General features: G+C 42.3%; 1 protein-coding gene and 2 long non-coding RNA genes across 4 annotated transcripts; all 3 read left to right on the forward strand.

The window, feature by feature from the left end:
* Positions 1-8182: 8182 nt before the first annotated feature.
* Positions 8183-9526, forward strand: LOC144988610 (uncharacterized). The gene is made up of 2 exons (XR_013652550.1): positions 8183-8333; positions 8417-9526. It is a non-coding gene; the product is annotated as an uncharacterized LOC144988610 (long non-coding RNA).
* Positions 9527-17703: 8177 nt separating this feature from the next.
* sik1 (salt-inducible kinase 1) lies at positions 17704-26634 on the forward strand. Of its 2 annotated transcripts, XM_078939096.1 has the most exons (15): positions 17704-18057; positions 18149-18330; positions 18672-18873; positions 18963-19079; positions 21160-21223; positions 21311-21472; positions 22056-22180; positions 22267-22390; positions 22463-22683; positions 22797-22946; positions 23031-23138; positions 23232-23457; positions 23542-23796; positions 23881-24070; positions 24150-26634. In XM_078939096.1, exons 3-15 carry the CDS (start codon positions 18721-18723, stop codon positions 24622-24624), a joined length of 2370 nt encoding a protein of 789 aa, XP_078795222.1. In that variant the 5' UTR covers positions 17704-18057; positions 18149-18330; positions 18672-18720; the 3' UTR covers positions 24625-26634. The 2 variants fall into 2 exon arrangements, with proteins under 2 accessions (XP_078795222.1, XP_011487522.3); XM_011489220.4 differs by lacking the exon at positions 17704-18057 and having other exon boundaries at positions 18086-18330.
* Positions 26635-37267: 10633 nt separating this feature from the next.
* Positions 37268-41069, forward strand: LOC110017434 (uncharacterized). Its single transcript, XR_002292840.2, has 2 exons — positions 37268-37367; positions 37495-41069. It is a non-coding gene; the product is annotated as an uncharacterized LOC110017434 (long non-coding RNA).
* Positions 41070-66782: the final 25713 nt, after the last annotated feature.

The raw sequence follows: 66782 nt of genomic DNA on the forward strand, positions 1-66782 counted from the left end.
GAAAACAAGGGAAAGTCTTGCTGGTAAACATGATGTAAAGTAAAGTGGATGAAGTTGATCATAAACACATGATTAATAAAGGAAAATATCAAACTAATGTGCTCGAGGGTTTTTTGGCATCCTTTGCCCAAAATAACCGAGTCTGCAAAACTATCCTTAGACAGTTGCTTTGACTCCCATCATCTTTTGATCTGTTGTAAAAGCGTTTGCAGTCCCTTTTTAGCAAAAATCTAAAAACCTTTGTAGTTTCCTGGGACAGTTTCTGTAGTAGTTCATTAGAAATTCCCTTCTGAATTGTGGGTGGGGCCATTGGCGAATAGAGACCGCCCCCCTTCCCCTCCCCGTTGCTGAGAGCACTGTTTTTACACACTCTCCCAATAGCCTGCAACCTAACATCACCGATGTAACTAAAATAACAAAGACGTATATGGATCTAGTCATGTAGAGCGGCGGTCTCCAACCTTTTTAACGCCACAGACTGGTCTTAAAGCTGTAGGGCGAATGATTATTGTAACTGTGCCACGATAAATTAGGATCAGTGACAAGATGTACCCAGAGTTTTTATTTTGACATGTATGACATTGTACATCGCACACGTGTCATCATCCCCCCCCCCCCCCACACACACACTCATGGTCCAAAAAAAGAAGTACTTTTTGCTCCTCCTCACAACAATTTGAAAAAAGAAATACTAAAAAATGCAATTTTAAGCCTTTTCTTTACGCATGTCTTCCACCGTCAGAGAAATGCGACAAGAAAATATGAAAAACACAATTTGTTTGATCAGAGTTAGTTAACCAGCTCAGTGGCCTTGTGGTAGAGTCTCCACCCTGTGACTAGAAGGTCATGAGTTGAAATCCAGGCCGAGTCATACCAAAGACTCCCTGCTTGACACTCAGCATTAAGGGGATGGGTTGGGGGGTAAAACCCCAGGGGATGGGTTGAATGTGGAGAACAAACAACACACTCCTAGGTGTGTGACAGATAACGCGACTTTTTTACCCTTCCAGATCAACTCAGTAGGTACTATATTTGCTTTAATTTAGGCACTTCTTTCCCTAGAATTCCCTGTGATATAACAAATTCAGCTGATACAATAACGGAAAATAACAAAATAAGAAATTGAAAGAACCGACATTCAGAAATGTCACCCATTGTTAGTGCAAGACACAAGAACAAAAAAAAAGTAAGAGTCACACTCTGAGTAAATGTTACACCACAGCAGGCACCTTTGCTGCGCACACAATTTCATCAGATAAGCCTCGACCTAAATACCTCTGCAGCTTCAAGCACTTTGACGACTCGTGTCTGCAGAGATCAAACACTCGCTGCCGCACCCAAATTTGTAAAGTTGGATTCACAACTCAAAGAGAAGTCCAACTATGATTGAAAGCATAAGCAGGCTTTCCTAAAAGTGCAGGGACACACACCTTTGAAAGTGCTGTCATACGAAATAAAAGTGAAGCTTCTGGAAATCTACAGGTTTTGAGACATAAAGAGGATCTTCAGAAAAAGATAATCGGAGCTCATCTGCGTGACCATAGATATGTCCTGGCTGGTAACCATAGAGGACCACACCCTGCATTCAAAAGACTTTGACCTAGTTAGTAAACACTGTCTGCTTTGCCTGTTGTACGGAAGCACACACTCAGAGGCCAGCGCACATCAGAGACAACAAACACAACAAGCTATCTTCTCACATGATCAGTGCAGTGGGCAAAAAAAACAGAATAAATAAGGACAGCTGAGGTTTTGCACTTTCTGCTGTAATTCTGTCCTCAGGAGACCTTTGACCTACAGCAGGACTTTATTATTTTTGTAATTTGTTTTTTCTGCAGATCTAATGTGAGAAAAAGGAAGTACAAGTCTGGAAGACATCTCTATTTTTTTCAAACTTCCTTTTCCCGCCTGCATTAGCTATCTGAATTTCCATGCTGGACGCATGCAAGCTTAACGCAGCATAATCCAGTTTTAAACATGACATGACACCTGTTATAATCACTCTGTCGTGTGCACTAAATGCCAAGGAAGATTATAGCAGATGCCACGGATTACGGAAGCCTTTACGCATGGAGTGGATCTTCTCGTGCCCTTCCAGAAAAGTGCCACGAGTAAAGACCCACGCATCGTGGAGCACATCACCTCATCTGCAGAAGCTCACGTCGTGTTTTTTTCCCTCCTTTCCTAGATGTACGGCACGTCTGGCTGACTCTCATTGAGCTGACGGGAGGAGGGATGAGCCACAGCTGCTGTCTGACGTAAATGAAGCACAAACGCTCAGTGTGTGTGTGGTCACAGCCCCTCTGACAGCTTCAACTAGTTAATGGGTTACCTCACGCTCTTTTCCAATCCCCCCACCACACACACACATACAAACACACACTCTTTCCTGCTGGGCTGTTTCAGCAGGCTTACAGCAAAGCCTCAGCAGATACTGAGAGCCTGATGACGATCAGGAAAGCAGCAACTGTCATCAGTCTGCACAGCTGCCATGCGGGGTGGCCGGGTTCAACTGCGCTTGACACCACATGCACAGAAAGAAGGGCTGGGTTCGCAAATAATGTTGTGTTAGTTAAGAAAAGCATCTTTTTACACAAAACTGGACATGAAATTCAAAAATGAATAAAATATTGTTCTCTCAAACGAACAGTTTGTGCACACAAAATGCTCATTTGTGCCCACAAATTATTTAGTGAGCATTTTGTGTGCACGCATACAGGCATTTTAGCACCAATTTCTACTGATTTGCTACCACAAAATACTATTTTGCGGTCACAAAATGTAAATGTCTGTGCACCAAATGCAAATTGCAAATTGTTTGCACAACATGCTTAATTGTGCACACAAATTTGTATTTTGTACGCACAAATTAGCATTTTGTGCACATACTTTTGTGTGCAAATTAGCAATTTATAACCACAAGACATTCATTTGTGTGCACAAAATGCTAATTTGTGCACACAAAATACGTTGTGTTCAAAGAGTACTATTCTGTGTATGCACAAAATACCAACTTTTGGACAGCATGCAAATGTGTCCACAAAAAACACAAAATACTGCGTTGTGCTGAAAGAATGCTAATTTTTGCACACGCAAAACACAAAATTATGCACACAATATGCTCATGTGTTCCAACAATATACAAGATGCTGGTTTGTGTGCACCAATAACTAAGTTATGCGCAAAGAATGCTCATTTGTGTGCACAATACGCTAATTTGTGCGGACAACATGCCAAGTTATGCACAAGCAATGCTAATTTGTGCCCACAAATGGCTCATTTGCCTCTACAACAGGTTTATTAGTTATGCACAAATAATTCTCATTTGTGTCTGCACAAAACGCAAATTAGTGCACTCAAACTGGTTATTTGTACCTAGAAAAGACTAATTTTCTAATCTATTTATCTATCTATTTTTTTAATTAATGGCCTTTCCAGGGCTCTGTATCTTTTAAATCTGTCTAAGCAGAATCTGCTTTGCAAGAATTTGCTGACAAGTCTGAGCAAATTACCGGCGTGTTGAACAGACACCAGGGAAGGAAAGAGTGTGGAACATAAAGTATCTGTGAGTGTGTCACAGTTCCACATGGAAAAATCTACTAAATTATCCTGACTTGATGCTACTATAATGGCAGCTCTTGCTGCACTGACGTCCTCCCGCCAGCTCGTAAGTTTAAAACAGTACACGCAGCAGCCATGAGGTCAATATTCACGGAACTGTCTGATGCGGTGAAATATAAACGCAAACCGCACATGAGTCATCTCACTAAGAGCCAAACACCCAAGCATTAGTTGTGTCTGCTCACACAGTAAATCTTTAACAGGGAAACGTGCAATGTGCTGCAGAAGAATGATTTTTTTTTCCTACAAATAAGTCATGACCCCAGAAAAAGTAAATGATTTGTGCAGATGGGTGGGGAAGTATGTCCATTTTATAGGAAGCAGACTTACTTTGAGGTTTTGCTTATGTGCACAGCAGACATGTGCCGAACCGGTGCAGAACACTGATGTGCATAGATAAAGAGGGCCACGTCTGCGTTTGGATTTCATTCATGTTCAGTGATGTTAATGAAAGACTCAGCTCTGTTTGGGGGTTTGCAAACGTGCCCCTGAGACTCTGACGTCATCTGCTGACATCACCGCCTTTACCTCCTCTTGACCAAACAATCTGCTTCCACTGAGGAGAAGGAGAAGGAGGAGGAGGAGGGACATGGGGAGGTGAGGAAGGAAGTGACAGGGAGTCCAGTTTTTAATAGACGCAGGAAAAATGACATTCTATAAGAATATTAAGGCACAGGTGTGGTCAGACAAATCAGAGTATATGTTATTGAAAGAAACTTGCAGTGATGAAATTATTTTGCAACTTTTAGTTCATCAGTTTGCAATCCTACACTAATATTTATGTCAGTCATGCAAGAAAATCATTCCACCACCTGCCTTTTAGTACCTGCAGAGCAGGAAGCAAGTTGATAATTATTGAACCTCAATGTGCATGAAATTAATGACAAGCACAGCGTTTCAAACTGAGATAATATTAGAGGGCTAACAATGTGGGAGGTATGAATATTGGTAAAGCAGAAAGCAGCTGTCCTAGAACGATGCATATGCTGCTTATATAATGAGATTTAATCTCATAGAGGGCGGAAAGGTGGATTTATTCCTTTTTAATGAAATGTTTTTAAGTTGAGATTGTTGCAGGAAAATATGCTTGGGTGTTTGCTGGTGGGTTTTCAGCTGGATGAGCAGATGCTGCTGGAGAGTGGCAGGCGACTCCTTTTGGTCATGAATCTGAGCGCAGTAGCATTTACTGACATTTACTGACTGAAAGGACAGCAGACGAAGAAAATAAACTCAGGAGATAAGGAACTGTTGGTTGGGTGAGTTGCAATGAAAAAACAGACCCCCTCCAGGAGACGTTGGTGCGCTTGAGCTGAGGTTAGATGAAAAGATCAGGTAAAAGCCAGTAAGAAAATAGGGAAGGGAACTTCTCGTTTGGATGCTGCTGTTTTAACAGAAGACTGCATCAAAACTGCCATCATTTAACGTTTTGACTTGACTAAAAAAGTTTAAAGTCCCACTTCAATCGTCTTTTGATCTATTGTAAAAACATTCCCAATAGTTTTTTAATTACAGTATGTTATTATGCCATTTTTGTCACAAAAAAAGACATATTTTCTGCAGAGGGGCAGTAGTTTATCAGAAATTTGTGTCTGAGTTGTGTGCTGAGCGACGCCCCCAACCTGCCTGTTGGCCAAGCATATTTTCTATTTCACAAGTATGATCTATGTCAAACTGAATGTTTTCATCTGCTTCTGATTCACAATGATTTGGATCAAAAAATACTCAGGAATGCAGCTTTGAGCCTCATTTTCTTTTTAAATGTCCTCCATCATCAGAAAAAACGTCACAAGAACATGTTAAAAACAAGTCAGACTCATAGGAGTCAGAGCTAAGGTGGCCTTCTGTTTCTTTGCCGTTTGAGGCGACACGTGTTCATGAGCTGATAACTAGCAAAAATAATGGATTTGGTGGACTACCTCTTGGTTATTTTAGTGTTTGTTGGTCATAAATCTTATTGTGTCAGTGCTTCCACATTTGTAAGAAACATGCACTTGCTGGATGACCAGTGGAGCAGATTGATGTGGCTCAAACCCATGACACGTGGGCCAAAATCATCTCTGCTGGAGCTCAACAGCTTTTATCTTTGTTTTGGCAGTCTTCTGCAGATTTGCAGTCGAGGTTTGCGGGACAGCATGGCGCCCTGCCCAGACAATCTTTAAAGATTGCAACCAATGTCTGGCCTTGTTGAACTGCTAAGAGGCCAGGCATGACCACCCTTCGCTGTCAGGCTCGTTTGCACTTTTCACTGCACCACACTCCACAATGTGAGCATGTGGAGAGGCATCATGTTCAATTTGAGCTGCAAAGTCGGCCTGTTTCAGTCAAATCTAAGGATCTGGCTCCAAATGGTGGCGCACCCGGCTGTTTCCATCTCTATATACAGGTTTCTTACATGGTACTAACAAAGTTGGGAGTTAGCGTAGTCACGGTAACGTTTGCTTTAGCGGTAACACTCGGTTTTTTACGTGTCCCAATGTAATTACTCCAAAGTAGCTAAAAAGTAGCCTGTTACAATCGAGTAATGTGGGGCTTAGTGTCTGCATCGCATAGGCAGGCAAAGCACGAACCGAACCTGTGACGTCCCAATCAGAGGTTGTCCACTCTACCACAGCCGTTGACCACAATATAAATCGTGCTTTTGTCCACAAAACCTTTTATTCTCGTTGAACTCGCCTGCAGCAGCTCCTAAAGGACAAAAATCTGAAACCACAGAACTGAGTGGAATCCCAGCCCATGTTTCAGTTGATGACACCGTTTGTTCCTGGCAGCAGTTTGTCCCCACTCCTTTTGTACGGATGTTTACTTGTGAAACTTCTTAACGGCAGCAAAGACCAAGGATTTTACTCCAAATCACCTTTAAGTCCAGAATACGATGACTTGCTTTGTCAGGAATGTCTCACTTATTGCTTCTGAGAAGTGATTCATCTCCATCATAAAAGCGCTATGATCTCATTCAAAAGCAGGTTTGGACCCGTGCAGATGTGTTCAGTACATCGTGTTCTTCCTTATTTGCCGTCAAAAGGTGCACTCTGATCCTGTAAGTCGAGTAAATCTTGCTGGGCACAGCTTTGCAATATGAAGTTCTGAAAGAAACACGAGCGAGACTCCGGGACACCACATTCCTGCGGCTGTTCAGGAAGTTTCAGGATTTAGTGTTCTGGCACGTTACAATCACTGGCATACCGAGGCGAGAGACGCCAACAAAGTGCTCAGTGTGGATGAATCCGTGTGGAACCACTATTTTTCCACAGGAGTAAAAAAAAAATGCATGTTTTTTTTTTTTAGTAAATTTAAGCTTTAATTTTCATTTGAGTTTAAAAATATATATAATATTTAAATCAGGGGTCTGCAACCTTTAACAGTAAAAGAGCCATTTGGGCCACTTTCTGATTGACCAAACCCCAGAGAGAGCAGCCAAGTCCCACCTCAGCGTTAAAAAAAAAAAGGTTTGGTTATTTATGTTTTTGTAAGCCAATCATTCATAAAATGTCCAATTCATAAGATATGTAGATTGAATATAGTAAACTAATTTTGCAGTAAATTATGTCTTTTGCCATTGTTATGCTCAGTTGTTTGACATGTAAATGTAAATGACAAAACTTTATTAGCGGCATCCAGCATAAAAATCTCAACCAACACACCTGTGCTAATCAGTAATAGCTGATAATGATAATAATAGCTGATATCAATAATAGCACATAATTAATAATAATTATAATTAATTATTATTATTAATAACAATTATCAGCTATTAATAATAGGTGATAATGATGCACCATTATCTTCACCCTTCTGGGTTAAACTTTTATTCTAATCTTTACTGCTACTTATCTGAAAATGGAGGTAAAGTTTTCCAGTGACGTTTTTTTTTTTCTAATTAACTCTTCAGTGGCCACAGTAAAGAACAGCAGGGGTATGATGGAGCCACATAGATCGCAAATTTCTTTGTGGCTCAATGAAAACTGTGTTTGCATGTTTTCACTGGAGGTCAGCCTAAATGTTTACCTTTGTGCTCTTTCTTTAAAATGTTAAGAGGAAAGTACCAAAAGAGCAGGACTGTTGCAAATTTTGTGTTTGACTTGGGTGCAAAAAAAAGAAAAATCCATCAACAAGCCTCCTATCTCCGCTTTAGCCTGGGATCTCCTGGGCTCACATGGCTATGTTCGGCACGGATGTCAGCCGGCGTCACCGCTGCTTCTCAGACTCCCTGCTTCACTGCAGCTTAGATGTCCTAATCCTCATTTAGCTGTTCTTCTCCCTGACTTCACTCAAACTCTTTAGCACCAATTACAGAAAACATGAAATGTTCATGTTTGTGCGGCTTTTCTGAACCTATTTCCCCCTCGCCTTAAGGAAATAGACACCAATATGTACAGGGGAAGTCACTGCATGAAGTGAAATTGAAAAACTTTGAGAAAACTTTGCATGAAAGGTCAAACGTTTCTCGCACAGGGTGCTTTTTATTGAAAATCTCGAATCGGTGTGTCTTGAAAAATCAACTTCCACGTTGTGCTCTGTGCATTTATGCGCTTAATTCTCTTTTTCCTTCGCTTCTTACGAGGAGATAAGAAGTGTGATCCAGCTTACGGGGCCAGCTGAGAGGCCATATGGACATGTAAAGAAAAGATCAGGAGCACCACCTGGAAGGATAAAAAAAAAAAGTGGTAACTTTCTTTCCATCTGGACTGTTGCAGATCCACTTCACCTGTTGAGTAAATAAACACCACATGGTTCAGCTTTTCCTGTTATTATGCATTATTGGCTAAGTTTATTGTTTTATTCTTTTACTTTCCAGGGGAGAATTCGCCAACGGGTATCCACAGGTGTTCTTATCAGTGATGAAAAACAGTGGATGGCCGGATTTAAGCATCCCTTCCTGCTAATTTCCCTGTATCCCATAATCCATTTCATCAGAAGCAGCACATTTCAGTAAATCTCTCGTTGGGGATCTGTGTCATTGTGGTTGTGTTGAACATAAATGCGGCTTCTTTGTCTGAAAGGAGGGTAGAAAAAGAAAAAATTAAAGTCAAACATCCTTCATTTGTACGTCATCTAACGGTATTTCTTCTGTTTATGTTTTTTTAAAGGGAGGGGGGTACCTTATTTTTGCAAAACTACACATTTGCATTTTGTTCTTTTTTGTCCTCTCACTTTTATCAAATGATTGATTCCTTTTGTCGTGCTGCTGTATTTACTCTTCTTGTCAAACTCATCACCTTCCTGGCTACCTCTTACCCTCCTTCCCTGACACCCTCCGCTCTAAATGATAGGCTGATCTGTGGCATGACGCACATGGCGCTGTCTCCTGAGGGGCTTTTGCGCACACAAGCATTTAAAAAGCCTCTGTGAGTGGCCTGGTGTGCAGACACAAGCGCCGGGCAGGTATTTACATCGCCAGATAACTGACACCGCAGGATTACCCCATCAGCTGCTCTGCTGTTTGCAGCAGAGACTGTGCATTCTTGTGCAGAAACCTCCTTTGTTGTCGTTATGAATAGATGATCCTGAAATAGTCGATGTGTATTAAAGCTTTCTTGCATTCGAGAAAATTAATTTGCAGTTTTAGCTGCAAAATGGCTTTTGCTCATTGTTACAATATTAATGTGACACCCTTTTTTCCTCTGTATCAAAACCTTCATGTCTGCAAAAGTGCCCTATATGTAATTGTCCCTTAATGCCTCTAGCTTTTTACTGACACTTTTCTGAGAGTTACTCAATATTTCCAATTTCTCTGACTCCTTTCATCGTTACACCCGACTCACAAAGTAGCCGTTTCTATTTTAATCCTCTAAAACAATATAAACTGTGTCTGTATAAATATGTATGTATGTACGTATGTATATATATGTGTATGTGTGTGTGTATAAAATGGCAAACAATATTAAATATTACAGCTATTCATCCATACAGTTTTGAGCCAAATTCAAATTAATTTTATTTCTACAGCGCCTTTCGTGATAAAAAGAGCAGCTCATGGTGCTGTAAATAAAAACAAATTTTCCAATTCCCACACATGCAATAAAATACTAGAATAAGCCCCTCATAATAAAATACATAAATAAAAGAGAAATTATTATAAAAAGCTAAAGAAGGGAGAACCCACAGAGGCAGACACCAGCTTGGACAAGGAAAAGGAAGACATACATGAATCTGTTTGTTCACATGGATGCATCAGAATGGAGCGGAGCAGGGAGCTTGTGGCCCGCCCAGTGTGTTTTCTATATCCCAAATACAATCTTCTTCAGACTTTGATCAAATTTGAATAAAGAAATACTCAGAAATGCAATTTTAAGCTTCATTTTCTCAACGTGTGTCCTCCATCTTCAGAAAAATGTCACAAGAACATGTTAAAAACACTATTTTCATTGGTGCGCCTTCAACTCGTGACAAAATACTGATTTCCTTTAGTGTCTGTTACAGTATGCTACAAAAACAACAGCCTACTACCATTATTTTTATTACTGTTACACAGGTATAATTAGAACCCTGTGAATGCATTTATTAAAAGAATAAACACGTAGAAACATTATTAGCACGGATGAGCGCCATTTGAGGATGACGTCCACATGAGCGTCCTAACATCTCCCAGTGTTATTTGCTGATGTGTGAGTGAGAGATCCATGAGGCCCTCATCTCTGAAACTGTTTGTTTGAGGAGAACTGGACCTCCTGGATGATAGCTTGACGCACAAGCTCACGAGGACAGCCTCTGCCTGCCAAAGACAGCAGACTTAGACAGATCAGCGTTAATTGCTAATGAAAAATGAAACCACTGTGCTCCAAAACACACAAACACAAATGACTAGACAAAGGAACTTTTCACAGACTCTTTGAGTTCATAAATATCAGGGGGGAAAAGCAACGGATGTATGGTTATTCTTTAAAAGAACTTTTAGAGTATGGTTACAACAGAATCTTTGGGAATTTTAAGTTTTACGCATTATTGCAAACAATTACAAATAAAATTATGAATGTGTATTGCCTGGCGTTCCAAAGAAATCATATAAACATGGCTAAAAACATTTAGGTTTAGCGCTTTTAACCCTTTAACACTGAAGATTTGATTTGATTTGAAATGGTTTATTTCAAGCAATCAAATGAGAATAATACACAAAAAACATTACAATCATCAGTTATACATTCATACAATGACGTGTCAAACTTAGGATAATTACACATAAAACCAGAGATTGCTTGAAGGGGAATGGAAGGAAGTGAATTTATATAAACGCACCCCTGTTCTACCGTAACCAAACATGATTTATCATTATCCGGTTCCTAACTTGTATCAGACAGAATTAAGAATCCTTAGGTATCAATAAAGCACAAGAAAAAGATGAATTACTTAATTATTAAGTTAAAAATAGCCATAAGTATTTTGGAAATCAACATGGCAAATGCAAATCAGTTATCTTAAATATGTGCACATTATGATAAAAAAATAACACTATATCAGAAAAATAGACATAACGCTGTTTCAAAACTCTTCATAGCATAAATTGATCAAGTATCAAAAGTTAAAAATATGTGCAAATTATGTTTCATTAGGAAAATCGTGAATCAATTTTTGGAGCAACTGAAGTGATATAATTAGAAATATTTATTTTAACCATCTTCCATAATTGCTTAAGCTTTTTTTTACCATAATAAGGTAATGCTTTGAAAAGATGACGCAGAATTTACACACGTAAACAATCTTCGACTGTTTACATGACGTCAACGTCAATCAGCTGGTTTCTGACACGGAGAAAACTGGCTTTCAAACCAGCTTTGCTACTAACCTACTGACGTAAGGGGTTGGATAGTGGCTCAGAGTTGCTTTTTCTCTGCGAAACAATCAGCAGATTTATGTTGATAGTGTATTGGAATTACCTTAATTGCGAAAAAGGTTGAAAAGTTACGATAGTCGAAAGAAATAAAGGGTTAGAGGCGTTCATTCACCCAAGTATTATCTGATGCGTGTTTGGTGTTCGTGTTGTATGGACAAAGAAAATCCTTGGTAACTCTTTCCCTGTCATTTTTGGCTTGTTTATTAGTTTTAAGTCCCCGGCTGATCCAGAATCCAGTGGTGAGAAGTTCCATCCCCACCCCTTGCAAAAGGAATCCGAAACGTCAGTTGTGTGAGAAGCTAAGCCTGTACACATGCTGTGTACTGGGACATCACAAACCTAGCAATGCAGAGGAGGTTTCAGTTTTAAAAAAAGAAAAAAGAATCCCTAACCTGTGAAATGACAATGCTGCAAACTGCCAAACCATGGCGGTTTGAAGAGGTCTGGCAACAAGAAGCATCAACCTAATGTCTCAAACCTTTTGCACAATCAAACCAGAACCCCACATGAGGTAGTCTGAAAAGAGGAAACTAGTGGCAAACTTTAGAACACTGAACCAAATTTCATTAGTCATCGTGTCTTGTTTTCTCCCACGAGTTAATGTCTGGTTCTTACATGATGTGTCTGGCTTCCTTGGCGCAGCCCTGAAAAATCCTTTCCTCTATGCCCAGCTTCTTGAGTTCAAGTACTTATCAGATGCACTTGAACTCAAGAGGCTATAAGTAAGCGTGCAAGCTCCTTGCAACCAGGCAGCAGTCCAAAACCTTCTTTTATTTGGGACAGCAATAAACCAAAAGTCATTTGTTTGATCTCTGCATGGGCCTGTTCACTGCAGGGATCGAAAGATGTAAACAATCTTGATACAGAGGTTCATCTTTCTGTTGGGATCTCGGTTAGCACTGTGTAACCAAATACTTTCCTCTGGGCCAATTCTTTGAAAACAGGGTCCCATTTTGGAAAATACTTTTCCAAACTTTTTGGATGATGTCCATACAAGTAGGAAAGATCTCAAGCAACTGGCAGGTGTGGTAAGATAAAATGTGTTCTTGGTTGAGGTAGGAAGTAGAGACTTTGTTGCCTCCTTTGGGGATGTTTAGGGGGCAGAGAAATAAAAATCTGTTGGAACTGTAGAACAGACAAGTGGCTGTAGATAAGATGGGCTTCCAGGAGACATGGTTACTCAAATGAATTGGTTAGTTCAAAATGGGCCCAAGTCCAATAGGTTTTTTTTCCAGGAAATGATTGTCACCCTTGTGCTTTCCTAGGCACTTTAACATTGGGAGTTGGGTCATCTAGACCCACTAGACAGTGCGCTGAACCTTTTTTCTTCAATGATTTGTGATCTTCACTGGTGTCCATGGATTACATGAAATCTTTCCACCTTTATCCACCTTTGTCATGGTAGGGAAAACACGTCAATGGAAGGGTGGGGTCATCTAAGATAGTACAAGGGTTAATTGCATAGCTTAAAGGGAGACTACACCAAATGATTAACACTTTACCCAGATTTATCACCAGTTCATAGCTTACAAATGCTATAATATGAAGCACCTGACTTTTATCATTTCAGAGGACTAGCAAACTAAATTCTCTGGACTTGGGCCCTTCTTGAATTAAACAAGGGTGCTGCCATATTGGATAACTAGTGCTGCCATCTATGGGATAAAGCAAAACCCATGCAAGAGAGGCCCAGGTCCAGGAATATTGCACTTGATGCATTTCAAATGTCAAGCATAGTCAATACATTACAACAGACTTGGGACTTTTTTGCACATAATCAGATAGCTTTTGCCTTGAAGACCATAGAACATATAATTTCTCTATTTTAAAAAATTGTGGACCAGGGCCCCTTTTGAACTAACCGATTCAATTGACCGTATAACAGAACTGGACCGAATGAGAATAACGTCACCCATGGAAAATGACTTACTTCCAGTTCCAACTGAATGAAGTCGCCATTTTTACGTGATACCGATGTCCCCGTGTTGGAACCAGAAATCCTTTGTGAACAGTGATTGGTCCGAGTTTGTGTGAGTCAATGTTTCCACGGCAACCACTCTCACTGATCAGGTGTGAGCTAGTTGGAAGTCTACTACCACTTGAACCCAGGCTAGGGAGAATCTGTCAATCGCTTTGAACGTTTAATGTAATACCAAATACTTTTATGGAGGCATCTCATTGGCCAGTTCGAAACTTGAACCATTTGCACTACAGAAAATGGTAAATGGCCTATGCTTGTATGTCGCTTTTTTACCTTCCTCAAAGGCCCAAAGCGCTGTAACCCTTGTGCTATCCTAAGCACTTTAACATTGGGAGTTGGGTCATCTAGACCCACTAGACAGTGCTCTGAACCTTTTTTCTTCAATGATTTGTGATCTTCACTGGTGTCCATGGATTACATGAAATTTTTCCACCTTTATCCACCTTTGTCATGGTAGGGAGAACACGTCAATGCAAGGGTGGGGTCATCTAAGATAGCACAAGGGTTAAAGTCACAATCCCATTATGATTGGATTGTGACTGCAGGTCATCCCCTTTATGACCTGCCTTAGTTTAGTTCTTCATGTTGTTCATTCGTGTGAGCAGCTGCTGCTTTTATGAGATTTTCCCTAAACGTCTAAAATCACATTACCATTCATGTGTTCAATGGGCTGGTGCATTCTGGTACAGGAGGTTACTCACTCACAAGAAAAGGGTAAACACTGCGCTTAGTCTAAAATACCTAAATTCATTTGGAAATAAAGTTAAAGCTTCTTTGGATCCAACAAGAATCAATGGATCTTTGATTTAATGCACCATCAGAGCAAATTACCATTTGTAGTTACATTAAATTCCTAAATAGAACACGTGGAAATGTGATAACGCTTCAGTATGTAAAAGAACTGAGGTCACGTCTCTTCAAACCACTCATTTCTATGTAAACTGAGTCACCCCCCTCATGCAGTGATGCTTCTCAGGTAAATTCTGCATGTGTCATGATTGCCTACACACAGGAAATGCAACACGAGCAAAACACAAGTGAAAAGTCAAACAGACAAAGTCAAAGATGAAGTGAGTGGAAGGCAAGCTGAGTGGGCTGTGCGGTTTTTTTTCTTGAAAGCGTGCTTCAAAAAACATGGGGTGACCTTTTAGCTGGGACACTTTGCATAATTTGTGAATCTCTTTTGCATGGCAGAGTGGTCGTTGCGGGTGGAGTGGGTGTTTTCTGTCACACACCACCTCTTCTGAATTCAACCACTGCAACCTAAAGGGACTTTTATTTTGTAGGTTTCCACAAAAAGTGTAGGTCAGGATTCTTTCAAGGAATTTCACAAGGTGAGGTGTAACTTTTTTATTTCCAGTTTGCACAGCTGCATTGGAAACAAATAAATGTTTTAAACACGGTGTTTGCTTGGGAAAAAAATATCACCCCTTTAGAGGACTTTTTAAAGTAAGTTACAAGTTGCAAGTTTGCTACCATAACAGAATCAAAAATGAGTCTTATCCGTCTGAAACGTTAAGAAGGTTTCATCTTTCAAGAACTACAAATAAAAACCCATTAGGAACGTGTTTTTACTTTTACTTACTTACTTTTTAACCCTTGTGCTATCTTAGATGACCCCACCCTTACTTTGACGTGTTCTTCCTACCATGACAAAGGTGGATAAAAGTGGAATGATTTCATGTAATCCATGGACACCAGTGAAGATCACAAATCATTGAAGAAAAAAAGGTTCAGAGCACTGTCTAGTGGGACTAGATGACCCAACTCCCAACGTTAAAGTGCCTAGGATAGCACAAGGGTTACTTGAATCCACCAACAGTTATAGAGCTTTACTTGTTTCAAACACCTGCGTTTTCATGTATAACAGGAACAGCAAAAAGCAAATTAGCAAGAGCATCAATTGACACGACTCACAAGATCAACTTTGTTTGATATGTCCATGGTGTGACAAAAAGAAAAAAAGAAAAAGGGGGAAGTAAAGTGAACAAAGTGAAGCGAAACTGGCAAACCACAGTGCTGTACACACCCACCACTGAAGTCCCTCCTACGTCTTCTTGCTTTCAGAAGTGCAGAAGATCCCACAAAATGTAGGCAGTGTAGAAGTTTAACTTAATGCTTTGTTGTTTGTCAATAGAACAACTATATTTATGTCATGCACAACACATTTTTTAGAGAAAGGTGTGCACCTTGGAGATAAAAAAAAAGTCCCCAAAATACCCTGAATTCCTATTGCAGGTATGTTTCAAAACACTCTAAAAAGAAAAAAGTTGATCCAACTTATTTGAATCACTTCAATTGGTAACACGTAATTGAATTAGGTTTATTCAACTTAATTTTTTATGTCTATCCAACTCAATAATATGTTGATCTAACTTACATTTTTTTCTTCCATTTTGTTTGTACAACTTAAATTGACACATTTTTCTAACGTTTCAACCAATGGGCCTTGTAATCTCCATATCAAAGACATGAATGACCCAGCAATGTCTCACATTACAGAGTTCACGTGTCGTGAACTCTGTCTTTAATATTGGGACACACGGTGTTTTACCGTACAAGGGGGTTGGTTGGTCATCATCCTCTCCCAAACTCCAACTCGTGCAGAAAGAAATGAACATAACAGTTTAAATTAACAGAGTAAAACAGCTAGACAACAAAACACAAGGACAAAAACTCACACTTAAACCCCAATCCGCCTAGACAGGCAAAGAAAATAGTATCCCACAATTCCTTGCGCTGCCTTACGTTGTGACATCATGACGTATTGACAGCTTCACACCAAAGTTACACCAACTTAATTGAATTAAGTCGATTGAAAGTAAAATAACTATGTCAGACAACTACCGTACGTGCTATTTTTAAGTTGGCTGAACTTAAAAGAATAGATTTATTTTCACCAAACTAAATGATTAAGATCAATGTAAAAAAGTTTATCATTCCAACTACAGCCCAAATACTCCTTTTAGAGTGAATGAGGAAACTAAGCAGCTGCTGTCCAAATGCAAGCAGCAACAGTTCCTCATGTAGACTCACTGGTTCACTTTTGACTTTTTAGGGGGCGGAGCACATTTTAATTAGTTTGAAAATATGAGGGGTTTTTTTCCTCAGTCATTAATACCCTTTTTTAAACCTAATATGTGATTTTTGGAACATTAGAAAATGGCTTTGCCCTCAATTTTGACCTTGAAAAACACTCAAGTAAAATTTTGCGTACCTTAGGAGCCATTTTGCCGGCTGAAATGTTCCACAAACAATGTAGTAAAGCAAATTGGGACTTGTTCCAAAATTTAAGGTAAAATTCTCAAAAATCCTTAAAATTCTGGATTACTTTAGAATGATCTAATAAAACTGCAAAAGCATTTTATAAACAGTCACTGGGGTCATCATCATGAATATTAGAATCCCCTAATACTATAATTTGATCAGAATCTAAAACAATAGTCGATAGGAAGTCGGAAAAGTCAGTTAAAAATTCTGAATACGGGCCGGGGGGGGGGTAAATAATTATCTGCTTGGGTGATTTATAGACAATATGATGCTTTCAAAGGAGTTATAAACATGCTTGACCTTAGGGCTGAGAAGTTAGCTAGACTGTGAAATTACTTTGAGTACAACTCCAGATCCATATCACATGTTTTTTTAATCATAATATTATTACCCTTCACATTTATTACTCCACACCCCCTAAATGTTTTTACCAAAAAAACTGTAAGCATTGAAACTACGGTCAGTATAATCCCCTATAGTCTACCAGAATGCAACATGTGCTGAAAAGCATGGAAGTAAAAATACATGCCTATAACTAATACCTTAAAATAAGTTAATAAAACGAATTGTGCATTTAATAGATCTTTAATAGACCAAAACTTTGCTTTCTTGCACAGGTAAAAAAATTCAAGAACTTAGATATTTTTCTAAACAAAACTTTATAGTGTTATTTTTTATATATTAACATAAATATATGACTGTTTATTAAAGTTGTTGGAACTTACCGGTATATTTTTTTTTTAAAAAGCTTTTACATAGAAAAGGTGCTAAACAAAAAGCACCTATGATTTAAAAACACTTTTAAATGGACTTATATGAAGAAGAAAGGAAAATGTCGTAGGACAAGTAAAAATTATTGATACTTACCTAAAACTATATATTATTTGGGTCTGATAATAGTCATTAAAATATGTACATAAATGCCCAATCTATTATATATAAAACCAAATTATTATGTACATGCAAATAAGTGTAATAATATGCTGGTCATTTAAATAAATAGCTTGTTTTTTTTAAGTTTAAACACTAAGTTTTCAGGAAATTTTTCAAAAATATCTCTACAGTCTGAGGGCCACTGGATGCTTTCTGTTTCTCTTCCTGCCTGCAGAAGTGGCGCGCGCGCAGCAGTGAGCGCGAGGCAGCCCCGCGAGCACCAGCCCGGTAGAGGGAAACATCACGTGGTGACACATCTCTACGACTGACGTCACCGTCCCCATCTCCAAGCAACCCCTCCATCAGCACTCGCGTCACCGTGCGCTCGAGCCGAGCTGTTGCCCGGCAACCCCGGCCTCGCGCTCGGGTCCGGCCTTGCCTTGCACCCAGCTCGGAGCTCTGACGCGGGTGTGACGTTAATAAGGTGGGTATCAATTTGTTATGGTGGAGGGAGGGAGAGTGAGGGAGGAGTTCCCCCTGCGAGTGCCGAAGCCCTCTGCTCTGCATTCCGCCAGAGCTCACAGGCGCACCGGTCACAGCTCGGCTCCGGGACGAAAGTCCGCTTTCAGGTCGAGGAAAAAGTGGCCGTTTTCCCCCGCTTTGGTGCGTTTGCGAGTCCCGTTCCCCGGTGGAATGCTTTACTTTTCGTCCTGCAGCTGTCTGAAGAGCGAGAGAAGGCGGTTTATGTCTTTTTAAGGTAAGACCAATGATAGAAATCGCACATTTTTACGTTTTTTTAACAGTAAAATAGAACTATTCCGTTTTTATCGAAGCTTTTATCTTTTTATTGCACTCCAGACTTTCATTTCCTTTACTTTATAGGTTTATATCGTCTTTATGGATACTTTTATTAACAAAAAATAGTTTTTTAAACATTCAGACCAAATACTTTTATTTTGAAATGTCTATTTTTACTAGCCCTTTTGCCAGTATAAAATACAGAAAGCTGGTTTAGAACATATATTTTTAAATTGCTTAACAACTTCACATACTTTTTTAAATGTAATATTAAAAATGCACCTGTGTTTTTGTGTGCAGGAAGAAGCTTTTCTTTGTAAATCACACTGCAGCTGAGCGAGGCTGCACCATGGTGATCATGACAGAAACCAGCGGGGGTTCGCAGCCCAGCCCTGCCCAGCGCAGGCCCCTGCAGGTCGGCTTCTATGAGATCATTCGCACCCTGGGAAAAGGAAACTTTGCGGTGGTGAAGCTGGCCAAACACAAAGTCACCAAAACCCAGGTCCGCAGTCATCCCTGCAGCAGCTGGAGGATGCATTTTATTTACCTTTTTACTTAAATGCTAACTTTCCTTTTTATTTATTTTTTTAGGTGGCAATAAAAATTATTGATAAGACCCGCCTGAGTCCTTCCAACCTGGAAAAGATTTACAGAGAAGTGCAGATCATGAAGCTGCTGAACCACCCACACATCATCAAACTCTACCAGGTGTGTACTTTTTCTTTTTGTTTGCTCTTCCCCGTCGGCGCGCAGACGCGTCACTGCAGACTGTGCGCCGGTGGGTGCAACGCTGTGCACATTTGGTGCATTACAAAAGCCTTACGCAGATGCAGATGTTACTGCAGATGCAGGGCTGCAGCTGGAGGACAGAAGTGAGGGGTCGGTCGCTGTCTAAAGTGCTTTTTCAACCAGCATGTGAGGAGCCGCTGGTTCCCAGGGTATTGCGAATCATAAGTACAGCATTAGTGCAATCCCTTCTGACCTCTGCATGTGTGTGTTATTAAACGAGAGCTGTTCTGGACGCTAATCGCTGGTGCAAACGAGGCTTTTTCTGTTAAGTGTGAGATTGTCAAAATTATCCACACACAAAAAAAATAATAAATGATGGGGGGGGGGACAGTCCAGCCAATGCTGATGGAAGACGGATTGTTAAAATGTTAATCCCAATTAGCACCTGGCAAAGCCGAGTGCAATGTGTCTGTGCGTCACGTGAAGCCGCCCCTCACAAAGCGCCGCTTTGCTCCTAATCAAATTGAAGACTTAGTGGGAAGAATCCGCTTTTTTCCCACTCGGCTGACCTTGCGGGCACTCCGGCACGCGTCTGGCAACAAGCTGACGCCCACACAAACATACAAACAAACAAACACACAGCGCCCTTCCTATTGGCCCCTTTTCTCTCTTATTGTCTGGGCTTTTCCGCCCCTTTGTTTGTGGCGTTCCTTCCTGTTCTGCTCCGCCGAGCGGAGCATACCGTAACTCTTCAGCAATGATACTGATTCTGTAGTGGCACCAGTCATATTTAAACTGAAGGGAATCCGATGGAATTGCGGTGATAAATGTGCAAAAGTGTAGTTTTAACAAATTTATAGTGAAATAAATAACAAACTTTTATTTTGGATAAACATTTCCTTCAGCTGCACAGCCTCGTTGCTGCATTTCACCTCACTGCCCGGATGTTTTGTGCATTAAAAACACTCCCATCCTCTTTGGATCTATTGTCAAAGTTTTCCCAGTGATCTTATCATTAGGAATTATACTGTCAAAATCCAAAAACCTGTGCGGTTTCCTTGGACTTAGTTTCTGCGGAGCGGCAGTAATCCGCCTCCGGGTTTCGGCTCCATCTGCCCCCAGAGCTGCCAACGGGCGGCATCAGCCCGGTGGCAGGGTCACAACCTCTTACTGCCCGTTTCCTCCCTGAGGTCGCCTGGGGTCACGCCCGTCAGCTGAAGAGCGTTTGATCTTCCTTTACTCCAGAACTGAATTGTGGTACAAATGGATTGAGAAGATCTTATGATAGGGTCAGAGGCGGGCTGGACGTCTTGTCCTCCCTGAAAGCTGAACTCCAGCTTCAGGAGGCCCGGCGGCTTCAAGCCGTGACGTTAGCGGAGAGTCGCTCTACCCCACAGACTGTGAGAAAAACTCTTTAGAATGTTCTCTGTTTTCTTTTTTTTTATCTAAAAGGCCTACAGGCAAAACAAACACAAACAGCTTCTCATTCAGTTCAGCTCTGGCCTGAAGTTTTATCCTCAAAGATCTTTGTCAGGAAATGAAAACTGTTGCAATGTTACCGACACATCTCCAGGGAAACTCAGCCCTTCTGAAGCCTCAAGACTTCAACGAAAAACTTTGTTTTTAACATGTTCTTGTGACATTTTTCCTAACAATGGAGGACAAAAATTGATCTTTAAATTGCATTTCTGAGGATTTCTTTACTCGAATTACTGTAAATCAGGAGCAGAGGGAAAAAAATGCTGTTTCCTATTTGTGACGTAGAAAATACGCTTGGCAGAAACTCTTCAGAAACTATGTCCCAGAAAATCAAACAGGGTTTTTGATTTGGGCTAAAAAAGACAATCATTTTGAATCATGACGTGCATTAAGAGGTTTAGGGGAATTATGAAACAACACCACACTAAACGGAAAGTCTGGATGGAACAAGGGTATTTATAAAAACACGACGGAAAAGCTGTCCCATGTCTTCAACATGTGCGTTCTCACCCCCCCAGCTGAGTCAGCAGGTCTAAACTTCCCCTTTTTTTTTTTTTTTTTGCTCTTCTTGTTATTTTAGGTCATGGAGACCAAAGACATGCTGTACATTGTGACGGAATATGCAAAGAACGGAGAGATGTTTGGTGAGTGACCGTGGAATGTTTGTCCGGATGGGAACCCCCCCTCTCCCCCGCCCCCTCCTAAGCTAACCCGCGCTCTCCCCACCTCAGACTACCTGACCTCAAACGGCCGCATGAGCGAAGATGAAGCTCGGACGAAGTTCTGGCAGATTCTGACAGCGGTGGACTACTGCCATCGGCACCACATCGTCCACCGCGACCTGAAGACGGAGAACCTGCTGCTGGATGGCAACATGAACATCAAGCTGGCTGGTAGGTCGTTCTCCCCTGAAAACAGCGGCGCCGGAGAACAGGCTCTACTTTAGTCAACATTGTTCTTCTGCTGGCTAATTAAATTCCAGGATTTCCCAAATTGCTGCCATGGGTAATCGCAAACGGCACCAAACTGGAAGCCTCCCAGTCATCAGAGCAGGAAACAACTCTTTTACATTACCGCTCTTTCGACTGTTGAGGCATCCGAATGAGGGAAAGAAAACAACAGAAAAGGCGCATTAACCCTTGTGCTATCTTAGATGACCCCCCCCCCCTTATATTGACGTGTTCTCCCTACCATGACAAAGGTGGATAAAGGTGGAAAGATTTCATGTAATCCATGGACACCAGTGAAGATCACAAATCATTGAAGAAAAAAGGTTCAGAGCACTGTCTAGTGGGTCTAGATGACCCAACTCCCAACGTTAAAGTGCCTAGGATAGCACAAGGGTTACGCGAGACAAAAGAGTCAGAGATCAGACGTTATTACCTGCGTTCACAGTAACTCTAGAGCTTTTTTAGTGCGGAAAATACGTCACGGTCATTGGCATGAAATGAAGTCGAGTGTGTCTCTGTGTGGCAGACTTTGGATTTGGAAACTTCTACAACGCGGGGGAGCCTCTGTCCACGTGGTGTGGCAGCCCGCCTTACGCCGCGCCCGAAGTCTTCGAGGGGAAAGAGTATGAGGGACCTCAGCTGGACATCTGGGTAAAAGCAGATCACATCCAGAGAAAATACCAACGGACGAGCTCATGTGTTTGTGGCTAACCGTCGTCCCGCTTTGGTCCTTTCAGAGCCTCGGTGTGGTGCTTTACGTTCTGGTCTGCGGCTCTCTTCCGTTTGACGGCCCGAGCCTTCCCGCACTCAGGCAGAGAGTCACAGAGGGGCGTTTCAGGATTCCCTTCTTCATGTCTCAAGGTAACTATTGTCTTCACAAAGACACACGGCTGGGTTTGAACCCGAGGCTCATTAGCGGCTTCCGACTTTCAGACTGTGAAAACCTGATCCGGAAAATGCTGGTGGTGGACCCCGCCCGCAGAATCTCCGTGGCGCAGATCAAGCAGCACCGCTGGATGCTGGCGGACCCCGCCGCCGCCCACCAGACCCTCTGCCACTCCCTGACAGATTATAACTCCAACCTGGGGGACTACAGCGAGCCTGTGCTGGGCATCATGAACACGCTGGGCATTGACCGCCAGAGGACCATCGAGGTAGGCGGGGCTTGTGTAGGAAAACGGGTGGATGTATTCTGGCTCGGAATATTAACTGTGTGAAGTCCTGGAGATTCCCTCTGACGTTATGGATCTTTTGTCCTTGTTGGCAGTCCCTGCAGAGCAGCAGCTACAACCACTTCTCTGCGATCTATTATCTGCTGCTGGAGAGGGTCAGGGAGCATCGGGCGCAGCAGCTGAGCCGGCAGTGCGGGAGCTGGAGCCAGAGGCCGCGGAGCACCTCAGACTCCTCTGGGACAGAGGTCAGACCTCCGTCGGCGCCCTCAGACCTGCACTCCATCTTCACGGAGTGCCCTGTTTGAAGCCCGGACTGTTTTCCTTTTTAGGGGATCATGGAGATCTCAGACAGCTTCAGGAGCACGCCGTTCCCCGCCAAGAGCGCTCCTTCTGCTGCGTACTCCGAGGTGGAGTGTGACCAAGGAGGATTATTCCAGGTATTAGACTAATCCCACAGCTAACAATTTCTGTCTACGAACAGGGAAACACGTTTTCCTTGCGGTCTAAACTTTTTTTTTGCCTTTCCTCAGCGGGTGGTGTTCCCGGTGGAGGCCAGTTTGAACAGACTGCTCTGGAACCGCTCCATTTCCCCCAACAGCCTGCTGGAGACCAGCATCAGCGAGGAGGTGCGGCCCCGAGACCTAGTGGAGGAGGAGGCCACGCAAGCCTTCGGGCCCCTCCTCCCGCCCACCACCACGTCCCGCAGGCACACTCTGGCCGAGGTCTCCGCCCGCTTCCACCAGTGCAACCCTCCATGTCCGTTTGTCACAGACGCACCTTTGGGAGAACAGCTGGGAGTTGGGACTAAAAGGAGACGTTTTTCCTTTTCTCCTCCTGCAGGCATCGTGGTGAGTCCCTCCGACGGCGCCTCATCCGACAGCTGCCTGAAGTCCTCCTCCAGCCCCCCTCCCTCCTTACAAGCTGCCATCCGGGAGGTGTCGACGCTTCAGGCCCCCGATACCCGGAATGAAGCCCCGGCACCCACCGGAGCTCCTCTGACTCTGTCCTCCCACCTGCAGCCGCAGGGGCAGAGCAGCCTCCCATCTGCCAGCTTCCAGGAGGGCCGACGAGCTTCGGACACCTCCCTGACACAAGGTAACGGCAACAGGAGACGAAGCGCCTCACCGGCCGCCTCGTCTGGTCGCTCTGATGTGTAACGTTTATTTTCTGCATCTCCAGGACTCAAAGCGTTCCGCCAGCAGCTGAGGAAGAACACGCGCACCAAAGGGCTTCTGGGATTGAACAAGATCAAGGGTTTGACGAGACAAGTCGTTTCCCCTCCTTCCTGTAACCGTGGCAGCCGAGGTTCAATTGGCCCCGCCTTCTCGGAGCATCGCAGCATGCTGGAGGAGGTGCTGCACCAGCAAAGGTGAGGCTTGGATCAAGATTTATTTGACAAGAGGGATTTCATCCAGATGACATGAAATGTGGGATTGTTGTGTTTCCAGGATGCTGCAAATTCAGCACCAACCGCAGCCCCACGTCCAAGCCGCCCCGACGGGACCAACCCCCAATCCCCTCCTTTTCCTGACGCAGCAGAAGTCCCCCTCTCTTCCGTCCACCGCCATGTTTGCGTCCTCCTCCCTGTTCGATGCTCCTGGCCAACACAGCCAGCCCCCCCAGCCGGCATCGGGGGGCCTCCAGCACAGCCCCTGGCACCAAACCCTGGAGACGTCCTTCTCTGGCTCGTCCCTGTCCCCCGTGGCGTCGGCCGCTTACCTCCTAGAGGCCCGTTTGCACATCAGCCAGCAGCCCCGCCCTTACCCGTTCAGCAGCTTCCAGCAGCCGCAATCTGCCCCGCCCCTCGTCCCGTCCAAGACGGTCCTGTGGCCGACGGGTTCCGGCACAGATCCGAACATGCAGGAGCTCGCGGGCCTGACTGGCCAGCAGCAGCAGCTCAGCAGCTGTGTGATGGTGAAGTAAACCATCCGGCGATGCTTATAGGAAAAAACAAAAAAGACTCACGCCCCAGAAGACAACAAGGAAAAGGGGCCAAAGAAGAACTGATGCAAGTGAAAACACACTGAAGTACACACAGCAGTATGTGCACACATAGGTATGTGTTTGAGATCATATAAGCTAATGAAGAAGCAATAACCAAACTCCGGATGATGAACGTCGAGCATCTGGAGGAGCAATAACGGACTAGAAAACTCTGACGGACTCACTTGAATGAAACGAGAGCTGTTGCTGGTGGCTGTCTCTCACAGGTTCTATTGCTGTCTATGTTCATTTTTTTGTGTTTGTTTTTAAAAGCGATAAGCACCCCCACCTCCCACCCCTTTTTTTTTCATTTTTAAGTAGCTCCCAAGTGCTCAAAGTTTCGCTGTACATAAGACCAAAAACAACCTTTGATTTCCTGCTTCCTTCGCCTTTTCACAGACATTTCAGTGTAGCAGCGGAACATGCAGTGTGAGCTTACTGAAGGAGTTTGGATTCAAACTGTGACACTTATGTTTAGTATTTTCTTTTTTTTTTTGCTTTATTTGTAGCTATACACACACAAAAAGCTGCTTTTACCTCAGGCTGCATACAGACAGCCTCCTTCAGGCCAAACTGAGTGAAGGCAGGGTCCACCGGTTGCTAGAAGCACAATAGGTACTCGATCGAACCCTTCTTGGATCTTTTTTCCTCCTCTAGCTTTGTTTTTCCCCTTCATGTTAGCTGCTTTTACTACCTCCTCAGGCAACAAGGTCAACATGTTGAAGGTGTCACCACATCAGTTCAGGACTGAGATGAAAGCTGCGTTTCACGCAGGCAGAACAAAGACTGTTGGGAACTGTGCAATATCTGACATTAGAGAAATTGGGCTTTGACTAGAGGAGGATTTGCCTGAGGGATGTTTTTTCTTCTGGTTTCGTAGTGTTTTCTGATGCAAAAAAACCAAAACAAAGGTACTTTCCGACGTAACCGAGGAAAAAATCACTGTAGACTCAGAGAAAAGGCATCTGACAAATGCTTTCCTTCCTTTAGATTGATCGTTGCTCAATAACTAAGCAGAGGAATTTTGTTTGTTTCTTTTGTTTTTTTACCAAAGAGAAGGGTAACCCGTCAAAGACACTACTGACTTTTTACTTCACATGCTGTCTCAGGATGTAGCGCAGTTTAGCTTGTGAGCTCCTCCGCTTTACGAAAAGGTGGTTTATCTAGCTGTTACTGATAACCATGGCGGTATTTTTTTTTATCATTATTATTATTTTACTATAAACGAGGACGACAGGAAATAAAAAAAGGTCACAACAAAGCAATACCGCTTGCTGGTAGAAGCTAGAAACCGCGTGTCCGTGCAGCAGTTCGGGTGTCAGCATACATAAAGCGATGCAGTCCGCATGCTCATCTTTAGCATGTTATAGGAGCGCAGTATTTTTTGTTGTTGTTTTCGCAAATATGCAGTGTTGCATTTTTTTTTTCTGTCCCCCGAGCGTCTGGCGTTTTAGTGCAGCCACCTCCGACAACCGTGCCTTTATCCGAACAAACGTGTAGTCGGATTTCTCTGCAACTGATTGCAAAAAGTGAGGAAGAAAGAAAAAAAAGAAGGATGGTCAGCGCTACGGCTCGGTCTAATTCCCTATCCTTGTTTTTTTTACCTTGGAGCTTGCTGTGTAAACAGAAGCAAAGTCTGCACTTTATTTATGTTTCTGATGAGAATCGTTGGTTTGTGTTTCCTGTTTCCAAATCACGTCACTGTTGGAACACTAAGACTCTTGATGCAAATATGTACGGTGACCCTTTTGATAAACCTGTCGTGTTTTCTTATTTGTTACTTGACTGTGTTATCATAGACACGTCTTTGTGTGTGTGTGTGTGTGTGTGTGTGTGCGCGCAAATGTGTGTGAGTATGGAGCAGAAAAGGAGGCGGAGAATAGCTGTTTGTTTAAGAAAGATTGTTTATTTATGTGGCTATTTATTTGAATAAAGTTCACTTCCTAAACACTGCTGACTTTTTTTTCTTCTGTTGATTTTAGTTTGCATTTTACTCAAATTTATCCTTTGAAAAAGTGGCAGACACACTTAAAACGTCGCCTTTGTTTTGCTCAAAATTCCCACTCAGAAAATCAAATCAGTAAATTATAAAATTATGAAAAAAAGGCAAATTGCCGATGCTTACATTTTTGCCTAAGTAGGTAGATTTGTTTTTTTGCTCAAACTTGGAAGAAAGTAACCTAAGATTAAAGCCGCAAACGGCGTTGTATGGCGCTACCCCCCCCTCTTCCTACTTGCTACCCATTTTTGAAGTCATCTCACCTTTGCCCCTTCCACCTTAGTCAGAGCTGCATGTAACAAACTCATTTTATCTAAATGGCAGCTTCACTGTTTGTTTTATCTCCATAGCAACCATTTCCTTTTTTGGTCGCCTGGGGTTATCGAACATGTTAATAACATTTGCAGAAGAATTGGAAAAAGTAAATTTCCTTGGCAACGCAGGTTTTTTTGTTAACCACGCCCACATTCCTTATATGTTAATATTGTATGACCCAACAACTCATGTTATACATTTTATGCAACATTTAAGGGGAACGTCACTTTTGCGAGCTCGCCACGATAATAACCCTGTTCAAAGTTTACAATCCAACTAAATCTAACATTTTTTCCCAAGTAGCTTTCCAATGACGCTCAAGCAGTTAGGAAGCTATTGATGGGGGGGGGGGGGGGGGGGGGGGGGGTCAAGTTGCATTTTCTCACGTGGTCAAAGGTCATCGAAACTTTGGTTGTGGTTGTATACTTAACCTGGTGAGTTTGGCAGCTTGAAAGAATTGCAAAAATAAAAAAATGGTTCTTTCTGTCCGGGACTGCTATGCTGTTAAAAAACGAACAAGAAAACGTTCTCCACACTTAATTGGGTTGTAAGTTGATCTGTTTTAAGGAACTGATTAAAATTGCAAAATTTAAAATCACAGGAAAAGGAATTAGTTGTATCCCTACTTTGTCCTCTTCAATATCAAGGCACCATGTTGACGCAACAGCCACCTGTAGTAAAGCTAACGAGGAAGATGATGACGCACCGGGCCCGATGACCCTTCCTTCAGCGGACAGGATTCTGACGTTTGGCACAGAGGGACGTGTGACTCAAATGACGCCACTGCAGCAGAATCCAGGCTGTCCGCGGGCCAAGTGTACTCCGCCGCACCCATTCCACCCTTTCTGCTCGCTGATTATCTCCAGCTTGATAAGATTGAGAGAACGTCTGCAGAAACAGCTCGGCTTCTGCTGCTGCTGCACGAGCTTCTCAGTCACACCAGTGGCTCCTTGCGTTCTCAGACGCAGCAGATGTTTTTTTGCAGCCAGAGCTGGTTTTCGCGGAACTCACTTTCCCAGCTGCCATGAACGTATCGGCATGCTGTGTGACCTGGATCTTGTTTCAACTGGCAGCAGGCTCCCCGAGGAACAACATAAGGCGGCACACTGCCGGCCTCATGTACGACATCCGTTGCAGTGTTGGCATGCACTTCCACACATCATGCAACGCAATTAATACCAGCAAGAGCAAAGGTCAAACGAGCAGAGACCGCTGTCATCCGAGGTTACGAAGTTTCAACCGCCTTCAGGTTTACATCTAAACATATTTTGATGAGTATTTTAATGTCATTTTAACTATAAACTGAACAGATTATACTTTTTTTATGCTTTGTTCTGTAAACATGTACAATTCAGACAGTGCAGTTGTTGTTGATATTTATTTATGTCATTCATTATAATTGACCCATATAACTCATTCCCTGTGCACCATCCTAATTCTTTTACAGTTACACCCAAAAATTAAAATTACAGTAATGGATTGTTACTTCATGCCCTAGATAAATAATACACTATCAGCATTTTCAAAAACATGTGACCAAAAAAAGTAAAGATTTGCTAAAAAAAAATGCAAATGATGGGTAACAACAGTTGTGCTAAATTAGCCAAACAAAAGGCAGCAAAGCCTAAATGTGTTGAAATGATGCTAAACACGCCAAATGTTTGACAAAATGATAAACTAGCTCAAAAACCAAAGCTATGTCAGACTTCCCTCACTACTGCCTAACCCCTGAAAGATTACAAAGTGACCTGGATTTTAGTGCTATTCAAAAATATGTTGGAACCCCTTTTGCCTTCAGAACTGCCTCAGTTCTTGGTGGCATAAATTCAACAAGGTCCTGGAAACATTCTTCAGAGAGTTTGGTCCATGTTGACATGACAGAATCACACAGTTGCTGCAGATTTGTCGGCTGCACATCCATGATGTTGATCTCCCGTTCCACCACATCCCAAAGGTGATCTATTGGATTAAGATCTGGTGACTGTGGAGGCAGTATGAGTCCAGTGAACTCATTGTCATGTTCCAGAAACCAGTCTGAGATGATTCCAGCTTTATGACATGGCGCCTTATCCTGCTGGAAGTAGCCATCAGAAGATGGTACTGTGGTCACAAAGGGATGGACATGGTCAGCAATTATACTCAGGTAGGCTGTGGCAATGGAACCATGCTCAAAGGGTACTGCCAAGAAAACATTCCCCAAACCATGACACCACCACCACCAGCCTGAACCGTTAAATACAAGGCAGGATGGATCCATGCTTTCATGTTGTTCTGACCGTACCATCTGGCAGCAGTAATGGAGACTCATCAGACTAGGCTATGTTTTTCCAATATTCCATCATCCAGTTTTGGTGATTCTGTGTGATTCTGGAAACATATCCTGGAAATATCTGGAAACATAGCCTATTAAATTATAAAAAAGCTCTGCGTAGAGCTAGAAGCCAGTACTATTCAACCTTAATATCAGAGAATGGAAACAACCCAAGATTTCTTTTTAGCACTATTGCTAAATTAACTCGCAGTCAGAGCTCAGTAGAACCACATGTTCCTGTTTCTCTCAGCTCTGATGATTTTCTTACATTTTTCAATAGTAAAATCTCAAATATTAGACATAAGTTAAATCAAGTTATTCCTACTATCAGCCCAGAACAGGCTGAAGCGGTAAAAATGGAGGCATCCATAGAAACCTCTGTAACATTAGACTGCTTCACTGCTGTGGATCAAGCGGAAATAACATCAATTATTACGTCCTCCAAATCCTCAACGTGTCTGTTAGACCCAATTCCCACTAGACTTTTTAAAGAAACTTTTCCCCTAATTAATGATCCCATATAAACAATGATAAATGCCTCTCTGGAAACGGGTTACGTTCCACAGTCTTTTAAATATGCAGTTGTTAAACCTCTTCTGAAAAAGCCCAGTTTGGATCCTAGCATCTTGGCCAACTATAGACCAATATCAAACCTCCCCTTTATTTCTAAAATCCTAGAAAGAGTTGTAGTTAAGCAGCTTTACTGCCACCTACAGGACAACAGCCACTTTGAAGACTTTCAGTCGGAGTTTAGACCTCACCACAGTACGGAAACTGCACTAGTTAGAGTCTCTAATGACTTGTTATTGGCCTCAGAAAAGGGACTACTTTCTATTCTGGTCCTGTTGGACCTCAGTGCTGCCTTTGACACTATCGACCACAGTATTTTACTCCATAGATTAGAGCAGGACATAGGGATCAGAGGATCTGCTTTCCAGTGGTTTAAATCCTATCTGTCCGATAGGTATCAGTTCGTTAATGTAAATGGACAGTCCTCTCAGTGCACTCGAGTCAACTATGGAGTCCCACAGGGCTCAGTCTTGGGACCGATCCTGTTTACGCTTTATATGCTACCCCTAGGAAATATAATCAGGAAACACAGCATTTATTTTCACTGTTATGCAGATGATACGCTGTTGTATTTATCTATTAAACCTGAAGAAAATGACCATATAAGGAAACTGAATGCCTGCATCACTGACATCAAGACCTGGATGACAATTAATTACCTCCTCTTGAACCCAGAAAAAACTGAGGTCATTATACTTGGTCCTAAAAACCTCAGAGATGCTCTGTCTGCTCAGATAGTCCCCCTGGATGGCATAAGTATAAGCCCTAATTCCACAGTTAGAAACCTTGGGGTTTTATTTGACCAGGATTTATCATTTAAGGCTCACATATCTCAGGCATGTAGAACTGCCTTTTTTCACCTGCGGAATATTCCTAAGATCAGAAATATACTTTCTAAGAGTGATGCTGAAAAACTCATCCATGCATTTGTTACGTCGAGGCTGGATTACTGTAACTCCTTGTTAGCAGCGTGTCCTAAGAGTTCCTTTAGAAGTCTCCAGCTTGTTCAGAACGCAGCAGCTAGATTGTTAGCTGGAACTAGCAGAAGAGATCACATCACTCCTGTGTTAGTTTCGCTCCATTGGCTCCCAGTTGATTCTAGAATCAAGTTCAAGATCCTCCTGTTAACCTATAAGGCCTTACATGGAATGGCCCCGTCCTATATTAAGGACCTCATAGTCCCTTACCATCCAATCAGAACACTTCGCTCGCAAAATGCAGGACTGCTTGTGGTTCCTAGAATTAGTAAAAGTACGGTTGGAGGTAGAGCGTTTAGCCACCAAGCCCCTGTCTTATGGAATAAACTCCCAGCTCATGTAAGAGAGGCCGACTCAGTTTCTACATTCAAAGTTAGACTGAAAACATTCCTCCTTGGACAGGCTTATTGTCAGACTAGTTAGTATTTAGAGATTATTTAACTTAATGTTAATTTGTTTAAATTAAACTTAATAACTTTTTCCTTTAAAAGGCTGCTAGAAGTTGAAGCTGGGGTAACTATGGTGCACTGGGGTTCTGTCCTCTTTTCTCTTCTACTTCTACCCTTCCTCTCCTCTATTCTTGATCATCATTTATCATTTAGTTCTCCATGCCTCTGTTTGGTACAGTGCGATTCATGTATTGTCCCTCTTTTCCTCTCCCCTCCTGGGGAGTGGGAGTGCTTCCAGACCCCAGTTGGCTCATCCGTGCTCCAGTTCCTGACCGTTTACCTCGCCTTCGCTCCTGCTCCTACACCTGGCTGTGGTTTCTGTCTCCGGCTCGACTCGCGCCCTTGACTGTCCCCCCAACCACGGCTGGATGAAGCTCGTTTGCTGGACTTTAAATGTGTAGTTGTAGATTTAGATAAGTTAATTCTTCTCTAAGAGTTCTGGTAAATCGCCTGTCCGTCCTGGGGGAGGATCCCTCCGTCATGTGGGCACCCCTGAGGTTTCTTCGTTTTTTCCGGAATCCGTTTTTTTTGGGAGTTTTTCCTTACCGCGAAGGGGGGTCTAAGGGCAGGGATGCCAGTATAGCATAGTCGGTTTGTTAGTTCATTTTAGTATTTTCCTATTAAACTCTTTGTATTCGTGATCCTTTTAAGTTCATGTTTTACTTCGAAGCCCATCGAGACGACTGTTGTTGTGATTTTGGGCTATACAAATAAAATTGAATTGAATTGAATTGAATTGAATTGAATTGAATTGAGTTGTGGACTCTGCCTCCAGGTTTGACGTGTTGTGCATTCAGGGATGTTCTTGTGCAGACCTCGTTTGGAACCAGTGGTTCTTTGAGTTCCTGCTGTCTTTCCATCAACTGGAACCAGTCTGAACGTTCTCCTCTGACCTCTGGCATCAACAAGGCATTTCTGCCCACTCACTGGATATTTTCTCTTTTTCTAACCATTCTCTGTAAACCCTAGAGATGGCTGTGGGTAAAAATCAGATCAGCAGTTTCTGAAATACTGACCAGCTTATCTGGCACCAACAACCACTTGAATCACATTTCTTCCCCATTCTGATGCTGGGCATCAACCATGTCTGCATGACTAAATGCGATTGATTGCAAATTTGCGTTAACAAGCAGTGATGTACGCCAGTGAGCGTACATTTGCCAATTGAGTCAGCCTCGATGCACGTTACTTTTTCTTTGAAAGTTTATAGGGCATTGGATTTACCATTATTTATTTACCATACCATTATTTTCTTTGGTCGTGTTTTCTTTAAAGGAAATCTAAAAAATAGTCACCCTCACAGGTTCTGGATAAAGGTGTTGACTCAAAGGAGGAGAAAATACAAAAAAGTGTAAGATAATCACAACACAAGCTTCATAATCCTTCAGAGCCTAGTACACAGATCTTGTGTTTTTTGGTGTGGTGAACACATAATCATTGTCACCTTTAATGGTTTGAGATGTTTATCTTTGTTTTCTTTGAATAACCTTCAAGCTAAAATATGTGACCTGTGCTTAAACCAATAAAACACACACACACGCACACACACAAATGTTCCTAAGTATCATTGATCTTGACACAAGCACTGATTATCCGAGCTGCAGCTGTGGCTGGAATGTAAGTCTTCTAAGTCGTTGCTCCTGTTGGTTTCTTGGGAGAAGCCATTTGCTTGGTCTTATTTACATGTTTCCTGTGACAACAGATGAGAGGCTGATCCTCTCGCAGGAGCTCCTCTCTGCTGTGATTGGTCAGCTCCGGTGGCCTGACCAGACACTGTCCATCATTTGGCAGCGACTCTGCTGAAATCTGAGCATTTTTCAGCTGAAAGCAGGGAGACTCAGTTATTTTCCTTTACGTGACACAGAGGCAGAAGCTGGTTTGTTTAAAGCGGGGGGGGGGGGGGGGGTGAACATAAAGTGACAGAGTGAGACTGCCTTGGGAGTTGAAGAACGGTGGTTCTGAAGTGAAAACGGCTGCATTGTTCAGCCTAACCGCCCCACTTAGCTCCTGGATTCCAGCTGCAGAACAGGTTTCGCAATTTTTTTGCCACAAACCGGAGGAATGTGAGCACAGAGTCACATTCATTCACAGAGGACATTTACGACAAATGACACGGCAATTATCCCATTAGCTTAATCGTTTTTTAAAAGGTTTACGCAGTTTTAAAACTATTTGAGGTATGTAACCTAGAAAAACATTTTTTTAAACAGATTTTTTTAAAACACTTGGTTGCTCACAGACTTAAGAAAAATAAGTGATGTGACACTTTTAATGGTCTCCATGCTGCCTTACTGCTGTTTCTAATAAAAAAGCTTGTTTTTTTAGGGGGTTGGTGCAGGTCCATGTTAATTCAAATGTTTCAACACTATCAGTTAATATGATTTATGAGCAGACTGGATGGATTGAAGGATGAGTATAGGTGCAGTTGAGCTTCAACAGTCTATGGATGATTTCTAAGATCTGGTCCAGTTTTTGCTGTTTGCATAATTAAGATATAACTTTTGGTTTTGTTTTGCTCAAAAAATCTTCCTTCAGACCTGATAAAAAAAAATCTTATTTTATATAAAATCTTATTTTGTGGGCGGCCGTGGTGCAGCGGTAGGGCGGTCGACCCATGATCATGATATTGCAGGTTCGATTCCCGCCTTGCACGCCCATGTGTCGAAGTGTCCTTGGGCAAGACACTGAACCCCACCTTGCCTCTGGTGGGAGGTTGGCGCCAGTGTTTGGCAGCGGAGCCGCTGCCAGAGTGTGAATGTGTGTGTGCATGAGTAAATGGGACTGTGTCTGTAAAAGCGCTTTTGGCCTTCGTAAGAATACATAAGTATACGCCATTTACCATTTACCATATAGATTTGCAGAGTTGAGGCTGCTCTTTAGTCCCTTTTCTGAACCACACTTTTTGTTCGTTCTTTAATTTTTTTTTTTTTTTTTTTTTTTTTTTTTTTTTTTTTTTTTTTTTTATACACTGTATTTTATCCCACGAAGGGAAATTCTTTCTCCGCATTTGACCCATCCCCTTGGGGAGCGGTGAGCTGCAGCCGAAACCGCGCTCGGGAGGCAGTAGCGTTAAGGGTCTTGCCTAAGGACCCTCACTGGGTGATGTTAACTGCTCGCCATTGATATGGTAATTGCCCCCAGTACCATTGCTCATTCCCCTCCGGGAATCGAACCCTGGTTTCCTGCATGGTAGCTTCCCACCTTACCAACCGAGCTACCCAGATGTTTGATCTAACATCCAAAATAATGAACCAAAGCTGTAAAACTGCAGTTTAGGTGTGAGCAAACAACAAAGGTTTCCTTTAAAATGACCAAACCGGCTAGGTTTCTACTCTGCGACTATCGGACAGGTGTTTATTCCCACCGTGGGATGTAAACGTTTGCCAGGTCACCCATTAAAACATGCCATTTGCTATTCCAACGCATATTGTCTGACCCGAGATGTTAATTGAATGTGGGTCACCCAGTGCACAAATGCACTAATGGGACTGTCCTGAGCTCCAAGTTCTGCATCAGAGCATTCGCAGAAAGAGCTGTAAACCTCTGCTGGGATGACAGCACAGAAATCAAAAGTTAGAGTTGTAGTTTTTCAATGCTTATTGCACTAAGATGCAATGATTTAGCAGATAGATCCATGAACGTCTTTGCTTTCCTCATCTGAGCTGACGTCTGGCTCAAAGCTGCCCGGCTGGATATTGCTCACCATTTTTTGTTGCACCGGTTATGTCAGGTTAGGGTTGTGATGGTGACGGGAAGTGGGGATGAGGTTACTCTAAGCCAATGCTACTGCCTACAACAGAGAAGAGTTTTTAATAAACTCCTGGCACTCTGCAGGAATTCAGTTCTAGATAGAAAACGACAGGTTTTTGGATGTTGGCTAAAAATAATCATAATAAAAGACCACCGGGAACACTTTGAAAATAGGTCAAGAGATGATCAGAGTGGGACTTTAAGGTCATGAAAGAAAAAAACATTTTCTGAAAAAGAGTCATGCTGCATCACTAAGACCAGAGACTATTAAAAATCACACACAATTAGGTGCACATAAACGTTCAAATTGAAGTTTTTTCCGTTGCTGAAATATTTCTCTCTTGTGTTTGCCAAACGTCTAAATAAGAAACGCTATCACGGTACCACTTTGCAGAAAAGGTGAATTCAGAAGCGGCAATCAGTAAACAACATTTGGTGAGGATTTCACAAACCTTTGAGTCGTTACAAATTGTTCTAAGCAAACCCAGAATAAAAAACAGCAACATGTCCGTTTGTTTTTCTGTGCTTCTTTCTGTTTTGCGTTTTTGTGTTTCCCCTTGAACAAGGTTGGCTTAAAAAAAAAATGCACAAACTGAAATGGCCCATGACTCAATAACAAGAAGTGTGAGCATTTCCAGAGTGCCACTCTAAAAGCAACTATGATTCAGATTATGAATACAGAACAGGTTATCATAGATTGTTGAGCCTCAGTCAGGCGTATGGGTGTATACGGCGTGTATACACCCATACGCCATACGCTCTCAAAAGAGCCCATACACGCCTGACTTTGCCTGACTCTTTTGAGGATTTCAGACGTGGTGTAGTGGTCAGCACTCTCGCAAGAAGGTCCTGGCTCAGATCCCAGCTGTGCCCTTTCTTGAATGTCTTCCTCGCACGTGTGGGTTTTCTCTGGGATCTCCGGCTTCCTCCCACTGTCCAAAAACATACTTCATAGGTTAACTGATGTCTTTTAAATTGCCCCCTAGGTGTAAATGTGAGTGTGTGGCCCTGCAACAGAAAGACTGCAGCAGCCCCATGACCTTGAAAGGGATCCAGTAGGTTCTGAAGATCGATGGGTGGATTTGTGGATTTTAGGTGTTTTCTGAGGTGTCATGTCTCGTCAGTCTTGAGCTGTGCACTTTTGGTCAATGTCTGTCACCTGTGTTGTCTCGTGTTGCACTTCCTGTTTTATTTTGAAACACTAACTCTCCTCTCGTTTCAGGCCTGGTTACTTCCTGCCCTTTTCTATTCCCTACGGGTGTGACTGTGTAATCTTCCCTGATTGTTTCCACCTGTGTTTCCCTTCCTCATGTCTTAAATAGAAGTCTCCCCTTTGTCCTGATTGTTTGGTTGTATCCTGTGCCATGTAGCCTTAGCAATCAGATTAAAGCTTTTAAACGCTGCGTCTGAGTCCAGCCCTGAGTTCGGTCCTGACGTGACGTCTATTAAAGAAAAATTGAAATGCAGCGTCTTCATTGCATTTTGTACTTTGTTTTTTTTTGGAACAAAAGACATCCAATATTCTGTATTTTATGCAGTGAATCCATTCTCCCCATTAAGCTAAAAGCTTGCATAGCACTTTTGGTGAAGAACTCAGGTTAACCCGAACTGTTAGTCCAGCTCACACTCCCACGCGACAGAACTTAAAACCTCCACGTGTGCACACACAAACGCACACCGCATAACAGCTCAGAATGAGTAACAGAGCTCTGAAAGGTCAGAGAGCACCCATCAAAAAAAAAAGGCTCAGTTCTCTGTGTGTTTGCGTCTGCAGAGGCAAAGAGAAAGCAGAGACGTAAGTAAGCTCATGTGCTCCAGTGACAAAATAACGTCCAAACCTTTAGCTCAGGATGAGGTCGGACACAAATGTCAGATGACAAAAAGAGGAACTTCTGAGGGGAACGAGTTGCTTTAGAGCTTTGCATTTAAGCCACGCTTTCTGCAAAAACAGAAGAAGCCCTGCTGTGATGTGAGGCTGATAAGACTCAGAAGGAGAAAAAAAAACGCTTTTTAAGCCTCTGCGGAGGCTTTCAGGCAGCAGCCCCCTTCCTCCTCCTCTTCCATGCGAGATTAGCACCCTCCTAATTGTGCGTACGTGAGTGAGAAACTGTACACATGCGTCACTGCCAATATCGAGCTCCCTGGTGGTGCTGGGGGGGGGGGGGGGGTATGAGTACCAAAGCCTCTTTGGAAGTTGTGGAGGCTGAGAGTTAAGCAAATACACAGCGTTAGGGTGTGCACGTCAGGACTTAGCACAACAGAGTCCGCCACTCGGTTCAGCCGTCTCCACATCTGTCTGCAAAAACTCCGAGGTGGGAACATTTTCTGATCTGCAAATCGAGCTGATTTCTGTTTCGAACCAGGCGTCCTTATAGCATCTCTCTTGAATGATTGTTCTCTCTTTTTTATTTCTCTTTTCTTTCAATGGCAACTTGACAGGACTGTAAGAGCACAGCGGTGGCTGCAGCCAGTATAAACAAATCTCTGTGACGAATGGTACCTCAGTAGGAAGATGATAACAAAGGCCAGGAAAGAACCCTTCTCCTTTGCTTTCTGTGACAACACAACAATACTCAACCCAACTTAGAAAAGGGGAATGGAAAACTTGACTAAAACCATTTTTTACACAATGATGTGTTTCAAGTTCAAAGTTTACAGAAGAGTCAAGTAAATGTGAATTAATTATTAATACAGATCTTGCGAAAGCAGCTTTGGTTTCTGTGTAGCTTGTGTAATGTTCTTGGTTAGGATAAATGTTTGACCCGACCTTTCAGTCCACACACAGCTGGTGTTCTGCTGCTTTACCAGCTATTTGACACAAAGTTTCAATACAGTTGTGGTCAGCATAGCTCTGCTGTCACAGCTCAAAAGGCTCAGGCTAATTAGTCCCATGCACCATGGAGGGTTGTAGAGAGGCTCGGCCGCATCTTCAGCGGGGTGTCTTCGTCCCTTGAGGCACTTGTAGCCATCTTAAGGGAAATCATGATAACGGAAAGTACCATTGTTGTGCGTGTGGTAAGTTTATCGTGAAGTATTTGTGAGGATGATGTTATTTATGACGTAACCTTACAAATGCGTTAAGTGTCGCCCAAAGCAGGTCCGTAGAAAAAATGTACATTTATATTTTCGCTTTACAACAGTGGTCCCCAAAGCCAGACCTCGAGGGCCGGTGTCCTGCTGGTTTTCCAGAATCCCTGCCTTATTTGCTGCTGATTACCTGGATCAGGTGTGTTTAGCCAATAAGGAGCTTCAATGGTTGGAAAACATGTAGGACAATGGCCATCATGCCTGGATTTGGGGACCCCTGCTCCTACAGGCTCACCGGGTTGTTCACTGTCTTCAAACTTCTTGAGGGCCACCTGCGTCCTCCCATACAGATTTGCCCTATAAGGGCATTTGGGACTAAGGCATTGCTTCATGAAATCTTAAATAACACAGAGAACTTTGTGCAGGATTTCATAACCCTGTAAATATTACCACAATCTGTTGGTTATTAGTGCTCAACAAACACACAACATTCCTAGAGGTTTTGTGTTTGCAAGCTGGCAGTGATACAGGGGGCCTGACAGAGCAAAGTTCAATCCATCCAAACATTTTCCAAATCTGCGTACTACCTTTCGGAGGTCAGGGGGCTGCTGGAGTCTTTACCAGCTACTGTTGGGCGAAGGCGGGGTACACCCTGAGCAGGTCGCCAGTCTGTCACAGGGCCACACATTCACACAATTTAGCATCACCAATTAACCGATGGAACGTGTTTTTAAGACTGTGGAAGGAAACTAGAGAAAATCCACGCATGAACAAAGAGAACACGCAACTTCACACAGAAAGGTCCTCGCTGGGATTCGAACTGTGAAACAAGACTGCAAACCACCACCTCACTGTCCACTGTGCAGCCCTAGAAAAGTTCCAAATCGGCAAAAGTTGTGAGGATTTCCTTTTATTTCCCGTCTTACTCATGGGTGCAAACTTGTGGTGCTTTCCAGCAAATTCTATGTGATTGGGCCAGTAAAAGTAAAAATGCCATATTTTCAGCTCTTTCAGTCAGCGTATGTACCTAAAATAAACTATCAGTAGTATTCAAAGCACATGCAAAAGTCTGAAAAAGGAGAAGTCAGCCAGCTGCTTTATATAGTCTGGCATTTTGAAACTTTTTTTTTATTAATCTTTCTTCGTGGGGGCTTTTTTCTCCTTTCAAAATTCAAAAAGCTAACATTAGTTACTCTCATTGGTTCACTTCCATCTTTTGATCCACTGGATAGTCTATCTACACAAACCCAGAGGTGAACCGCACCAGCCTTGTCCCCTTTTGGGACCCTCTTCATCCATTTGAGTGCCAGCTGAGTGTTGCAGGATTTGTCCGGTAATCTGAGCATTCCAGTCTTGAGGAGTGAAGCCAAACCTTTGTAGACGAACAGCAAAGTGTCATCGTCATCGTCGTCACCTCCCTGGTTTATCTAGTTAGGTTTCATCTAAAAAAATGTTTCTTTTGTTTGATAGACACAGCATCCTGAAGTACCATTGTTCTCACAGTTTAAAAAAAAAATCAGTTTGAGCCTTATCCATCAGATAGACCGGTTTGGCAACAGGGAGATTAAAAGGAAGCCCACAAAACAAAGGCACACAGCAACCCTGTCAACTGTGAGAGCGATGACGCACATAGGGCTGTGTTAATACTGCGCAGCCGGCTTTGGCGTCTGCATGAGCATTCCATTACAAGGGCTGCATTCCATCGGTCTTTTCTTGCTGAGTCCAACCAGCAGCTGCGTGCAGAACTGGTCGGTTTGCCTGACAGAAACACACCCGTCGGCTCACTATCTCTGTTACTCAGCAATTATTTCCCTGCCTCTGAAGTCTCTACTGGGTTTTTTGCACATGCATGTGTTGCCTCTCAGTCCTACGCAGATGACCCACTTATCACCTTTTGTTAGCATCCAAAAGCCCCTGCAGCCATGTTGTCATCCTGACAGGCAGTGAAGCTCACCCTCTAGGGTTGGTTTTACTGACAACTGATGCAAAAAGGTTTCTCAGCTTTTTGGGGTTGTTTTTTTTATACCCATAATGTATCCATCCACCTTCAGAATGAATCCCCTTTGAGATAGCTGGCCTGCTCGAGCCAATCCCGCTACGAAGGTGGGGATAGGCTGGTCGGTTCTTGTCACTTCCTTGGCCATCCATCCATTTTCCAAACCTGCTTCACCCGCTTTGGTTGCTGGGGCCTATCCCAGCTACTGGCACCTGGAACAGATCGCCAGTCCAGTGCAGGGTCTTTGTTGGCCAACTAAACAAATTAGGTTTCAAGTTTGTGATTTGGTTTTGGAACCAAACTCAGCATGGGCTCCTTAACTTAGTCCTTCAGGCTTGGTTCAAATGGGTTTGAAATTCCAAAACGCTGGAGACCCTCATTGGGTTTGGTGTTATTTTGAGTGTCCCAAAACAAAACAAAACCCCCCGAAATGTCCCGCATTTGCAAGTGCTGCTGTTTTGGGTGCAGTTTTGCCTGAACCAGTATGAAAGAAAAGCTCAAATAAAACCACAGTCACCATATTTTCTGCACTATATGCTGCACCGGATTATAAAATGCACCGTGAACGAAGGCTCTCTTTTCAAACTTTTTCAAACTTTTATGTGGCCCACGAGAGCATAAAAGTTTTTAATTTCTTAAAATAAAATTTTCTTTAGTTGATTTACATATTTATGTGTAGCTGTAGTTGTACTTATTCAATGTTTGCAGGTCTTATGTGTGTATGCAGACAAAGTGTTGTTGTGTGCAGCCTTTTTTTGTAAAATATTACACGTGTACTACATGTTCTTTCCAGCTCAGTTTTATGTTATTTTTCTTTATTCACTTGGACAGTGACTTTGATCCTTCATTAATGGAGTTATGTGGGTTTTAATAAGCGGACAAAATGTAAAAGGATTTATGCTAAAGTAACAAGCAAACATGTTTCCTATGCAACTGTAATTGTCACTATAAAACGTTATAATGAATAAATAATGAGTTACTTAACATTAAAGAGTAGTTACATTTATTTTTCATTACATTTAGTTACATGTATAAGTTACATCTGGCCCTTTGAGGTCAGACACCATGCTGATGCCAAAATGTGTTTGCAACAGAAGTTATCCATCTATAAGGTGACCCAAATTAGATCATAATTTGAAAAAATTATGGCTTTTAATCCTTGTGCCATATTGTGGGGTCCATATGACCCCACTCCAAACGTTAACGTGCCTTGGAGGATCGTTAACGTTGGGAGCTGGGTCATCTAGACCCACTAGACAGTGCTCTGAACCCATTTTCTTCAATGATTTGTGATCTTCACTGGTGTCCATGGATTACATGAAATCTTTCCACCTTTATCCACCTTTGTCATGGTAGGGAGAACACGTCAATGTAAGGGTGGGGTCATCTGGACCCCACAAGATAGCACAAGGGTTATGAGCACCTTATTCTTAAAATACGGAAGCCCTACTTTGACTTTTTCTGTCTTAACTACTTTACCAATGAGACATCTTCCAACCTTTAATGCTTTTAGATTTTCCTTAGCGCTTTGGTCTTTTGCATACTTTATCTGCGTTCACGCTGTTACTGAAACACACCAGCTTCCCTCCCTTGCAAGCGAACTGAGAACCTCTTTTTTAGGGACATACCTGAGTTCGCTTGTTTTCTTCACACCAGCTTTGAAATTGCTTTTCACACTTTACAAACAAGGGAGACTATCAAGGGAAATTACCGGCCCAGTGTGAATGCACCCAGTGTTTGGAATGGAAGGCTGCAAACACGGTCCTTGGAAACACGTCTGCACACACACACACACACGTATGTATAAGTACACACACATGTAGTCAGCCGTTTTAACCATGACCCTGTTGAATTTCACATCTTTGCTACACAAAACTGCACTTGCTCGCACACGCACACACACGTGTGGACATCACATTTTGGGTTACATTACCACAGTTTGCTTAAATGGGAGAGTTAACTCAAATATTAGCTCAGATCTTGAGGGGTTAAAGGTTTTGCTTGCATTATACTGACATTAAAGCCAAACAGATTGTTTTCAACTCTCTTCTACTTTCATGTAAAGTGACAAGTTCTGGGGCTAAAGCAACAGTGTTCACATCGTTTATTAAGTGGTAAATGCAATCCTTTACTTTTGTTAAAAACACGACGTCCACACATCTGATCAAGTTTTACATCCGCAGAAGTTTTGTGCTCATTCAATATCAATATGGCAAGTAAAAGATACACATTTATGTTTTAAAGTTTAACAGATGAAAACATTTTGTTTTTGCACATTTGCAAAAATGTTTTCAGCTCTTGAAAACAGCCCATAAATACATGAGTGTGCTTTCCACAAGTCCAGACACATGACATTTGAAGGCAGAAACTTCTGACCTTTAACACGATTGTCCGTCTCAACCAATCAGCAACATTTCTCTGTCAGCACTCATTCAGTTTGCCGCATCTCAGCATCCAATCGGATTACAAAGTGTTAGCCTGATTAAAGCAAATTTTTCAAACAGGTGTTTCCTTTGATTTTTCTAGTTTGTTTTTGTCTGTAGAGCCTGACTTTAGTCCATTATATTATCATGGGAAACTTATTGTCTGGACTGCGATGAACTGATTTTTCCAAGTTCTTTTCTTTGCCAGTTTTATAAAACGTGAATGAGTCCAGGATAACTCGTCTGAGTTGTGATCTTTCCACACTTTTCCTGTTTATGTCTGTATCACTGTTGTAATGTTTCCCAGAGTGCAATCAATTGTTTAAACAGTACTGGAAATTTAAGAAAGCCATGAGTTCTGCTGTTTGTTCAACACCACACATACACAGGGAAGAATGTTGTACCATGATGGCATACATATATGCTGATTTTTAGCTACACAAGTGACTGATTTCACTTTTGCCTCAATCTGTACATGAACACCTGGCCAGATGTTGGTTTTAACAGGCTTATTCAAAGATTATATTTAAAAAATCGCTTGTGTAATGACATCCTGTAGAGTTAATTTGGATGTCTGTGCATGGTTCCAGTTATTCTGGCTTTTAAACAAGGTTCAATCTGCAAGTCAACGTTTTGCTGCTTCGTTTTGCCCGGTCTGCTACTCCACGACCTTAAAAGTCTGGTGCAGTTCCAACAGGCTTGTTTGTCCCACCTATATCCCTATTTCCAGGAAGACTGGGGATTCGGTGATGTCATTTCCTGCCAGACAGTGGGAAGCTGTGAACGTTAGTAGAAACTTTGATCTCTTTTAAGTAAACCAAACTTTTATTAGATCCATTTATCAAATAATCTTTATCTGTTATCAGAAGTGCTTCAAAAGTAATAAATGTAATGAATTCATTTGATTCAAATGGATTTAATCCTTTTTTTGAGTCTACATTTGTCAAAACAAAAGTATTTTTTGCTGATTAATAGGTCAGTAGAGCTTGGATGGATGTTGTGAGCTAAACAAACCCACTCGGGAGCACAATCCTGTTTCTCATGCCTGTTTGCAATGATCAGCTGAATGTTGATGTGGTGCTCCATTCTCACACAATCTCAGTATTTTGTAGCAGTCATAGAAACACATGATTAACGTTTTTCCTGCAGCAGCGACATCATTTTTAAACGTTATCTGAAGGATGTGGCATCGTTTTTTTATCCGGACCACCATCTCTTCATCTCTGCTTTGGGTGGTTGTTGGTTTTTTTTTCTCTCTCTGTCTGTCTGTCTGTGCGTCCATCCGTCCGTCTGTCACCTCCTGAGGCGCCAGCGGACCCATGAAGTCATGAGCCTGCACTGACGTCAGCCACTTTGCCTCTACAATAAAGACAACAGTCTACAAGATGTTTACAAGTCTGTTTTTCTTTGCTCTGCGCTGTTGGTTATACAAGCCTGCAGTGTGTCCATGCGTGTGTGTGTGTGTGTGTGTGTGTGTGTGTGCGGGTGTGTGTGTGAGAGAGACACACACAGAGTGGAGGGTAAGTTTATACAGCCCAACAGGAAGCAGTGAAGTGGGTTGATGATGGGAGTGAGGGCTGGCATTCTATGAGTTGATTGCTCGAGACAGGAAATAATATTTTGCTGTGGCTCCACTTTCGACTTGTTTGGTTTAGAACGCCGTCGTCCATAACGACAGCTTCGCATTCATGTCTTTCTTCATTGAGACTTATTCTTTTTAGCGTCACCGGCTTATCAGGGACCTAAACTGCCCAGTGATCCCCCATCTGTCTTTCACCGAGTTACGACTCAACGTCAACTTTGTCCGGAGGAACTGAGCGCACATCCTGTTGATGCAGTGGGCACACTTTACCTTGACATTTCGCAGAGTGGAAGGAGAAGGGAGCCAGCTGACTAATATACAAGAAAAACACCTGTTAGGAGACTAAAGCGGGGCCTGACAAAGGCCAACGAGGGCGAACTGCCAAGTTCATCAGGAAGCGGATTCACAGTTTCCGCAGAAATCCATCTCCAGAGCTAGCGGGTGGGAAACACGTCTGCCTGTGAATAAGCAGAGCAGCTCTCTGGGGTCATGGAGTGGGAAAACCCTTTTACAGAGTCTGAAGGCTCTGACGTAAGAGATGGAAAAAAAAAACTTCTGGACGGGGCATACCAAGGAACATCATGTGTGCACAAGAAAAGGAAAAAGTTGAATTTGTTTTAAACACATGCAGCCACATACCTGTTCCTGTATGACCCATGCAGCAGCAGCGACCAGAGTCCTATGTTTGAACAGTTACATAAGTCATCGACATGGACGGGGGTTCATACAATGAGGACACAGTGTTAAAGCCACAAGAACCATTTGCATGACATAAAGTGGAGGTTAGTGAGCTCTTTTGTGCTAAAAGAAAATTCCATTTATGAAACTAAAAACTCTCCAACTAAAACCCATAAGCTTTGTTCTGTCGTTGTGATGGATCAATAAAAAAGCAACACTTCAGTGAAGTGTAAATCACAGTGACAATCCTTTAATGAAGCTCCGCTTTTTCCTTGCAGCTAGGGCTGCACGATATGAAGAAAACTCGCGATATGCGATATTAGTAATTAATATTTATCTAGCCACAGGGGTTGCAAGCCAGTTGCCTCTGTGCCGGTCCCAAGCCCGGATAAATAGAGAGGGTTGCGTCAGGAAGGGCATCCGCCGTAAAAATTGCCAAAATAACCATGCGAATCATCCACAACACTTTAGACATACCGGATCGGTCGAGGCCCGGGTTAACAACGACCGCCACCGATGCTGTTAACCTACAGGGTGTCGGTGGAAATTTGACTACTGTTGGTCGAAGAAAGAGGGGAGGCAGAAGGGCCCGTGGCCAGAGAGAGAAGGGAAAAGGCAGGAACATAGGTTTGAGAATAGCGACTCTTAACGTTGGCACAATGACAGGGAAAGGCAGAGAGCTGGCAGACATGATGGAGAGAAGGAAGGTAGATGTACTGTGTGTGCAGGAGACAAGGTGGAAGGGCAGCAAGGCACGTAGTATTGGAGGAGGATACAAACTGTTCTATCATGGTGTTGATAGGAAGAGAAACGGGGTAGGTGTGATTCTGAAGGGGGAGTTTGTAAACAGTGTTCTAGAGGTGAAAAGAGTCTCAGACAGGATGATGAGCCTAAAGTTAGAAATTGAAGGGGTGATGGTGAATGTAGTCAGTGGGTATGCGCCACAGGTTGGCTGTGAGTTAGAAGTGAAGGAGAGATTCTGGAGTGAGTTGGATGAGGTCATAGAGAGTTTCCCCAGAGGAGAGAGAGTTGTTATAGGAGCAGACTTTAATGGGCATGTTGGTGAGGGCAATAGAGGTGATGAGGAGGTGATGGGCAGGTTTGGTGTGAAGGAAAGGAATCTGGAGGGACAGATGGTGGTGGACTTTGCGAAGAGGATGGAAATGGCTGTAGTCAACACTTACTTCCAGAAGAGAGAGGAACATAGAGTGACATACAGAAGTGGAGGTAGGAGTACTCAGGTGGACTACATCCTATATAGACGAGGTCATTTGAGAGAGGTTAATGACTGCAAAGTGGTGGTAGGAGAGAGTGTAGCCAGACAGCACCGCATGGTGGTGTGTAAGATGACTCTGGAGGTCAGGAAGAAGAAGAGAGGGAAAACAGAAAAGAAGACCAAGTGGTGGAAGCTACAGAATGAAGAAACTTGTGAGGAATTTAGGCAGAAGTTGAGACAGGTCCTGGGTGGTCAGGATGAGCTTCCAGATGACTGGGAAACTACAGCAGAAATTATCAGGGAAACAGGTAGGAAGGTGCTAGGTGTGTCATCTGGAAAGAGGAAAGACGGTAAAGAGACTTGGTGGTGGAATGAGGAAGTACAGGAATGCGTCCAGAGGAAGAGGTTGGCTAAAAAGAAGTGGGATGTAGAAAGGACTGAGGAAGGTAGACAGGAGTACAAGGAAGCGCAGCGTAGAGTGAAGAGAGAGGTGGCAAAGGCCAAACAGAAAGCTTACGATGAGCTATATGACAGGCTAGACACAAAGGAAGGAGAGAAGGACTTGTACAGACTAGCCAGACAGAGAGACAGAGATGGGAAGGACGTGCAACAGATAAGGGTGATTAAGGACAGAGACGGAAAGGTGCTAACAACCCAGGAGAGTGTACAGAAAAGATGGAAGGAGTATTTTGAGGAGCTGATGAACGTGGAAAATGACAGGGAAAGAAGGGAGGAAGATGTGGTTGTTGTGGAGCAGGAAGTAGCAGAGATTGGAAAGGATGAGGTTAGGAAGGCTCTGAAAAGGATGAAGAGCGGAAAGGCCGTTGGTCCTGATGACGTACCTGTGGAGGTATGGAAGTGCTTAGGAGAGACAGCAGTGGAATTTATAACGAGGTTGTTCAATAGGATTTTAGAGAGTGAGAAGATGCCTGAGGAATGGAGGAGAAGCGTTCTGGTTCCGATCTTTAAGAACAAGGGTGACACGCAGAACTGCAGCAACTATAGAGGAATAAAGTTGATGAGCCACACAATGAAGCTGTGGGAAAGAGTAGTGGAAGCCAGGCTTAGGAAGAAGGTGGAGATTTGTGAGCAGCAGTATGGTTTCATGCCCCGTAAGAGCACCACTGATGCCATTTTTGCTTTGAGAATGTTGATGGAAAAGTACAGAGAAGGTCAGAAGGAGCTGCATTGTGTGTTCGTAGATTTAGAGAAGGCGTATGACAGGGTGCCGAGGGAGGAGCTGTGGTACTGTATGAGGTCGTCTGGAGTGGCAGAAAAGTATGTCAGAGTAGTTCAGGACATGTATGAGAGAAGTATGACGGTGGTGAGATGTGCTGTAGGTCAGACAGAGGAGTTCAAGGTGGAGGTTGGACTACACCAAGGATCAGCTTTGAGTCCCTTTTTGTTTGCTATGCTGATGGACAGGCTGACAGACGAGGTAAGACAGGAATCTCCCTGGACAATGATGTTTGCGGATGACATTGTAATTTGCAGTGAGAGTAGAGAGCAGGTGGAGGAACAGCTAGAGAGGTGGAGGTTTGCTCTGGAAAGAAGAGGCATGAAGGTCAGTCGTAGTAAGACAGAATACATGTGTCTGAACGAGAGGGATCAAGGTAGAAGCGTTAGGTTACAGGGGGCTGAGGTGAAGAAGGTGCAGGAGTTTAAGTACTTGGGGTCAACAGTTCAGTGTGATGGGGAGTGTGGAAAAGAGGTGAAGAGGCGAGTGCAGGCAGGTTGGAGCGGGTGGAGGAAAGTGTCAGGAGTGTTGTGTGACAGAAGAGTGTCAGCAAGACTCAAAGGAAAGGTGTACAAGACAGTGGTGAGACCAGCTCTGCTCTATGGGTTAGAGACGGTAGCAATGAGACAGAGACAAGAGGCTGAGATGGAGGTAGCAGAGATGAAGATGTTGAGGTTCTCCTTAGGAGTGACCAGGTTAGACAGGATAAGCGGCTGGGTAGCTCGGTTGGTAGGGTGGGAAGCTACCATGCAGGAAACCAGGGTTCGATTCCCGGAGGGGAATGAGCAATGGTACTGGGGGCAATTACCATATCAATGGCGAGCAGTTAACATCACCCAGTGAGGGTCCTTAGGCAAGACCCTTAACGCTACTGCCTCCCGAGCGCGGTTTCGGCTGCAGCTCACCGCTCCCCAAGGGGATGGGTCAAATGCGGAGAAAGAATTTCCCTTCGTGGGATAAAATACAGTGTATAAAAAAAAATAAAAAAAAGGAACGAGTACATCAGAGGGACGGCTCATGTTGCCTGTGTTAGCGACAAAGTCAGAGAAGCCAGACTGAGATGGTTTGGACATGTTCAGAGGAGGGATAGTGGATATATTGGTAGAAGGATGTTGGAGATGGAGCTGCCTGGCAGGAGGGCAAGAGGACGGCCAAAGAGGAGATACATGGATGTCTTAACAGAGGACATGAAGTTGGCTAACGTTAGGGTAGAAGATGTCCATGATAGAGTGAGGTGGAAAAGGATGATTCGCTGTGGCGACCCCTGATGGGAAAAGCCGAAAGAGAAAGAAGAAGTAATTAATATTTCAATAACGATATAATTTGCGGAATATAAACAATTAGCAAAACAACCAAAAATATTATTCCCATTCCATTACAACAGCTTAAAGATTATACTACAAATGACCCTTGTTGACATAGGAGGCGAGCATACAACATAATAGGGCGCCATCCGATTAGTTAACAAGGTGAAGGGGTCCATCTGATTGGTCAAATGCAGAAAGGGATTCTTTCAATCCATTAAACACTTCAAGCTGCCATAAGATTGTTTGGCCACATCTAAGGTAACCATTGCAAATTTGCTGTCTTTTGCGATATGCATATTGCACAGCTTGATATTGCGATAACGATAAATTTGCGGTATATTGTGCAGGCCTACTTGCAGCTAAAGGCTTCGCTGACGAAGATGTTTGCGCCGTTGCCTGTAAGTTATGTGTCAAAAAGCAGTAGCGACTTGAGTTCTGAACTCCAGGTTTCATAATAGGAAAGTTGGTCCATTCCCCTGAGAGACACCTACACACAGCCCCGAGAGCGGAGTCTGTCTGACTCACTGCAGCTCCACTCTCTCTTTCAACGCACCACCTCTGCCCATCGCCGCACATTAGCATCAAACTCTGAGGCATGACTGGGTTTGAAGCGCTCGTGCACGGCGGATGGCGGATCTTCCATGCCTATTGGGCTGTACACCACTGAAGGTTTGTGAAAAGCAAATGCAACCAGCTCGTGAACCTTTCAGGAAACAGATGACTGGACGCTGAAGGGCTGTGACAGCGTGGCGTCCTGTGCAAACCTCCCTCGCTGAAGTTGCTCCTCTTTAAGGTCAAAGCTGGTTGAAAGTTAGGGGGGTTTCCCCAAAACCATTTCAGACCAGCCGCACATTCTACCAATGCGTGCATTCTGCAGTTATTTCACTGAAACTCTATGAACTGTGTCATGACGACCACTGCTCAGTCCTAAGGGATGCCGCCGCCTGGGCCTCTCAAGTGACTTTCAGATCTAATTAACCCCAAATATTGTTTTATTTGATAAATGAAGGCTGATTGCATCTAGCAGAAAATTATACATTTGTGTTAACTGTTTGCTAAATGAGTTTGCTTCTGCAAAACTCTTATCAGCTTGAGTGAGTTTGTGCAGAAAAAGTGGGTGATGTAAACAGGTGATGTCACATTGAGCATGTGCTGCAGCCCAGCTGTCACATTCACCATCTGCATGTTTGGCCCACATCCCTGAGCTTTCACTGAGAATCCGCTGCAGAGGGCATTGTGCTGCAGTCCCGGATCTCCTGAAAAATGTAAAAAAACGTTGATGACCCGTGGGTAGGGTTTTTTCTTTTTCTTCAGATCTGTCGTGTGATGCAGGATAAAGGAGGAGTCCTGTTGTTTGCATTTTGAAGGCACACATTAATAGACAACACCAGAAAAAAGCCCTTCTCAAAAAAAGTTAATAATGTTTTTCCCTTGATAGAAATGAAAAATTCAGTGGTATTTGTCCTGCCAGGATTTCGTAACCCTTGTGTTATCCTAGGCACTTTAACATTGGGAGTTGGGTCATCTAGACCCACTAGACAGTGCTCTGAACCTTTTTTCTTCAATGATTTGTGATCTTCACTGGTGTCCATGGATTACATGAAATCTTTCCACCTTTATCCACCTTTGTCATGGTAGGGAGAACACGTCAATGTAAGGGTGGGGTCAAAAAAAATAAAAGTTTTATTTCTTCAAAGTAGGTATAATAAACACTTTTTCCACAAGTAAATCTTATTTTCAGACCTTAAAGTAAGACTATAATTACATGTTTGAATATATTGTTTGTCAAAATAACATTCAATGAATGAATTATTAATGAAGCAAACATTTTTATTAATTTTTCGTGTTTTTTAAACAGACTAAACAACACTAAAGGTGTTTTTTTGCGCTAAATCTTTTCAAAACTTGTTTTTTCAAAAACATTAAAAGCCCAGAAATGTCGCAAATGATGTTAAGGGTCAAAGAATACAGGTTCACACAAGATAGAGAAATGTATTTACATTTTCCAAAAACATTGATGCCTGACACCAGATATCTTTGTTTTTATACGTATTAATTATGTTTTAAATGATTTTGTCAGCATCCTTTTTTAAGCACACATCTGCCTCTTTTCCTAATTATGTTATTTACCATATATTGACTAGATTATATTTAAACAATTAAACATTTCACAGGTACCAAACATTATCATTTCAACTGTACTTAAAAAGTCTCCTTTTTTTTCCCAATTAAAGAAAACTTGATCCTTTTTACTGTTTTTTTTAATTAAAATTTACAGAATAAAAAGAGGTTTTTGAAAGATTTTTCCCAAATGTGCTGGAACTAAAGTCGAGTTTTGTATAAATCGTGTCCACCAGAATTGATCATTTGTTCTTTGCAGAGGGCATGTCTACGTCTAAATATCTCTCAACCACTGCATACTACTGAATTACCTCCTTTTGGCCTCTGCAGAGAACATTTGAGGCTTTGTGCTGGGAGTTGTAGTTTTTGGTGGATTTGACCAAAATTTTGCCAGGCCAAATTTTTTTTTCTGGTAGTCAGGAGAAAAAAGTGATTCTGATGTCCTCATGTCCTCTTTATTTTAACACAAAAAGGCGTCACTTAAGGCTTAACATGTGCTGAAAACAATCAAAATTACTTTACTGGTATAATTCAAAGTTGTATGGATTAACACTGAAACAGAAATCCATCTTCTCTCATGAATATGGGGGTGCACCAGAAAAAAGAACATTTTGTAAGTCAATATAAATGTAAACTGTTTCCCTCCTAAAAGGATGAAAAGGTTGGTTTCAAACTGCTGCTCTCTCCCTGAGGCTCCTGAGAGTGACGCACAAGAAAATCAGAGCAAACAGCTGCTCTGCCCTCCATTCCTTTGACTCTGCTTCTCTCTTCTCCTGTCAGTCCAGCTGCACTCATGTGAATCAGACAATAGACTCTCTTGTAATTACAAGTTTTTTCCCTGCATCCGTCAGGTGGAGCACCAAGCGTTTAGATGGACTTACAATCCGTCCTTCTATTCATGTGATTCAAATCTGTGTTAAAGTCCGAGCAAGATGAAAAGCTGCAGTGGAAGCAACACATTATTTTGGATGGTATAAAAATAAAGCTCTCATATTGTTGTGAAAACTTATTTTGATTGGATTCATTTAGATTTCTTTTTTGGAAATGTTTAGCTTTTTTTTTTTTTTTTTACATACAAAAATTTCTGCGGCTTATTTAAGTCCCTCTAAACTTTTAATGTATTTTCAAAGTGTTTCCAAAGGGTCTTTTGATTATGATTTTGCCGTTTTTAGCCAAAATTTTAAAAAATCCTGTGTCGTTTTCTAGGACATAGTTTCTGCAGAGCGGCAGGAGTTTCAATAGAAATTTTGCCTCTGAGTTTTGGGCGGGCCTATAGGACGCCTCCCCATTGCTGAGAGCTCTCTGTTTTACTCTGCAGCTAGCTTACACACCCTCACATCCCCAACCTAACATTGATGGAGCAACAAAAATTGCAAGCAATATTTTTTTTTTGAAATGGTTTATTTATGGTATATCAGAGCCATCTATAATTTTTAAATGACTTTCTTCATTTGTGTCTTCCATCATCGGAAAAATGCTTAAAAGAACATGTTAGAAAAACACAATGTGCATCGGTTTAGGGTTCTGAATGACTTTTGCGCTAATTGTCCTGTCCCTTGATAGCTACTACGTAAATTAGTTGTCAGAGTCCTCGGACGTTGACCCAACTTAACCCCAGAGTTCTGGTTAATAAAGTTAGGCTTGTCTGGATGGGATCCGTCTATCTGCAGAGGAGCAGGACCCCCTTCAGCGCACGGCTGACTGAAACAAACAGAGGAGCCTTTAAGTTCTGATGTTTAGGACCACTAATTGCTTGATTCAGTTTCTTACACTGTCCTCCGGTTTGGCGTTTGGCGGGTCTCATAAATAATGTCAGACTGTAACATATTGCGTCCTGTTCTTGATTTCTGTGGCGTTTTTTAACCTCCTTTCCAGCGTCTTCTTTCTTGTGTGACTGTCTAGACTGTACATTTGAACGTCACGTGACGTCGTGTGAAATTGAGTTTTCTTTAATGAGCGCCACATGTTTTTTGCCGAGAGTACAAAGAGATAAAGAAGCATGAAAACAGAGGAGATGAGACACAGTCAGCTATGGGGCAGGGGTCTTTGTTCATCATATGATACTTTTGTGATTTATGAGTCTTGACGAAGGAATGACGCAAACCGAGAGAGTGGAAACTGGTGCGTTTCTCTTTATCTGCACTGGGAGCTTCTCCCACCTCGTCCGCTTAGATAAAACCCTGATTACTCACAATGTTTTCAATTGTACTGCATTCTCTGTGAGCACAAGAAGTGTATTAGATAAAGAATTGACTCAAAGTTGTTGTTTTTTTTTCTTTCTCTCTTGGATTCCTAATTTTTAGGTTGAACGTCAATATCATTGGAAAACTCTAATCTAGTGTAGTCAGGTTAACCCTTGTGCTATCCTAGGCACTTTACCATTGGGAGTTGGGTCATCTAGACCCACTAATGCTCTGAACCTTTTTTCTTCAATGATTTTCACTGGTGTCCATGGATTACATGACATCTTTCCACCTTTATCCACCTTTGTCATGTTAGGGAGAACACGTCAATGTAAGGTCATCTAAGATAGCACAAGGGTTAAACTCTAGCAGAATAAGTCCCTACGTGACGCACTGCTGATCTACATGAGCGTAAATATCAAAATGTTTGCATCAGTGCTGGGTCGCATTTCAGTGGCAGCCGCTCCTGCAAAGGTTCAGTAATGTAGGCCAGCTGATGTATGTGTCACAGGTCCATATTTACAGATGTTGTTCGCCAGGCGCCAGCTCTGCTTAGCTAAACAAATGCTGATGATGTTTTCTTTGAAATATGAAACTGCAGGTTAAAAAAGTGCAGATGATCTTAAACCTGTTTCACAACTGGTTCATAGCACTAACTATGATTCCAAAATGTAAAAAAAAAACAAAAAAAAGGACAAATCAGTCATAAATATATTTCAGTCAGACAACTCTTGCAGAAGAATATTTATTTCACAACATCTTTAGGTTGACATTCACAATTTGATTCACAACTTCATTTTGGCATAAGGCTCCGTTCAATTCCTTGAGACACTTATTTTTTCCATACACTTTCGGGTAACAACCCCCGTAACGGAGCCCACAGGTGGAAGCCGGGGAGGAGGGAGGGGCAAAGAATGAGCGCTGAAGGTAAGAGAGAATGAACAATTGCACACCTGACTTAAATAGGACGCTAAGCAGGTGGGTTAATTAACTGACCCGCCTTAGGGGAGTAACCTGCAATTCTGCCGAGTGTCTGCCCGAAATGCGACGAGTCGCTATGTTTACTTGCAGAATATGGACTTGCTTCGGTGGTTTCCAGTGGTCCTTCGCTATATTCCAGTTCAAGCTTCGAGGTCTCACCGATTATTTATGTGCAATTTTGCATGCTTTCCTTTTTCTCATAACACACTGTGGTCCTGTGTGTTGACCTCGTCAATTAACCTCCTCCATGTCGTGTCTCCTGCACAGAATGCGTTCAGCTTGAGAGAAATTGGCATAAATCTTTGATTGTGAGCAGATCTTTGTTTTCATTCTAAAATTCTGGACTTATTTTTCTATGAATGTTTGAACTTTTGAGAGTTTTAACAAGAGAGAAAAGTTTAAAAATGTTTATCTCTGTCTGAAAACAGTGTGTAAAGTGTGTGGGTTTTATCAAAACTAGTGATGGGCACATGAAGCTTCATGAAACATATACCTATATGTATATATATATATATATATAAATATATATATATATATATATATATATATATATATATATATATATATATATATATATATATATATATATATATATATATATATATATATATATATATATATACATATATATACATATATATATATATACTCAGGGCAAAGATCCTGTGGGACTTCCAGATCCAGACTGACAGGATGGTAATGGCGAACCAACCAGACATTGTAGTGGTGGATAAAGAACAGAGGAAAGCCGTTGTGGTGGATGTGGCAGTGCCAAGCGATGGGAACATCAGGAAGAAGGAACATGAGAAACTGGAGAAATACCAGGGACTCAGAGAAGAATTGGAGAAAGCCTGGAAAGTGAAGGTGACAGTGGTGCCTGTGGTAATTGGAGCACTCGGGGTAGTAACCCCCAAGCTGGAGGAGTGGCTACAACAGATACCTGGAAAGACCTCAGACCTCTCAGTCCAGAAAAGAACAGGAACAGCTAAGATACTGCAGGACCCTCAAGCTCCCAGGCCTCTGGTAGAGCTTGTGTGTGTGAGTAACGACCCGCGGAGGGTGAGGGGGGCGTTTTCAGATTTGCAGATAGATAGATAGATAGATAGACAGACAGACAGACAGACAGACAGACAGACAGACAGACAGACAGACAGACAGACAGACAGACAGACAGACAGACAGACAGACAGACAGACAGACAGACAGACAGACAGACAGACAGACAGACAGACAGACAGACAGATAGATAGATAGATAGATAGATAGATAGATAGATAGATAGATAGATGAGGTATGGACAATGATTGCAATGTGTAGTTGAGATACAGTCAATAATTATAGTTTAGTGGACACATTATTGGTTTTTATTCCCAACAACAATCTCCAAACTCTCACTGACCTCCACTCTCTACATTTTGAAAGAAGATTCAAAGAGTCAAAAATTATGGCGAAATCAAAACCACCCGCCTAATCAGTCACGTGGTACAGCCGAGCAGCAAATTCAAATAAATTTAATTTTATTTGCATAGCCCAAATTCACAACAACAGTCGTCTCGATGGGCTTCGTATCAGTAATTGAAAAAGTTAAACATAAAATCAAAAGGATCATGAATACATAAAATTCAACAGGAAAATACTAAATTGAACTAACAAACTGACTAAGCTATACTGACATCCCTGCCCTTAGACCCTCCTTAAGGAAAAACTCCTAAAAAACCGGATTCCGGAAAAAAAAGAAGAAACCTCAGGGGTGCCCACATGAAGGAGGGAGCCTCCCCCAGGACAGACAGGCGATTTACCAGAACTATTAGAGAAGAATTAACTTATCTAAATCTACAACTACATATATAAAGTCCAGCAGACGAGCTTCATCCAGCCGTGGTTGGGGGGACAGTCAGGGGCGCGAGTCGAGCCGGAGACAGGAACCACAGCCAGGTGTAGGAGCAGGAGCAGAGACGAGGTACACGGTCAGGAATAGGAGCACAGATAAGCCAACTGGAATCTGGAAGAACCTCCTGGGGAGTGGGAAAGAGGGACAGTACATGAATCGCACTGCACAAAACAGAGGCATGGAGAACTAAATGATAAATAAATGATCAAGAATAGAAAAAAGAGAGTAGAAGTAGATGAGAAAAGAGGACAGAACCCCAGTGCCCCATAGTTACCCCAGCTTCAACTTCTAGCAGCCTACTAACAACAAATAGTTATTGTTATTAATTTTAATTTAAACACATTAACATTAAGGTAAATAATCTCTGAATACTAACTAGTCTGATAATAAGCCAGTCCAAAGAGGAATGTTTTGAGTCTAACTTTGAATGTGGAAACTGAGTCGGCCTCTCTTAAATGACTTGGGAGTTTATTCCATAGAACAGGGGCTTGGTGGCTAAACGCTCTACCTCCAACTGTACTTTTACTAATTCTAGGAACCACAACCAGTTCTGCATTTTGTGAGCAAAGTGTTCTGTTTGGATGATTGGATGGACCACTATGAGGTCTTTGATATTGGTCTTTGATATAGCGAGGCTTTGCGGGTCAACAGTTTAAGCTCCTCCCCTAAACAAAGCAAACCTCGATGTAGGGATCACAGAAGCACCTTCCTCAGGAGGCCTACTCTGCACACGCCTCAAGGCCTCGACACAAAGCGTCACATTAAGACAGGCTCTTGTCTTTTGATTCTACGTAAACCCCAATAGCAGTGGATGCAGTCTATTTTCCCCCCCCAACAAAAATGTTGCTAGGGAGATGTGTCTCGCTGGCGCCACTACACAGAGGGCGGCTTTGTAAACAAAAGTCAGGAGGGGTTTAGCCGTCTGCAGACACAAACAGTGAGTCAGCATAAGTCACCAATGTGTTTGCATTAGTGAGAGCTTTCATACTGCTCTACATTTACTTCTGACCAAAGAAACACCAAAAAAAACCCTTTTTAAAAGGAATCGATGAAGCAAAGGGAACTGGTTTGGAATATGAGCGACGTGTGGAGCTGCTGACCTTTGATCACGAGAGCGCAGGTTCAGTTCCTGCTCTGCCCACCCATGTGGCAGGAGTGTCTGGAGGCAGATGCTGATGTAAAGGTCAATGTGGTTAAGATTAGGCAGAATAGCATGATACAGCCTCTTTAAATTGTTTGCATGACGCGAGAGCAACAGATACCATGAGGACACGCTGAGCCCCACTGCTTTGTGCCGGGGTTGAGAGAAAACCTGGAAGCTCAAATCCAAAGCATTTTGGCGCAAAGATTTAAGCTTTAGAGCGGATTTGTGAGTTTTTTTTGTACCATGAAAAGAGCAGAAAGATAGACCAGTGGATCTGGTCCCCCTACTAACAACATAAAAGCTGAACTCCTGCACCACGAGAGGACTTCGGCACACACACAAAAGCCTCTTTCTTTTGGACAGAACACAAAAATGCACCTCAGTGTTTTTATCCCTTTGTATTGGAAACAAAGCCACAATGTCGCAGCTTCTGCTTTTCCAGTTTCCCCTGTTAAATGTCTCAGTTTAAAGTCTTTTAAAGTCTCACTTAAACCCCCTTTTGATCTATTTTATAAGGTTTAAATCAAATGCCGAGCAGCCCCGCCCCTTCTTCTCCTCCCCGTTGCCGAGAGCTCTCTGGTGATGTGCTCTCCCGCTGGCTTAAAACCCACAAGCAAACAAAAATATCAAGCAGTACTGGAGCTATCAACGTAAAAAAAAACTTTTTCCAACTGCAATTTTTCATCTGCTCCTGATTCACAACGATTTGAATAAAAAAATACACAGAAATGCAGTTTGGAGCTTCATTTTCTTAATTTATGTCCTCAGAAAAATGACACGAGAACACGTCAAAAACACTATTTATATCAGAGTGAGTCTTTAAGAAGGCTCTAAAAAAATAAAAATGTTTTACATTTTTTCATTCAGTCATTCATCTTCTTCCGTTTATTCCTTTCGGGGTCACGGGGCTGCTGGGGCCTATCCCTGCCACTTGTGGGCGAAGGCAGGGTGCAGCCTGGACAGGTCGCCAGTCTATCGCCGGGTGCAAAAGTAAAAAATTCAAAGTGACGAATCCTTTGGGCTCAAAAGCACCTTTGAAATCATCCAAGCTGCTCTTGTTTGGTCTAAAACTGTTGGAAGAACAGTGTCCAAGCAGTTGGCAGAGCAACTCTTTGTGCATGTTTAGCTTTCACTAATGTATAGATTTAAAAAAAAACAAAAAGGGGTAAAGACAAGATCCCATTGGCCACCGTCAGTCAGTGCAACTTTCTGGGAAAAGGGTCATGACTGCAGCTGCTTTGACCCAGTGACTTCCCTCCGCTGGGTTAGATAACGGTGCCTGGGAGGTGCGATGGGATGGAGCAGCAGAGCTGCAACTGACATTGGCTGAGGCACAGAGGAGTGAGAGGCCTTGGTGACATAACCGAAGCGGCAGCCCAGTGATGAGAGTCCTCCGCCGCCGCCAGCGGCTGCGATCTGCTCCGGGAGCTGACCTGGTTCGGCTCTCACCCGCTTGACAGAAACGTGTCGTTCACAGCGCGGTGGGCGTGTTTTGCCACCGCGTCAGCGTCAAACGTCTGTTAACAGAAACACTGATAACCTCTTTTTTTCTGTGAATCCCTGCATCTGATTGTGAATGTGGAACAAACACTGATGAGCAATTTAGCTAGAATTAGAATAGAATTTTCTGTTTTTTCGTTCTTCGACGTGACCAAAAGCCGCTGTTACAGATATATTTACCAGTAAAATATGAGTCTGTCATGAAATGTATCATTGGGACAATAGTTTGAAGTTGCCATAGCAAACAACAACTTGACTTGATGCAATGGATCAGAGCTTGTTTCCTGTTGACCCAGAGGTCCAGTATCCTGTTTCAAAATGTCAGACTGGGGCTGAGTGAGTGCAGCTGTTCTGTTTGCTGTGATATGAAATCCAGGAAGAACTATGGAGCAAATGAGCGCCTGCTGTCAGCAACAACAGTCTGTGATGTTCAACCGGCATCTTTGGCTCCCTCTCCGATCATATTTTGATCGATTTTGAAGGCGTTTCCTCCTGCAGAGAAGCACTAGTTCATTAGAGATTTGTGGACGGGACTGTTGGAATGGAGCAACCCCGCCCCACTTCCCGAGCCAACAAACTGAACAAACAGACGTACGTGGATCTGGTCATCTACAAGTGGATGCATCAGAATGGAGCGGAGCTGGAAACCTGTGGCTGCCACTTTCTGCACTGGCTACCAAATCAAATCTCTTTCAAACAGCATTTCCTTGGCTTCTCCTGACATTTAACTATTTGAATAAAGACTCAGAGATGGGATTTTAAGCTTCGAGTTCTTTACATATGTTCTCCATCATCAGTAAAATCAACAAGAACAGGTTAAAAACACCAAAACCACTATTTTCATCAGATTGGCTCTTCAAGACGATTGATCATTCAGGTGTGGAGGTCAAAGGTTGGCTCTGGAGGTCCCAGATGGTGGAAAACAAGAGAAGATCTGAGAAAGTTTGAGTTTTCCTTGAGAAAGTGAAACATTAGGGGTGCAAAGCATCGCAGGAAACATTCTTTTAGTTCAAAGTTTTGTGGGAATTCATTTTCCGACAGGAACTCCTGACTTTATCTGCCGTTTGCCTGAGGGACTGGGATCTTGTGATGAGGTGAGCGTGGGGCTGTCGGCTTCAAATCCGACCTTTCACTTCAGTGTCTCTGCTGTTGTGGGCAATCAGGCTTTTGGTGCCTGTCCACATGCTCAGTGTTGATGGAGGGATTGTATTTTTAGACTATGGACACCTCTGACCCTTTTAACCTTTGGCCTAGAGCTCCACTGTGGCATCAGGCCCGATAATGGAGCACCAGCCTATCAGAAGAGATCCAATGTCTATATTCAGCCGCGGTTGTCCACGCACACTCAGGATTCTGTCTGGCAGTGAGGCTGTGGTGACCTCTGATGTATTATTTTGTTCTCATCTCCGCTGATGGTCGGTTCCCTCCTAAAGGTAAGCGAGTCATACGGAAGCAGCTGATTTGGGACAAATGGAGCATCCAAAGTAGTGGGGCCCTTTTTTATGGAGTGATATTTATGCCACCATAACTTTTGCACACAAAACTTTCCAAGTTGCAAGTGAAAATATTAAATATTTGCCTTCAAATACTTTTTCTTTGTTTTGAAATTATATATTTTTTTGCTCTCGAAATTTTTATTTTTGCTTTACAAAACTTCATTTTCAAAGGTATTGTTTTTGCTTTGAGTTTTTTGTTTTTTGTTTGCTCTTAATTTTTTTTTGCTTTCAATTTTTTTTTTGCTCTCAGATTTTTTGGGTTTAAAAATATTTATCTTTGCTTTCCAAATTCTTTTTTCAAATTCATAATTTTTGCTTTAAAAACATTTCTTTTTGCTTTCACATTTTTTAATTTGCTCTCATTTTTTTCCCTTTAAATGTTTTTGCTTTTAACATTTTTTTGCCTTCCAAAACTTTTTTTTCAAATTTATTATTTTTGTTTTCAATTTTCTTTTTTTGCTTTCACATTTTTTTGCTCTCAATTTTTTTTTGCTTTAATAAAAATATTTATTTTTCCTTTTAAAATATTTTTTCTTTGCTTTCAATTTTTTATTTTTGCTCTCAATTTTGTTTTACTTTCAAAATTTTAATTTCTGCTTCCCAAATATTTTTTTCAAATTCATAATTTTTGCTTTCAAAATTTTTTTTTGCTCTCAATTTTTTCTTTCCTTTCCTTTTAAAAGATTTTTTTTGCTTTCAACATTTCTTTTTGCTTTCTAAAACTTTTTTTGCATTTGCAACACAAATGTTTTCACATGCGTTGTCTCAACTTCCTTTTTTCCTATCTTTGATTTTGCCCTCACAACTTTCAATTTAGCGCGACACATCTGCCATCAAACACCATTAAAAACAGTAAAAATAAAAGAACTGCTTGAATTGTTTGAGGCAAGAATATAAAAGTGTCATTATTACGACAGTTGCAGGTTTGGTTTTCACTAGAGGTCCTGTGCTGAATCACTTTGCCCACCTGAATCCTGCAGCAAGTGAACCGTGATGGGTCTGTTTGCCTGTAAACGGACTCCGGTGCGGTTCACTTCAGCGTGAATCCAAACAAGCTTTAATGCCGACCAAAGAGTGAAAGCGAGCTGAAGACAGTTGAACCTTTACCACCGGAGATGTCACAGGTGACGTCTAAATAACACGCTCTCTTTGACACGCCGTAGCTACTCCACTGTATATGTGATCAACAGGAATTGGACACGGAGAAAAGCGGCTTTGAACCCATTTGCAACTACAGTGTTTCATATGGGAACAGATCCTGACAGAATCAGATGATTGACGTTGATTGTGTAAACGCTTCAGTCCTGCACAGCACTGCATGTCAGCGAAAAGCTGCTTTTTTTATCCGCTTCGGAATCCACCGGAGTTACGTTAATTGTGTTATTGGTTGAAGAGTTAGGGGTAGTCGAAAGAATATTAACTCTGGAGCTACAGCTTCTATAGCCGTGGTTACATGCGCAAAATATCTTGATCCGATCAATGGTCGGATTAAAATCCAACCGGGTGCGTGGGATGAGAAAAACTTTTTCCGATTTTTCCATGGTCTCACTTCCGGTCGGAATAAATCATTTGGGGATGCACAGTAGTGTTGAAAATACCGGCAGAGGAAATGAGTCCGGATGTAAACAAACTGAGTTGCCATGTATATTTATGCAGCAGCTCCGTAATATACGGGACGATCATCTAAACGTCGTTTTATTAATGTTATGAATATTGTGAAGCGCCTGTTCGCTCATCATTTTATTTTTAATCCCTGTGGTCAGTGCTTTTGCTTGTGGAAGAACGGATATGGAAGAAGCCATGGTTAAGGGAACGCTTACGCGTGCTAACAACATTTAGCCTTGGAAGAACATAAAATCCATGCGGGAAATGCTGCAATCTGCGTCTCGGCTGCATGTAAATATGTGGGAATAACATCAGTCTTTGTTTTGTCGGGACACAACTGGAAACACAAATCCACATGATTGTTTGAACGGTTTCTATGGACTGAGCAGCATTTCTGCTTAGAAAAGCTCACACACCGCCCCAAAGCCGCTGTGTGAGCTGGAAGTCCGAGGTCTGCTGGGACACACTGTTCACCTGAGTCCGGCAGCCGCTAACCAAGAGCGGTGGGACGGATCGCAGTCCGAAGTCTCTTACACATAACAAAACAACAAAATGCACACGTAACAAAGCATCCTCCCCTCCCCTCAAACACAAAGTTATTAATCCAGCTGCTCTGCTCAGAGAGACAGTTCGCTCGGTCCACCGGCACCTGAGCCAGGAACATGCAGGGTCCAGACCTCACGGGGCACGAAGCGCTCCTCTCCGGCACCCCCCCTCGCAAGGGGTGTAAGAGAGCGGAAGGCGAAGAGCCAGCGGGAGCGAGGCAGAGCGAGGGCAGGGCGGGGCGGCGCTTGGCAGCGGGCGTCCGCACAGCAGCCGGTCGGTCCTGTTTGAGCTCCAAAGCCTTCTCTGGAGTGAAACAGTGGAGCAGTAGTGACACATGATCGTAATGAACTGTTCACAGTAATCCCTCGCTATAACGCGGTTTACTTTTCACGGTTTCGCTACTTCACGGATTTTCGTCGTGCATTGTGTTCTGCATTCTGATTGGCTAAAAAGTCACTCCGCTTCTTCTCTACCTGTGCGTCAATAACGCTGCAGTTTAATATGTACACGTACGTAAATCAGCGTGCCAAATTTACAACACGAACGTGCAAATCATCTTGCAATTTGGAGTTTCTGTAAAACCCAAAGAAAAAGAGCGACAACAACTGCCTATCACTATGTTCTTCTCCTGAACAAACACACCTGCACCACGGGCTTCAGAAGAAGAAAACACTGCAGAGTGGAGTCAGGATGCAGCGGCTCAGACTGAAGAGCAGTGAAATACATTTGTCCCACTGTACTTTGTATTTTTTTTCATAATCATTTTAAATTGTCTAATTGTTTAAATTGTTTAATCCAAAACTCGGGTCGCGGTGGGCGGGGCTTATCTCCACGATTTGAAGCCTTCTGTTCACATTGATGATTCAAATTATTATTTGACAGTAAAGTACAGAAGTTATTTGTTGAAAAAAACCGTTTCTGAAGTACTTTGATTTGTTTGAGCCTGTAAAATGGTTTGTTCTTTCTTTTCAATGTATAATAGAGTATTTAATTGTATAATAATTGTAAAAAAAAAATAGAGGTTTCTACTTCTCGGATTTTGCCTATCACGGGCTCTTTTTGGAACGGAACCCCCGCGAAAAACAAGGGTTTACTGTACAACGATCGGTTCAACAATCGGCATAGCCCACCTATCTCCATAGGAAAGAAATTTTGATTCGAACAGACTATTCCGAACGGCGTGTTTACATGACGCAGTTTTCTTCCTATCAGGCGTTATCAATTACTCTGTTTACTTTTGTTCATGTAAACGCACCTTATGTTAAAGGGTGAATGACTTTATTTTGTGGTCTCTAGACTCTCATTCGAAGCTCCTAGTTGGCTGATTGTTTTAAATCTTTCAACCCTTTGTTTTCCTGGTTCTCCTTTATTATAGTATCCTCCACCATTTTTGGACACTAACTCCTACAATTTTTCAGCTGTTTTAACCATTCAACCATTCAAATGTTCAGCTCTATCAGCGTTTTCCAGCTATGACTATTGGTCCTTCAAAGCCCTGAACTTTTCAAAATATTCCAGGATTTCCAGAATTTTTGCCTCCATTGAACTACATGGGGAATCCTTGGTGCAGACGCTCGCTGGTTTGAGACCCGGCATTTTGTCTTTTTGTTATTTTGCTGTTTTCACTTTATTTATGGTCAACTTTGATCATTTCTTATTTATTTATTTTATTTATTTATTGCCAATTATAACCCTTTAAGTTTCATTTTCATTCAACAAATAGCTCAGGGGTTAGAAACTTTTTAATCACCTGAGGGGCGTGGCTAAACTGAAGACGGTTTTATCGCAGTCTGATCTGGAGCTGCTTTTATCTCTTCTCTTTTAGACTACTGCACTTCTCTTTTTACCTGTTTTAAGTCTCTTAAACATCTCCAGTTATTTACTTCTATGCCTGAGCGGGTTTTATTCAGTTTTACCAGCTTCGGACGCCCGTTCCCATTCTGTGATCTTTCTCGGATTTCATATTGTTTTAACATTGTGAAGCATTTTCTGAGTCGTTCTCTGAGAAAAGTGCATTTAGAAATAGAGATTTACTTAGTGACTTCATAAAACCCTGATGGTCAGAGGATCAGAGGCCAGTCTTCTTCCTTGTGTCTCTTTTCATTTCCTGGCTGGAGTTCATAGAAGTCAGCAGACGTTGGAATGGAGCGATTTCTTTGACTTTGGTTTAGAGCTGCAGGTGTGAAAGCCAAAGCAAACCAGAAGAAGGTGTGAAAGTGACGTCGCTCTTTTTATTCATGAATAAATCATGACTCGTCAAATCAAAAAGACAAACATCTGTAAAAAAATTCAAAAGCAATTTTCTAAACTTCAAGATAAGACCTCTTACGAAATAAAAGTAGGTTTGGACACATTGTGGACTCTTTTATTTTTTTTTAGTTTACTGAAGCAGCTTTCATGAACTCCTGACTGGGTGGTAAAACACGAATGCGTAGAGGACACACCCTTCCAGAGAAGTTCACTCACTAAGCTGCTTTTTGTAGCTGTGCAAATACTAAAACCAGATCACTTCAGCCCGGCAGATGTGAACCCTTCCCTTGTTTTCTACATTTCTCTGCCTTTGTCCATTCTAAGAAGCTGAAAGGATGAAAACTAAGGATTAAAGGCCCAGCATCCACAGTTCCATTTCAGTTTATCAGCAACTCAAAATGGTGTCAAACCAGTTTAGCACTTAGTTCAGTTTACATGAGAGCTACAGGTGATAGTGGGACAGTTTTTATTTTTAATTTTCTGAAGATCTATTTCCAATCTGATCCTGAAGTTTTATTTTGGAAAGCTGCTGGATGTGCTGGACGCACGTCGAGTCGCTCGGTGATGTTTTTGAAAATCCATCTGCTACTTTCTGAAAGCGGCTGCACCGAGCGCTGAATTGAAACGCCGCAGCCAGCAAAGTCAACAAACACCAACATATTTGGAGAGTTTCTGCTTGCAGAAAAGAACCAAAAACAAAAGACAAATATGGATTTATTGCAGCTGTTGTTCCCACAGACCATAATAATAATGCATAGTATTCAGAACCAACTGTACAATGTTGTGAGGATGCTGCTAATAAAGTTGCTCACATGGTGGATTCACCTTAACGAGTATATTTAAATATAAAGGTTTTTTTCTGTTGCACCTTAAATGTCAGAAGAGGCTGAAGTGAGCATCCGATTCCTGGAGCTTCCACTTTATCAGTTAAGAGTTTAGTAAAAATGTGAATCTGGTTTTATTGATTCCTACAAAAGATTCAGTGAACAAATAAAGCAGCAGCAGATGTTTTACAGAGGATGAAGATAAACTGTAGCCTTAAACATGAAGGGAAACCTGAAAGATAGACGCCCACTTTAGCCTCGTACAGGCCGATCAAGGCCAAATAAAAGGTTGTGGACTGATTTCAACACGACAAGAAACAAATGTTTTAACTTTCACGTTAAGCTAAAGTGCTTAACTTGCTAAATCCCTTTCAGGGTCACAGGATCTCCAGAGGCGGCCCCGGCTCCTGTTGGGTGAAGGTGGGGTGCACCCTGGAAAGGTCTTTTATTTATTATCACCACATAACTTTCACCCTCTGACTGCAGCTCAGATGATGTTCAGAATCTGAAAGTTTGTTTTTTCACAATATAAAGTCCATCAGTTAGGGGTCAGCATGTTCTGCAAAGCTGTAATTATGGGAGTTTCTATTTTGGCAAAGGACAGAAAGGCGAGTGCAGCCGGACGTCCGAGGAGCACCACAGCATCCCGGTGGGCCGCGGCCCCACAGCAGCATCCCGGTTGTGATCAGGAGCAGACTGTGAGCTTTCTCTGAGCATAAGCTGAAAACATGCAGAGTCAGCGGGGAGGTGAAGGACAGAACCAGGGAAGACGGCACGGATCCCGGCTGGGGGTGACGCCAACGTCCTCCTGGAAGGAGAGCCTCCTGATGACGGCAGACGGTGGACGGCGCTGGGCAGTTCTGTGACGTCTGCGTTTGTTTGGGTTACAGAGATGTGCGATGATCCCAGTCTGCCACTGGGAAGCTCTTAAATAATGTATTTAGCGGTTATAGTTTCAGTGTCAAAGGAACCCTCATTAGAAATTGATCATGTGATGTAAGAGTTTTAAATTGGTTTCCTAAGAATAAAAATTTTTTAAAAACTTAAAGAATTTATAGTTATTAGCCTTATGTTTTATTTCTTTTTTTACAATTTGCTCTAATAAGTCTATTATTGACATTTATTTCTTTCATAGTGTGTTTTTTAACAGATATATCTGCATTGTATGATGAAAAAATCATAAATAAATAAACTAATAAACCTGACACTTTACAAAAATCACACATCCAAATAGTACTTTTTGTCATTATAACAGCAAAAACAGAAAATAAAAAGCATTTTTTGTCAACAGACTGAATGTAAACATGCAAAAACAAAGGTCAAAGGGTCAAAAAGAAAGTAAAGATTTTTTTTCTAAACCCATAAGCTTCTCCTAAACTATTCACAAAGTTATATGGATTTATTTGTGCCTCTGTAAAGCAGTTTCTATCAGCAACACACATTGATGCCTCACAGGCCTACAACTTCCAAAGGGTATCACAAAGCTGTGACACAACTCTTTTGTTCATTATAAACCCAAAATTTCAAGGCTAATAACCTTTTTTAAATGTAGAGACTCCTAAGGGTTAATGTAAACATGTAGTATGAAAGAAATGACATTAAAAAATGAATCCTGACACAGATTTAATGCTAATGTTATTGCTGTAAGATGTTTTTTTTATTGTTTTAACGAATTTGGATGTCGTTTTGTACATTTCAAGTATTTTTTTAACTCTTTTTC

This window comes from Oryzias latipes, chromosome 21, assembly GCF_053564925.1.
Source record: "Oryzias latipes strain Hd-rR chromosome 21, Olatipes_Hd-rR_3.1".
In the NCBI taxonomy this organism is placed as follows: Eukaryota; Metazoa; Chordata; class Actinopteri; order Beloniformes; family Adrianichthyidae; genus Oryzias; species Oryzias latipes.

What these genes read in the sequence shown, in the direction of transcription:
- sik1 (XM_078939096.1), top strand. Translation starts at nt 18,721, where the DNA reads ATGGTGATCATGACAGAAACCAGCGGGGGTTCGCAGCCCAGCCCTGCC. An exon ending in TCCCTTCTTCATGTCTCAAG is followed by an intron (nt 22,391 to 22,462) that starts GTAACTATTGTC and finishes TCCGACTTTCAG; the next exon opens with ACTGTGAAAACCTGATCCGG. An exon ending in CCACCAGTGCAACCCTCCAT is followed by an intron (nt 23,458 to 23,541) that starts GTCCGTTTGTCA and finishes CTCCTCCTGCAG; the next exon opens with GCATCGTGGTGAGTCCCTCC.